This window comes from Dromiciops gliroides, chromosome 4, assembly GCF_019393635.1.
Source record: "Dromiciops gliroides isolate mDroGli1 chromosome 4, mDroGli1.pri, whole genome shotgun sequence".
Classification (NCBI taxonomy): domain Eukaryota; kingdom Metazoa; phylum Chordata; class Mammalia; order Microbiotheria; family Microbiotheriidae; genus Dromiciops; species Dromiciops gliroides.
The window spans coordinates 255,969,101-256,040,491 of NC_057864.1; the positions used below are offsets into that span (position 1 = coordinate 255,969,101).

Below are 71,391 nucleotides of genomic sequence, written 5' to 3' on the forward strand. Positions count from 1 at the left end.
CAGGAGTACCTGAGTTCAAATCCAGCTTCAGACACTTAACACTTACTAGCTGTGTGACCCTGGGCAAGTCACTTAACCCCAAATGCCTCACTAAAAAAAAAAAAAGAGTAAAAACAGCTAAGGATCAGAAAAAAGACAAAGAGAAGACAGGGAAGGATTCGGGTCAGGTACCAGTGAACATGGATAGGTCTGACCAAACTGCCATTAGATACTTTATAAGTCAGATTTACAAGGAGAAGCTGCTCCCCTTTTCTTACTCTTTTCTCATCCTAAGTAGACTCTAGCTACAAACATTCAAGTAAGTAGCAGAACCAGAATGCAAACTCAGTTCCTCTGACTCTGAAGGGGCAGGAGGGTTGGTGTGGTAGAAGATGCCCTGAATTTGGTGTCAGAATCTGGGCTCAATTTCCTTGCTCTGTTCCTTTCCACCTCTGTGACCTCTGACAAGTCTCTTCATTTCTATAGACTTCATTTTCATTTACAAAATGAGGGGATTGAATCAAGATATCTGAGATCTCTTCTGGTTGCCATGAGCTGAGTGACCCTAGACAAATCACTTAATGCCCTTGACCCTCAGTTTCCTCACCTGTAAAACAGAAATAATAATACCTGCCCCAAAAGTTTGGTGTAATGGGAAAAGTACTTTACGAATTGTAAAGGGCTATAGAAGGATAAATTATGAGTTGCTTCCAGGAAATATCGATTTTAGAACTGTTGAGAAATAGGGATGGCCTAGGCTAGAATTCTCTGCCATCCCTCAATATCTAACCTGGCTCCGCTTTTTCCATCCTCCACCAAATCTCAAATGGCTGGTTGGATGTGAGGATTCTTCTTCCAGAGCAGGCCTAGCCCTAGTAAAATGCTTCCCAGTTTGACAGTTAAAGTACCAAGTTGGTCTGGGAGGCCCCTGGAACTAGCTCCAAGTACATCCCCAGAGGCCAGGGTGCCCCAGGGGCAGTTTCCAGGAATTCCCTCCCCTGCATTGTAGGTTTCCAATGATGCCATTGTAGGGCCCCGGGATAAATGCCCAGTTGCCCTACTGGGGCACTCCCAAAGGAGTGTGGGAACATCCTCCCCTCTCCTCAGTCCTCAATGCTCCATATACCTGTGGTTGACTCACCTGTCCACAAGCCCTCCCTGGGCAGGGCTGGGCTTGGGAGTGCCATGGCCTGGAGCTCTTTGGCTGAGCTCCACACAGGTAGCAGTTGACTGTAGAAACTCCAGGTGTAGTCAATCTGTCCTATTTATGCCAGACTCCTCCACTTCCCAACCTCCCCAACCCTTTCTGGGCACTGGAGCAAGCTGACAAACTTAGTCCCTTTTCTCCCATCACAACCTTCCCTGCTGGGCAGGGATGAGTTAAAGCTTCCTACCCACCCCTTCTCCATCAAATTTTTATTTGGGGGCTATAGGGAAGCTTGTCAGTTACTTATTTAGGGAAGCTCTCAAGGGAGACATGACTTCAAGCATAGGAGCAACCTTGCCCTCTGCTCCCTCCCCCCCCCCCCCCCGCCCCTGGACCGACCAGGACTAGTTTAGGGCTGGGTTATGAGCACCCCAGAAACTGGTGCAACCTGTCCCAGCTCAATGCATCTCTACATAACTAGGTGTGTGCTTCAGGGGTCTGGTGGAAAACTGCGGAGAGACTAGGCTAGGGAATGAATGAGGAAGCACCCAGCACAAGAGAAGCCAGGGGAGGCTGTTTAAGTTAGTGGAAATTTTTCACCTTCCTCCCTCTGAAGTCCAAGCAGGGCATCTTTCTAGTCTTCCCTACCCCCCACCATCAACCTTCGGGCAAAAAAGAGGAAATGTAAACATCTTCCCCCAACATAATGGCTTGGTCACACACTCAATGTGACTTAGCTTGAGGCTGTTTGGCACAATGAATAGAGTGTGGGATTTGGGGTCAGAAAGACCCAGTCTTCCCTCCTCTGACACCTACTGGTCCTGTGAAGGTGGGCAATTCATAGCCTCTCTGAGCTTCAGTTTCCCCACCTGCAAAATGGGAATGATACCAGTCATTTTTACCTCACCCAGTTGCTGCAGATATCAGAGATATGAAAGTCCTTGGCCACCTTAAGGTTCCCTATTATTCCTTTAAAGCACCAATTATTTTTTAGTCTTGGGAGGGGTCTTTAGAGCTCATGAGCATTTGGTCCAGCTTCTTTATTTTATTTTATTTTTTTTTGCGGGGCAACAGGGGTTAAGTGATTTGCCCAGGGTCACACAGCTAGTAAGTGTCAAGTGTCTGAGGCAGGATTTTGAACTCAGGTCCTCCTGAATCCAGAGCCGGTGCTTTATCCACTGTGCCACCTAGCTGCCTCCCAGCTTCTTTATTTGATGAAAAAGCTGAGGCCTAGGGAGGTCAGTTGACATGGCCAGCAAGTGGCTGGACATGGATTCAAACTTGGGTCTCCCCACTCCAGAATCCAATGCTCCTTTTCCTGGGCCACACTGCTTTAGTGTTTCCTTCCAATATTTCCCCAGCCCAGATCACCTCCCTGGGCCTCAGCTTTTTTTTCTATAAAACTGACTTTGCTAGGTTTTTAGAGTATGATGGGACTTTAGAATTTTACAGACAAGGAAACTAAGGCCCAGTGAGAAGTGACTTGTCCAAGGCCCTAATGACACCAACCTTTCTTTTTCAATCTTTCTTTTCTTTTTTTTTTTCATAGCTTTCTTAGGAGGTTTAAACACAAGGCATTTATCATAGTGACTGAGCCTCAAACCTGCTCTTCTCCACTCTCACCTGGGATAGAGAGGGGAAGGTAGTAAGGAGTAGAGAGAATTCAAAGCTTTGACCTACAGGAACAGAAATAAAAGCATACACCAAATTTTCCTCCCACCCTTCCTCCCCTCTCCTCCCTCCCCGCTCCATCATCATAACTCCAAATGCTCAGTGCACAGCTGGAGAGCCGGTCACAGTCAGTAATTTCAAACTAGGCCTGTTTATTTCCATAGCCAAGAAAAGCCCACTCTCTGCCCTCTCTAAATAACATACAGCAGTTAGCCCACACCGCACCCCTCCTGTGTGTGCCTTAATTCAGAATATAAGTTAATAGACTCTCACAAAAACAGAGTGCAGAGAAAATACACACAAATCTCATATACACAGAGCCAGGGCTGGGCTTGGAGGTAGGGTCAAGTACATTTCTTATAAGGAGATCGGCAGATGCCATCCCCTGGTCTCAGCAAGGGAAATGCAGGGATATGAAGTTTTCTAGCAGGTTTTACGCTCATTTCTCCACCCCACCCCCAACTGTGCCATTTCCTCAAAGCTTATTCTGTACACTTCCCACTGGGCATGACCAATTGTATCCACATATTGACATCATTCATAATCCTTGTCACTAAATAGAGCACTCTGACCCCCAGGGGACAGAGATGGGCAGCTCCCCTGGACCAGGTTCAGGAATGTCACTTACCTGAGCCTAAGGCCTAAGGAAGAACATTCAAGGGGACATTGCTTCCTAAGCAGATGTCCCTGCCTTGAGCCAGACAAGCTGGACCCGATCCTTCTCTTCCTCTCTCCCTCTTTCTCTTCTCACTTTTCAGTTAACCATTAAACTCGTCAGCTACAAATCATCCACTGACACTGCCTCTCCTTATTCTCCCTTCTTTAGCTACAGGTTTTAAAACCCCAGCGATGTTTGTGGTGAACGATTATTTTTGAGGGGGTGGGTCAGGGGAATAGGGTGAGATCTGTGAGGATTCCTCCTCCTAAGCCTGTTGGAAGGCCTGGCTAAGTTAATGACTCCCAAGTCAAGCCCCAGAACCCAAGTCTTCCGCTCCTTTGTGTTCTGATCCCAAAATCACGGCTAAGAAGATCTAGACTTGAATTGTAAAGCAAGTCCCATTCACCATCCCTCTCTACATACCAACTCATCTTCCCCTTGTCCTGGCTTAAGAAAATGGAAAAAAATAGCATTTCCCCCTCCCTTCCCCTACCCAAGGCAAACAGCAGTCCAAGGCACTTTGATCTTCTTGGGCCCCCACATCAGTAGTAGGCTCTGGGTGGGGGTGGGTCAGGGGGCCTTTCCATTTGGGGGAGCGAAAACTGTGGAAGTGGATGTATTCAAAGACCCCTAGCCCCCTTGAGACATAGCCAGGCCTTCCTCTCCCAGAAGTGGCAAGCACTTAGAGCAAGATCTGAGGGCCAGACAGATGTAAACTCCAATGGGGCCCCATTTGGACTTCTAACTCTTGGTAGACCTTGGGGTTGGGGACAGTATCCCTGCTACTGTAGTCTGCTCACAGGCTATTTATGGTTTGAACTGTTATAAACCTCAGAACTTTTTTTGCATTTGTTGGGGATGGGGGGCGGGGAGAGTAGGTTCTAACCTGCCAGAAACTTGGGCTTTGTCTGATCAGGGATCCTAGCCAAGGGTCTTTTCCTTTCCTCCCCTCCCCTCCAACATCTAAGTCAATGCAGGTGTTAATGACAGTGTTCTATAAAAAAAAACCTCAAACAGGAGCCATTCATTCTTTCCAGAAGACTGCTTCTCACTGTCCATCTGTCTCTCAGCTAAGTTCCAGCCCACTGAGGCAGACAAAGGACTCAGGATGTGGCTTTTCGATGTGCTCCAGAGTATACGTAGGAAATGGGTTGTCGGGTTCCAGGCCGCACTGTGAAGGTGTTGAGGGGACTGCTATATTTGGCATTGCTGGGGGAGGACCTAGGAGTGGGAAGAGAGGCAGTTCAGAACATTGAAGGCAGCTGGTCTGATGAGTCCTGACACAGACCCAGACTCAAACACACACACACACACACACACACACACACACCCCTAGTCTTATGCCCATGGTGCTACATTATTGCTAGGGAAAGCAAATTCCACAAGTACTTATGTATCTTCAGCCTAGTCCCAGGTTCCCATAGGGCTGGGGGTAGACAGGGATGGCCAGCTCTATGTTGATCAAATTGCCAGCCCCTGAAATTCTACGGTTCTACACCAAAAATTTAGTTTAAAGGCATGGGGAGGGAAGGGTGCAAATAGGAAGGTAGTGAGTGGAGAAGGAATCTAGGAAAAAAAGGTGAGAGGCAAGGAAGGAAGGGTAAAGGAACAATTCCAAACAAGAAGGAGCTGGCATTTATTAAAAACAAAAAACAAAAACTACTCTCCACAGCGTCTCTTCCAAACCTTTTTATCCCTCCCTCCTTAAAACCTTCTATGGCTCCCACTCCCCACCCCCAATCTTCTCATCTGAGAGCTTTGCTTCATATTTATATAATAATTTGAGGCTATTTGCCAGGAACTCTCTTTCCTCCCCTCTTTCTCCTCTCCTATCTTCTGACATTATCTCTTCATCCCTGTCTCTCATGGCCAGGTGGTCTTACTCCTTACCAAGGCTAACCCTGCTACCTGTTGTAGCAATCCCATTCCATCCCATCTCCCCCAACAGATTGCCCTCTCTGAAATCCCCACTTTGTCACTTATTTTCAGTCTCTTCCTGTCTACTGGTTCATTCCCTCTTGCCTACCAACATGCCTGACTCTCCCATCCTCAAAAAACCCTCACTCGATTTTTCCATCCTAGAAACGTGATAGAAATCACCTATATCTCTTCTGCTCTGTGTAGCTATATTCCCTGGGAAAAGCCATCTTCAATAAGGGCCTCCACTTTCTCTCCTTTCACCCTCTTCAACCCTTTACAATCCAGCTCTAAGATTATCATTCCTCAGATACTTGACACTTACTAGTTGTGTGACCCTGGGCAAGTCACTTAATCCTCATTGCCCCACCAAAAAAAAAAAAAAAAGGTTATCATTCCACCAAAACTGTTCTCTCTGAAGTTGTCAATATTAGTTACCAAATCCATTGGCCTTTTCTCAATCCTCATTCCCTTTGACCTCTCTGCAGCCTATGACACTATTGATCACTCTCTCCTCCATACTCTCTTCTCTCTAGGTTTTTGGAACTCTGCTCTCCTGGTTCTCCCCCTCCCTATCTGACCACTCCTTCTCTATCTCCTTTGCTGAATCCTTTTCCAAATCATTCCATCTAACCAAAGGTGTCCCATAGGGTTCTGTCCTAGGCCCTTTTCTTTTCTACCTCGATAAGACCACTTGGTGATCTCATCAGCTCCCATGGATTTAATTACCATCTCTATAATGACAATTCTCAAATCTACCTTTCCTGTCCCAGTCTCTCTGCTGACCTCCAATCTCACATCTCCAACTACCTTTCAGACATCTCCAAATGGATTTCCAGTAAACATCTTAAACTCAACATGTCCAAAACAGAACTCATTATCTTTCCTTCTAACCTCCCCCCCCCCAATCCCCCTGCCCAACTTTGGCTATTACTGTAGGGGGCAACAGCTCCTCAGGCTTACAACCTTGTAGTTATCTGAGGATAAACTCGTCACTCTCTCTCACCCCCATATCCAAAATGTTGCCAGGGATTGTTGATTTCACCTTTGTAACATTTCTTAAATATGCCTTCTTCTCTTTGCTAACACTGACATTACCCTGACACAGGCCCTCATCATCTCCTGCCTTGATTATTGCAACAGCCTACTAGTGAATTTGCCTGACTCAAGTTTCTCCCCCATAAAGTGATTTTCCTAAAGCACATATTTGATCATCACCTGCCCTCCCCCCACTCTAGTGGCTCCCTATTGCCTCTAGCAGAGTTGCTGAAGCAGTGGCCCCTGTGTGTCATAGAGAAAAGAACACTGAGGGCAGCTAGGTGGTGCAGTGGATAAAGCGCCAGCTAGATGGCGCAGTGGAAGGAGCACCAGCCCTGGATTCAGGAGGACCTGAGTTCAAATCTGACCTCAGACACTTGACACTTACTAGCTGTGTGACAAGTCACTTAACCTTCACTGCCCAGCAAAAAAAAAGTAAATAAATAAAAATGTCAAGAATTAATCAGGGAAAGCTTCCTGGAGAAAAGAACACTGATTTATAACCAGAGGTCCTGGATATGCACCCTTATTCTACCACTTAATATGCTGTGTGAGTTTAGGCTTGCTATTTTTCTGGATTGTAGTTTCCTCATCTATAAAATGGGAATAATACTTGAACTATTTATCACACAAGTGTGTGATTGCTTCTGTCTTGTAGGAGACAAAGTCTGGTGGAAGTATGAGAAGTTATCTCACTTCCTTAATGATATCAAGAAACAGGCCTTTAGAAGAAGCAGGTGTCGAACACAACCATCATTTGACACATGAAGTAACGTGCTACATAGTAATGATTAAAGCTAGGACAAAATAGAAGAAGCAGGTGTCAAGTCTAGTGCTGGCGGAGTTGGGGCTTAGGGGACAGGGAGAGGAAGGCTATCCAAGATCTCCAGAGATCTAGCAAGGGAAGGGACAAATGGCAGACGGTGTTGCTACCCCAGTAGTTCTTCCTTGTAATTTGTATTTGAAAGCAGATAAAGAAACCCTCAAGGAAGGCCACAGCTGGGGTCTGGTGGCAAATGTTGGTCTTTTTCTTTACAAGGAGGAAGGAAAAAAGGAGAGGGATGGTGGAAGAAAAAGACAAGAGGGGAGAAGATTTCTAGCACATCTGAACACCATTATTGAGTGTGAAAGGGGAAAACCCAAAGGGTGCCTAGCAAGTTACCTTTGTTTGTGGTTTTTTGTGTGTTTTTTTTTCAGGGCAATGAGGGTTAAGTGACTTGCCCAGGGTCACACAGCTAGTAAGTGTTAAGTGTCTGAAGCTGGATTTGAACTCAGGTCCTCCTGAATCCAGGGCTGGTGTTCTATCCACTGTGCCACCTAGCTGCCCAGCAAGTTATCTTTGATGCTGTAAGTAGCTCATCTCAGTTTGGCCAGGCTTGTCTGCCTTTCCCTTCCCAACCTCTTCACGTGTTTACCCCAGGACTCACCTGCTGGTTGCTGGGGCAAAGCCGTAGTCCGTATTAGATACTTTGTATATATTCTCCCCAGGTCCACCAGTGCCAACTCCCCCTCCTGAATATGGTCCATTCCTTCCAGTCCCTTCTAGGGATAGCCTTCGGGTGTGCAGGCCCCCTGGTGCTCGGCCTGAAGAATTAACTCGCCTCATTTCTGCTCCTCCATGCCCAGACCCATAGGTTCCAACAGGCTGGGACCCAAAGGCATTTGGGGTACTCAGACTTCGGGCAGGTCCACCTCCTGGGCCACAGCGTGGGGGTCCAGGGCTCCTCCGTGGCTCATTGAGGTATAGGCGTTTCTTAATGAGGGAGCGGCCCCCACCAGAGAAGCGGTCCAAGCCCCCGCCCCCACTGTAGTGGACACCAGGGTAGTAGCGGGAGTAGCTATTTCCTGGGGATCCTGAGGGTGATGGCCTCTCATAGCCTGGAAGGCCCAGGTCTAGGCCATGGCCATAGTCAGAGAAGCTGTTTCGGAGAGGAGAACCCCTGTGGCCCAGGTAGGCTGGGGTCGGGACTGGAGCTGGAGCCAGGGCAGGAGGTGGGTTAGAAAGATCAGCATCATTGCTGAACTCAGGGGGTGGTGGGATGACCTCAAAGTTAAATTCTTCTTCATCTTCCTCACCTGACTTGTATGAAGGGGAGGATGGTGAAGAGAAGGACTTGGGCAGCAGGTGTCTTTGGGGGCTGTAGGCAGAGGCTGATCTCTCCTGCACCAGGGAGGCCTGAGGCTCTTCCTTTGACCATCTCTGCCTGGGCTGGGACTCTGAAGTCACTGGACCTCTTGGGGATGGGAAGCCCCACTTGCTGGGTCTATCATGCTGAGTTGGTGGGGACCTCTGAGGAGCCTGTTCTACTTCTCTCATGGACTTGGGCACGACGGTGAAGGAGTTGGGCCTGACCTCACTGTAGATGATGCTTTCAGAGGAGACAGACTCAGATTGATTTCTGTTGCCACGGAGACTCCCTGGCAGAGAGGACCGGCCCAGGGCACTGGGCCTAGCCCGCCCCTTCTGGGCCCTCTGTTTGGCAGCAAGGAGTAAGGCCATTGGAGATCCCCTTTCCACCACCTCCCCTGTCACTGGGTGTCTGAGGACCTCCCTGTCTGACGGATCTTTTCCAGGGGTCTTGACTGATGGGCTTTCCTTTTCCTGTGTTCCTTCAGGCTCCCTCTTGGCAGGGCTGGGCGTTACTACGGCAACCTCCAGGCCAGAGTGTGCCTGGTCTTGGCCCTGGTGGGATTTGTAGAGAACTGGCACCTCCTCTTGGGCTAGGGGAGTCTTTGGTGCAGGGGCTGGAGAAGAAGGTGTCCCCATCCTATCAGGTTTTGGAGGCACCAAAGGGGAACCCTTATCCTGAAGGGGAGATGACTTTGCTGATGGTTGAGGCTCTGTGGCTTTCTCCCCTGCTCCAACAGTCCTGTCTGTGGGGATGCCTGTGCCCTTTTCTGCTTCAGGTTTGGGTGGGGTGGGTGGAAGTGGGAGCTTCTTGGCCACTGGTTTAGGAAGTCTGGCATCCCCACTCCCATTCTCAACAATCCTTCTGGCTTCTGGTGGGGGCTTAGGAGCTAGAAGGCCTGTAGCTGGCTTAGCTTCCTTAGCTGGTGAGGGGGACATCAGGGCTTCCAGCTCATTCTTGATGCGCTGGACACTTGGAGTTGGGGAGTCTGGTGGGGCATAGTCCACAGGTGGGAGTGTCAGGCTTGGGGGAGGCTCTTTCTTGGGTAAAATGGGGCTCTTGTCTCTGTTCTCTCCCACTTTGGAAGGAGGTGTGGGACCAGTCCCATTGCAAGGGGACCGTTCCTCTCTCCTTGAGCCACAGAGGTAGGCAGCTAGCTCGCTTCTCAGTTTGTCCATTTGTTTGGGATCCCGCCAATCCACGGGATCTGGGGAGACCTCAGCCACTGAGGTGGGAGTTTTGGGTTTGGGGATGGGAGAACTTGGTTTGGGGCCTTTCCCAAGTCCTGCCAGTGGTACTGGGACCTTTTCAATCACTGGCAGAGGGGGAGCCTCTGGAGGGAGAGGGGGTGCTGGGGGTGGCAGTGGAGAGGCTGGGGGTGGTGTTGCTGTTCTGCTGTTTATTCTGGGGCTGGTTTGGCTAGGTTGAGGACTGGCTGGCACAGTGTCTTGAGGCTTCCTGGGGCCATCTGGCTCCTGAGTCCCATCAGGGTATGCCTGGGATGCAGGGCGGATATGGAAACTGGGTGGTAAGGGAAGCCGGTTTGAGATCTTCTTAGGGGTCCCTTTCTCCTCTTGGGGATCCCTGGGAGACTCTTGAACTGGGATGGATGAGGTCCTGACAGGTGCTGGGGGGGGCACCTTGAAGGAACGGGGGAAGGTAAGATGGGGATCAGGCTTGGACTCAGTAGGAGGGGCAGCGGGGCTTCTGGGAGGGCTGTTCTTGTAGGCCTCAGACTGGCCCCCATTTAGCACAGTCTCTGATTTCCATTTGGATACCCCACCAGAAGGGAAGACCCGAGGCCCTGTTGGGGTATGAGGAGACTCTGGGACTGGGGGTCCCGGTGCTGGCATAGGAGGGGGTGGGGGTGCCAAGAAGGCTAGGGGTGGGGCTGGAGGGATGAAGTCCGGAGGGGTGGGGGTCGGTGGGGAGGAGAGTGTAGATGGGGGAGACAGAGCCCCAAGCACAGGTGGTGGAGGTGGGGCCATGCTGGGTGGGGGTGGGGGTTGAGGTTCTTGCAGTAGGGGAGGAGGAGGTGGTGGCATGGAAGGTGGGGGAGGGGGTGGAGACTCGCCCTTGAAAATCGAGACATCAGGGGGTGGCCCTGGAGCTGGGCCCACAGGGGGTGGAGGGATGATGGGCTCTTCACCATAGTGCCCAGGCCTCAGGTCCCCCACGGAGCTGTAGAGTCGGAGGTTGCCATTAACTTGTAGGCTGCTGCCTATAAAAAAAAGCAGAGGAGAATGAGAGAGGTCCAGAACTTGCAGGGTCCCCATCTCATTATTCCCCACTCCTGGGGAAGGACACCCCCAAGGTAAATAAATGATCAGTATTTGTTTCTTAGGTAGGAAGGTCAGGGGAGCCATGGCCTGAGTCCTGCATACTTGGCAACGTGGCCCTCCTTGCAACAGCAAGGTAGAAGGACAATGGGGGAGGGGTGGCCAGCACAGGCCCATTCTTGGTCCACCTGACCAAGCTCTTCTATCACAGGCAGGGGAGAGACAGTAAAGGAGTTGGAGGTGGGGGCAGCGAGGAGGGAAAAAACTGCTACTGATTACAGCTAGGAGGCCTGGGCGGGGGTAGGCCTAGCTTTTCCTATCATCTCCTCCCGGCCATGTTTTCTCCCCCAAACCCCTGCAAGTCAGTTTTGCTACATCAGCAGGCAAAGGATAGCAGAGTGTATGTAGCTGAGCTCTCACAGTTTGTCTTGAACTAAGCTTGAGTTTTTATTATTATTTTTTGGGGGGGGGGCAGGACAATGAGGGTTAAATGACTTGCCCAGGGGGTCACACAGCTAGTAAGTGTCAAGTGTCTGAGGCTGGATTTGAACTCAGGTCCTCCTGAATCCAGGGCCACTGCTCTATCCACTGCACCACCTAGCTGCTCCTCAGCTTGAGTTTTGAAGAACACTTAAGAGGCAAACATTTTCTCTCTCATCCTACTTTTCCCCAGTAGAGATTATTTAACAGATATGGATTTGCCAGGTTCCTTTGTTTCTTTGCTAGGTTCCTGCTTTCTAAAAACCCCTAGGCCTAGTTTCTCCCCTTTCCCACCCTTCCTGAGGTATCCTGGTTCCCCATCAAGAATAAGTTTGAATTTCTAAGCTTTTTATAGTTGCCATGCTACTTTAGGAACAGGAGGATCCCTACCCCCTCATGACATTTTTTCCCCAGTATTCATTTTATCCTGAGATATGTTAACAGACAGAGTTCTCTTACCCCATTCCACCTACAGCCCTGAAGGAAGCTATATGGAAGATTTTGTTGTGTTGTTTTTCAGTCATGTCTGATTTTTTTGTGACTCCATTTGGGGTTTTCTTAGCAGAGATACTGGAGTGCTTTGCTGTTTCCTTCTCTAGTTCATTTGACAGATGAGGAAACTAAGGCAAACAGCGTTAAGTGACTTGCCCAGGGTCACACAGCTAGTAAGTGTCTGAGACCAGATTTGAACTCAGGAAGATGAGTCTTCCTGATTCCAAGCTTTGACACCCAGCTGCCCATAGAGAGGACTAGCTTGTCATTAGGTAGCAGCCTTCACCCATTCCTGGGTTAATAACATCCTTCCTGTCCTTGGTGTCTGGCCTCTGTCTCCAGAGGACCCTTAACCCTTATTGACTGGACTACTCACTAGGCACTACTTGCCTTATAAGGATAGGTATCTTTTCTTTTTTTTGCGGGGGGGGGGGGGGGCAATGGGGTTAAGTGACTTGCCCAGGGTCACATAGCTAGAAAGTGTCATGTCTTAGACCAGATTTGAACTCAGGTTCTCCTGAATCCAGGGCCATTGCTTTATCCACTGTGCCAACCAGGATAGGTATCTTTTCACTGGTTTATACTTTGTTTTCCCAACCAAACTGTAAGTGCTTTGAGGGCAGGGACCATGTTATACTTCTTCAAATTTGTTGGATTCACACCAAGAAAAAGAGAGAGATTCTGGGATGGGAGGAACAGGGTAGTTTTTTTTTCCCCAAGGCCCTCCAGATCCATCCCTGCCTCCCCCCAAATGAAAGAGTTCTTGTCCATTCCTTTATTCTCCCCCACTCCCTTGCCATAACCCCCTTTCCAGCCCACATCCTGTTATATCAATGGGCGAGGAAGGTAAGATGAGGCTGGGATCTCAGGGAACAATTTGTTTTGTGACTCAGCCAGCCTGAGCTGCTGTTTGGAGGCGATAACTAGTGTCTGAGAGCCCTACATCCCAAAGACAAGGGGACCCCAGATACCTGTATTAGTCACTTCTTTGTCCGCAAAATCCTCTGGGACAGATGGGGTTGGCACGGCCAGTCCATGGTTTTCCTGTGGATTCTGGAAGAAACCCAAGAATGGTGGGTAGGGAAAGATATAGATTCGTATCTTTTTAAATGACTTTCATAAGGTCACTCTTTTGGCTTAAGAAGCTTAAAGTGGTTCCCCATTGCTTTTTTTTTTTTAAAGGCATTTGGAGTTAAGTGACTTGCCCAGGGTCACACAGCTAGTAAGTATCTGGCCAGATTTGAATTTAGATCCTCCTGACTTCAGGGCCAGTGTTCTATCCACTGTGCCACTTAGCTGCCCCTCCCCATTGCTTATTAGACAAAATTTACACCATGGAGCCCAGCATTTACGGCCCTCCATAGCTGATTCTGACCTAACCTTATACACCAACTGCTATACTCAGACCAACTTCCTCACTCCCTTCCATGTTTGCCATACCATTTGACTCCCTGGATTTGCCCCTTACTTGGGATAACTATCATTCTCCTCTAGCTGTGCAAATCCTATCCTTCCTTCATAGCTCAATTCAATTCTCATATATTCTGAAAAGTCTTCCTCTCTTGGACACAGTGATTTGTCCATTCTCTGACCCCTCCCCACAACACTTCTAGTCTAGCCACATTTAATTATTTTCAGTTTCTTTCTTTCTTTTTTCTTTTTTTTTTTTGGTGAGGCAATTGGGGTTAAGTGACTTGCCCAGGGTCACACAGCTAGTAAGTGTTAGGTGTCTGAGGCTGGATCAGAACCCAGGTACTCCTGACTCCAGGGCCGGTGCTCTATCCACTGCGCCACCTAGCTGCCCCAATTATTTTCAGTTTCACCTGTCCAGCTTTGTCTCTTGGACAATAAACTCCTTGGGGGCAAGGATAACATCTCCTAGAATGCATAACCCTCATGGTGCCTAGCATGATGCCACATATGTGCCAAGTTAATTCTTGTTAATGGACACAGCCAGGCCCCTGGAAGGATGGTACAAGGGTTCCTAATACAACATGAAAAATTCACATTCTAAAGAAATGGCCTAATTGCTATTTCCTGTCCATGACATTTCATTTCTTCCCCCTGCCTTTTTCCAGGCTGCATCTCCTGCCTGGAATGCCCTTCCTCTTCACTTCTACCTTTTGAAACTCTTACCTACTTTCAAGGATCTGCTCAAGTGCCATTCCCTATCAGAGGCCTTTCCCAATTCTCCCAGTTGTTAGTACCACTTTCCCAAATTACTTTTTTTTTGTTTTTTTTTTTTGGTGAGGCAATGAGGGTTAAGTGATTTTCCCAGGGTCACACAGCTAGTAAGTGTTAAGTGTCTGAGGCTGGATTTGAACTCAGGTACTCCTGAATTCAGGGCCGGTGCTTTATCCATTGCACCACCTAGCCGCCCCCCCCCCAATTACTTTTAATTTTCACCTTAGATTGTGAGCTCCTTGAGGGCAGGGGTTGTCTTTTGTTCTTTTTTGTATTCTCAGTGCTTGGCACAGTGTCTAGCACATAGTAGGTGCTTAATAAATGTTTGACAGAATTTATATTTGTTTATACTTTGCATCTACTGGGGTTTCCCCCGTTCCACCCTGAATGTAAGCAGTTTGAGGTTAGAGGCCATTTTATTTTTGTCTCTGACACACAGTAGGTAGTTCATAAATGCTTGTTATGCTGAGTTGAAGTTAGACGTGAAGGAGAAAATAACTTAGAAAATGTTGAGAGTCAGAATTGGAAAGAACCTTAGAGCTGATTGAATCTAAGTTTTCCATTGGATCCATGAGCAAACTGAGACTTTGAGGGTTAATCAGGGTCTAGGAATTCCCAGTTAGGGGCAGCTAGGTGGCACAGTAGATAGAGCACCAGCCCTGGAGTCGGGAGTACCTGAGTTCAAATCCAGCCTCAGACAATTGACACTTACTAGCTGTGTGACCCTGGGCAAGTCACTTAACCCCAATTGCCTCATAAAAAAAAAAAGAAAAAGAAAAAGAAAAAAGAAAGAAAAGAAAGAAAAGAAAGAAATTCCCAGTTAAAGAAATCTTCTTGCGTCTGGCCTGAATTGACTCCCTCATCCTCCCCTAACCCCAGCCACTCACGCGCCATTCTCTCAGCAACCTTACAGTTGGCTCTAACCTCTGTACCACAAGCTGCTTCAATTTCTCTTTTATGGGACAAAAGCTGACATCAGTTGGAGAGCCAGGAGGAGGCCAACTTTTACGGAAATGAGATGTAGTCCTTGGCAAGTTGCCTGGACAAATCTGGCTACAGGGTTTCCCTTTGGGCTGGAGGACTGGGGGGAAGGTTTGCAGCTGTTTCTGCAGACAGACAAGCAAGTAGTCCTCCAGTCTGGAGGCTTCTGAAGGTTAACATCTTTATGGGAGCAGCTGTTGTCATCTTCCTCTGCCAGTGCTACCCTACACCAAACCTCTGGGGGGAAAAGTTGGCTTCAAACTTGGGTCACAGAATCAGAGAGCTTGGCACAGAACCAAACACATAATAGGCATTCAATAAGCCATTTGTTGAACGAATGAATAAACAAATTAATGGAATTTTTGAACTTTAGAGTGGTCAGAGGAGGCAGCTAGATGGTGCAGTGGATAAAACACCAGCTCTGGATTCAGGAGGACCTGAGTTCAAATCTACCTCCAGACACTTGACATTTACTAGCTGTGTGACCCTGGGCAAGTCACTTAACCCTCATTGCCCTGCAAAAACAAAAACAAACCCCAAAACCAAAAAAACTAAACTAAAAGATTCTACCCTCCAAAAAAAATCCATAGAGTGGTCAGAGCTGGAAGGAACTTTAGTGATTATCTCAATCTAACCCGCTCATTTTATAGTTAAGAAAATTTTGTCCAGAGAGGGGAAGAGATTTGCGAAAGATCACAAGTCTACTGAGGGGGAGAGGGGGAAAGGTAAGAGTTGAACCCAGGTCTTCTATTATTTCCCCAGAATCACTTTGGACAGTTGAGATACAGTTCTATAAGGGAAGGTCTCAGTTTCACACAGTCCTTGACTCCAAAGTACATTTAAGTTTCATTACACTCAAAAACCACAACTAATGCAAACACAATCTCAGGCCTAGTTTGTAACATTGGCCTGGATAGATCGGATGCTTTTTAACAACTCTTAATATCCTTTTTAAAAACACCATGAGGACTCACGGGACACGCCCTTCATGCCTTGCTCTGTTAGAGCTGCAAATGCTCTTAGGGTGTTGCAGTCACATAGCAGAGAGGGCAGGACACCCCTTTGAACCTTAGTGTAGAGTTTGGGTGAGGCTCAAAGTCAGCCTCTCACCTCCTCACATTAGCCTTCCTAGACAGGGCCTAAATTGGCTCACTACCTACTCATCATCGAAGACACCACCCACCCACCCACTCCCTCCCCTCCACTCATTCTGTCTTTATGCAAACAATCCACTCAATTACTCACTCCCTGGACGATCTGTGGCATGTTTTAAAATTCCTGGCTAACTTGCTTTTCTCACCCAATATACTCTTCTGAAACCATCTGTCAATGCTCATTTGCTCAGACAATGCAAATATAAATTCATTTAAATATCAGCCCAAGAAGAACCCAACTAGGCCAGCTGCCTTCTTTCTTTCTCTATCTCTCCATTCATTCATTCATTCATTTTGCAGGGCAGTGAGGGTTAAGTGACTTGCCCAAGGTCACACAAGCTAGTGTCAAGTCTTTGAAGCCAGACGTGAACTCAGGCCCTCCTGAATCCAGGACTGGTGTTTTATCCCCTGTCCCACATAGCTGCCCCCTCAGCTGCCTTAATTGAGGCACAGGAGTTGGGTCATCACACAGAAACCCAGAATAACATTTCCATATGCCTTTGGGCTGAATCCTAAGTAAGGCTTCACCTTTCCATCTGACGGAAAGCTGCATGTGTGTGCCCTTGTCTCCCCCCCATTAAAATGTGATCATGTTGAGAGCAGTGATTGCCTTTTCTATTCCTATCTCTGGTGCTGTAGTACATAGTAATGCTTAATAAGTGCCTTTAAATAACAGTTCCCATTTCTCTAACACTTTGTAGTTTATAAAGCGCTTTCCTCCAAACATGTGGACAGTGCAAGGATTGTTGCCCCTATTTTTTTTTGGGGGGGGGTCAGGGTTAAGTGACTTGCCCAGGATCACACAGCTAGTAAGTGTCAAGTGTCTGAGGTTGGATATGAACTCAGGTCCTCCTGAATCCAGGGCTGGTACTTTATCCACTGCGCCACCTAGCTGCCCCGTTGCCCCCATCTTGCAGAAGAAACAAAGTGAGAACTATTGTTTATATCTATACACACAAGTGTGGATGCTAATTATTTTTATTATTCAATATATTAGTAAAAGCATTGCACAGAAGTGAGCCAAGGACAAAACCTTATGCCATATCATTAGAAACTTCCCCTTGGAGGACCTTCCAGGTCCAATAAACATCAATCTTTGGATTTAGTCCATTTTTAAAGAAGCATTTATTAAGAACTACTACATGCCAGGTACTGTGCTAAGTACTTTCTTTCTTTTTTTTTTTTTTTGCGGGACAGTGAGGGTTAAGTGACTTGTCCAGGGTCACACAGCTAGTAAGCGTCAAGTGTCTGAGGCTGGATTTGAACTCAGGTACTCCTGAATCCAGGGGCTAGTGCTCTATCCACTGTGCCACCTAGCTGCCCTGTGCTAAGTACTTTACAAATATGTCATTTGATCCTAACAACAATCCTGGGAGGTAGGTGTTATTATTGTCCCCATTCTACAATGGAAGAAATGGAGGTGGATAGTGGTTAAATGACTTGCCCAAGGTCATAAAGCTATTAAGTGTCTGAGACTGGATTTGAACTCAGGTCATCTTAACTGCAGGCCCAGTGCTCCATCCACTGAGACATCAAACTGCCTTGTCTTTTTTTTTTTTTTTTGGTGAGGCAATTGGGGTTAAGTGACTTGCCCAGGGTCACACAGCTAGTAAGTGTTAAGTGTCTGAGGCTGGATTTGAACTCAGGTCCTCCTGACTCCAGGGCCGGTGCTCTATCCACTGCAGCACCTAGCTGCCCAAACTGCCTTGTCTTAATTGCCCCTATTTTGCAGAAGAGGAAGCAGGTAAAAAGAAATGAACTGAGTCCTGGTTAGGTAGCATTCTTTGAACAAAAATAGAAAACTTCAGTTTTTTGACCTGGTTACCTCTCATCAGGACTAAGAAATAGCTTCTAATTGGTCATCAACGGACAGATGCAGTTACTCTATTGGATGGTTTTGCTTGATTGGTTTGCTTTGCCATAAGGGGGGGAAGGTCTGAAATGACTGCTAAGATAAAAGGCAGTAAAACATTTTTTAAAAAATGAATGGGGGGGACAGCTAGGTGGCGCAGTGGATAAAGCACTGGCTCTGGATTCAGGAGGACCTGAGTTCAAATGTGGCCTCAGACACTTAACACTTACTAGCTGTGTGACCCTGGGCAAGTCACTTAACCCCAATTGCCTCATTAAAAAAAAAAAACAAAAACAAAAACAAATGTGGCCTCAGATACTTGGCACTTACTAGCTGTGTGACCCTGGGCAAGTCACTTAACCCTCATTGCCCAGCCAAAATGAAAAAAAAGAATTGTAAACCAAATTCTGGAAGGGAGAGTTACTGGACTGCCTTGTTATCTATTTCTCTGCCAGGACTCTCAGCTGACCTCCTCATAATGTAATCGAAAGGAAAGAGCACAGGATCAGGAGTCGGGGGACCTGGGTTAGAATTCTGGCTCTTCCACTAACTCATTGTGTGACCTTGGATACCCAGATGTCACTGTGTGACGTTTCCTCATCTGTCAAATCAAAGTTGTGATCTCTACGATCTTTTGCAGCTCTACTCTCACCAGGGCCAAAGTCATATACTAGTCACAGATAGCTGGGGCTAGACTCTCATTCTCCTCCCTCCAAGGCCAACTCTCTTTCCCTGCTGCTTCTGTTTATCTCAGCATGTTTCTCTATATACATGCACACGAAGCATTACCTTTATGGGCCTCTTTGTCATCCTACCTAGAGAATCAAGCCTGAGGGAGGGAACTCATCTTCAGACTTTGGACTTTCTGCGGTGAGTCTTCAGAAGTTTTTTATTCCCCAGGATACTGGCCACTTCCCTTACCCTGCCCTGTTCAGGCAGGGTACTAGAGAGAACATTGGATTTAGAATCCAAAGACCCGGGCTCAAATCCTGTTTCTATTACTTAAGCAAGTAACTAGAAGCCAGGTGATACAAATGATAAAGTAGTGAAATTGGAGTCAGGAAGACTTAATTTCAAATTCAGCCTCAGATATTTACAAGCTGTGTCACTCTGGGCAAGTCACTTAACCTCTGTCTTCCTCAATTTCCTCAACTGTAAAAGGAGGGTAATAATAACACTTGCCTTCCAGGGTTTTTGTGAAGATCAAACATGAAAAAATTTGCATGTCTCAAAGTGCTATATAAATGAGAAGTATTAAGCAAAGAATTCCTTCCTTCCTTCTGGCAATTGGGGTCAAGTGACTTGCCCAGGGTCATATAGCTAGTAAATGTATAAGGCTGGATTTGAACTCAGGTCCTCCTGACTGCAGGGCTGGTGCTCTATCCACTGAGCCACCTAGTTACCCCTAATTATTATTATTTCATTATTTTCCCTCTCTGGGACTCAGTTTCCCTCCTTTCAGGTGGTTAGATTAAATGGTCTCTAATGTCTCTTTTAGTGCCCAAATCCTGTGATTCCTACAAATAGCTTACATTTATACTAGACTTTATGACCACAAAGCACTTCTAATCAATAACATTATAAGGTAAATAGTATAATTATCACCACTCCTATTTTACAAATGAAGAAACTGGGATGAAGAGGATTTGGAAGGAACTTTAGAGTCCATCTAGTCTCTAGAGCAGGAACTGGACAACTCCAGAGAGAAGGTGACCCAGCCAAGGTCACACATGTAGTTACATGTGTGAGAGACTATGAGAAGTTAATTAAATTTTTTTTGGGGGGGGCAGCTAGGTGGCACAGTGGGTAGAGCACCAGCCCTGGATTTAGGAGGACCTGAGTACAAATCTGGCTTCAGACACTTGACACTAGTTGTGTGACCCTGGGCAAGTCACTTAACCCCAATTGCCTCACCCCCCCAAAAATAATAATAAATGGGGGCAGCTCGATGGCACAGAGGATAAAGCACTGGCCTTGGATTCAGGAGGACCTGAGTTCAAATCCAGCCTCAGACACTTGACACTTACTACCTGTGTGACCCTGGGTAAATCACTTAACCCTCATTGCCCCGCCAAGGCTGGATTTGAACTCAGGTTCTCCTGAATCCAGTGCTTTATTCACTGCGCCACCTAGCTGCCCCGGTTAATTTAAATTTGTTCAAGGTCACAAAGCTGGTAAATATTAGAATTGGGACTTGAATCCAGGCCCAATGCCCACTATTAGGCAACTAGGTGACAAAGTGGATAGAGTACTAGGTCTAGAGTTGGGAAGACCCAAATTTCTTACTAGTAGTGTGACCCTGGGCAAGTCTCTTAACTTCTGTTTGCCTCAGTTTCCTTAACTGCAGGGTTTTTGTGAGGATCAAACCATAGTTGTAAAGCACTCGGCACAGTGCCAGGCACATAGTAGGCACTTAATAAATGCTTATTCCTCTCCCTCTTCCCCACTATACTCCCACTGCCTCTGGGGGAGCAGCCTATTATTAATAGCCATGCCCTGGATTTGAACTGAAGTTGTTTAGGGTCCCAAAGCAAAGCACTAATCACCCTAAAACCACTGTGTGCCATAATCACCTCCTCTCTCTAAGCCTCAGTTTCCTCTTCTGTAAAATGAGCCGGTTGGACTGGATGATCTCCAAGATCTTTTTCGGCTCTCCCATTAGAGAACTCCTTTGCTCCCTGGCTCATAGAGACAGCTTTGCATATGAGTCACCCTGAAGTGCTCTGGACAGCTGTCAGCAGCCATCTGAGAGCTGGCAGGCACAACTCAGTCATAGGAACATCGGGAGAAGGAACAGAAGATGAGCCAGAGACGGGGAGGACTCAGGTGTCCCAAGCTGCTCAAAGCAGTCATCCTCTCTGGGACAGGGAGGGAAGTGAGTTGCTTGTCCCCTAGGTGAGGAGAAAGCAATTAAGGCTCAGGGATGGGACCAATTCCTCCCACTGCCCTTTTTAGGAGCTCCAGCCTTGGTCCCTGCAGATTAGAAGTCCTCTGTGTTGGACGCACAGGAGCGTCTGTTGCATGTTGGCAGTGAGCAGTTTTGTAGCCTACCCTTCCTCTCAGGTCATTTTGCTTCCTTCCTGCAATCTAGGCATTGTTAGTTCTAACCTAGTAGTTTAAGAAGGATCATAGATTGAGTGAGATGAGCAGAATCAGAAGTACATTGTACACAGTATCATCAACATTGAGTGTTGATCTACTGTGATGGACTATATTCTTCTCACCAATGCAATGGTACAGAAGAGTTCCAGGAACTCATGATAGAAGAGGATCTCCAAATCCAGGGAAAAAAAAAAAAAGAACTGCGGAGTATAGATGCTGAATGAACCATACTATTTCTTTTGTTTTTGGTGCTGATGTTTTTCTATTTTGAGGTTTGTCGTCATTGCTCTGATTTTTTCTCTTATAACATGACTAACGCAGAAATATGTTTAATGTTATTATGTGTATATATATATATATATATATATATATATATATATATATATATATATATATATATATATATATATATATATATACTATATCAGATTACCTGCTGTCTAGGGGAGGGGGGAGGGAGGGGAGGGAGGGGAAAAAAATCTGAAATTGTAAAGCTTGTATAAACAAAAGTTGAGAACTATCTTTACATGTAACGGAAAAAAAATAAAATACTTTATTAATTAAAAAAAAAAAAGAAGGATCATAGATACAGAGCTGGTCCTGATCTCTGTCTTCCCACTGGACCCAGATGGCTCTGGAGGAGAGAGTAAGGTTGGTGACCTTGCACAGCCCTCCCTCACTTAAATCCAATTCACTGCAAGTCATGGTACTCTCCAAGAAGGAAGGACAAACAAACAATAGATGTAGAGCTGGGAAGGACCTTAGATTTCATTTAGTCAAACCTTCCTATCTTATAGATAAGGAAACTAAGTCACAGTAGGGTTAAGTAACTTACCCAAGGTCACACAGGTAGTCACAGAGTTTAGATTCAAACCTGAGACTTCAGTGGTTTTCCTCCCATACTATGCTGTCACCTTTTATTTGAGAAACATACCCTTCTCTAGGGCTACCTGCCCAACTTTAAGAGTCAATAGATTGGGGCAGCTAGGTGGCACAGTGGATAAAGTACCGGCCCTGGATTCAGGACTCCCTGAGTTCAAATTCGGCCTCAGACACTTGACACTTAACTAGCTGTGTGACCCTGGGCAAGTCACTTAACCCTCATTGCCCTGCAAAAAAAAAAAGAGTCAATAGATTTGAGGGGTAATCAAAACTAAAAAAATGAAATTTGAGCCAGGGTTTGAACCCGGGTTTCCTGACTAACACATATCTATGGACAAGTCATTTCCCCTCTCTGAGCCCCTTTCCTAAATCTGCAAAATGAAGGTGAAGTAAATGAATTCTAAGGTCACTTCCTGCTCTAGATTTTATGATTCTAATACTGAAACAGGTGCACAGTTTGCATGTTCCTCATTTGAAGTCCAAATTAGGGTCTGGACAACTCCTTGGAGGCTGGGCTCCTAGGCAGAGACTGCAGGTGTGTGAGGCCTTTGCCTCTTCCTCCTTCCTCCACCCCTCTAAAGGTGCAAATGCATTACTCCTGGCTCCACCTGTGGCCTGTCAAGTCAGGCCCTGATCTTCATCTGATGTCCCTCCCCAAAGCCTGCTCTCAGTTGGAACTACTCCAGCCCCAGGAAACTATTGGTCCAGCTGTTGACTTTAGTGTTCCTGCAGTTTACAGGAGGCAGCATGGTACAGTGGGAAGAATGCGGGCTCTGGAGTCAAAGGTTATTGTCATTGCTCGGTAGTGTCCCACTCTTTGTGACCCCATTTGGGGTTTTCTTTCTTTCTTTCTTTTTTGGTGAGGCAATTGGGGTTAAGTGACTTGCCCAGTGTCACACAGCTAGTAAGTGTTAAGTGTCTGAGGTCGAATTTGAACTCAGGTCCTCCTGAATCCAGGGCCGGTGCTCTATCCACTGTGCCACCTAGCTGCCCTGGGGTTTTCTTGGTAGAGATACTGGAGTGGTTCCCATTTCCTCCTCCAGTTCATTTTACAGATGAGGAAACTGAAGCAAACAGGGTCATACAACTAGTAAGTGTCAAGTGTCTAAGGCCAGATTTAAACTCAGGTCCTCCTGACTCCAGGGCTAGCCCCCAAAGACAAAGAGTCAGAGGACCTGAGGTCAAAGCCCACTTCTGACACTTTCAGTGGGACTCTGAGCAAATCACTTAATCTCTCTAGTTCTCACACTCTAAAGTAAAAGAAGCAGACACCTCAGCTCAGAGGTCCCCTCTGGCTCTCCATCATTAAGCCTATGGTACCTGAGTTGGAAGGACCATCAGAAAGAGTATCATCCAATACCCTCTTTTTTTATATGGAGTTAAAGAACAGAGACCAAAAGAACCTCATTTTTACAGATAAGGAAACAGAGTCACCGGGAAGTTAGGTGATTTTCTCAAGGTCACAGAGAATAAATATTGGAGGTCGATTGTCAAGGATCACAAAGTAGAGCCAGAAATACCGATCAGGCTCCTAGGTGCGGGATTCATTCCATTAGACCGCACCAGCGGCATTGGAATTGGCCAGAGAGGCCACTGTCCATTCTTGGGGTGTGGGTGGGGAGCCACACAACCCCATACATATAATTGGGCCCCACACCCTGTCCATCCCAGCTCTAGAAATCCCCTCTTAGAATACAGGATACAACTAGTCTAGAAAGCAATTAAGTTGTTTGCCCTGGAGCATGGGAGGGGGAATGAGCCTTCTTTCCTCAGGCCCACGGGGGAGAGGGACAGTAATGTGCAGGGCTCCCAGATACTTTGCCCTTTGGCTCAGTCTCTAGGAAGGGATGACATAATCTGTTAGGGTGAATCCTTCAGGAATCTCCCTATATTCCCTCTGTTTAGAGACACTCCTTACTTTTCTGAAGTTTTTTGTTTTTTGTTTTTTTGGTGAGGCAATGAGGGTTAAGTGACTTGCCCAAGGTCACACAGCTAGTAAGTGTTAAGTGTCTGAGGCTGGATTTGAACTCTGGTCCTCCTGAATCCAAGGCCAGTGCTTTATCCACTTTGCCACCTAGCCACCCCCACTCCTTTTTTCTAAATGACTTAAGTGATGAGGCTCATTTTTTTTCTCCCTTGAAGTCCCTGGTCTGAGTCGAAATCCAGAATTCACCTGCCTCTAAATCTGCTTCCCTTCTCCCAGCTACATACACACACCTTTTCTTTTTCCCTCCCCTTCCAATTTCAATTCAACAAGTATTTGTTAGCCTGGGCTATCTGCAAGGTACTCTGCTAGGTGGAGGAGATTTAAAGACAAAATTAAAAATACCTTCTGACCCCAAAGACCTCATAGTCTACTAGGCAGATATATTCAACACATAGACAGTTAAGTAAAGACAGAGTTAGGAAAGGCTTAGAGTAAAAAGTTTTATCTGGGTTGGGCCTTGAAGGAAGCTATTGATTCCAAGAGCTCACTATAGGGAAGGAAAGAGTGCATTTCAGGCATTAGAGAAGAGCCCATGCAAAGGATTGTGTAATTTAAAATTCTAAATGTCGGTTCTAATCTCTGTCCATCCCCCCTCGGTTTTGGGGGGGAAACTGACTAAGAGACATCCAGGTAGATATCTGTCCAGCAGAAAGTTGTCAATGGAATCAGAGCTTAGGAGAAAGATTAGGGATGGAAATACAGATTTTGAATTCATCAGGCAGCTAAGAGGAACAGCAGAGCAGAGCAATGGACCTAAAATCAGGAAGACAAATTAAAATCCAGCTTCACTTACTAGCTGTGTGACCCTGGGTAAGTCACTTAACCTTATTTGCCTCAGTTTGCTCATCTGGAAAATGAGCTGGAGAAGGAAATGGCAAACCACTCCAGTATCTTTGCCAAGAAAACCCCAAATGGGGTCATGAAGAGTCAGCCACGACTGAAATGACTGAAGAACAAGCTATCAAAGTTGTAAAGATAAAATGAAAGATTTGTAAAGTGGTTTGTAAACCTTTTCATTGTTCTTCGGTCATTTCAGTCGTGGCTGACTCTTCATGACCCCATTTGGGGTTTTCTTGGCAAAGATACTGGAGTGGTTTGCCATTTCCTTCTCCAGCTCAGTTTACAGATGAGGAACAGAGGCAAACAAAATTAAGTGCTTACCCAGGGTCACAAAGCTAGTGAACGTCTGAGGCTCGATTTGAACACACAGAGGAGTCTTCCTGATCCCTGGCCCTGTGCTCAAGGGCAGGGCTTCTTAAACTCTTTGCACTCAAGACCCCTTTTTGCCAGAGAAATTATTATTCGACCCTGGGTACATAGATATGTAAAATAGGTATGCGAATCAAACGTTTACTGCCAAATTTTTCATGACCCCCACATTCAGTTACTTGATCTGGGGTCCTGACCCACAGTTTAGGAAGCTTTGCTCTAGGACAGTTAGGTGGTGCAATGGACAGAGCTTGGAATCAGGAAGATTCCTCTTTCTGAGTTCAAATCTAGCCTCAGACACTCACTAGCTGTGTGATCCTGGGCAAATCACTTCACCCTCTTGGCCTCAGTTTCCTCATCTGGAAAATGAGCTGGAGAAGGAAATGGCAAACCATTCCAGGATCTTTGTCAAGAAAACCCCAAATGGGGTCACAAAGAATTGGACATGACTAATGCAAACCTTAGAATGCTATAAAAAAACCACTATCTATTATTATTATCTGCATAGAAATAAGTGAACCTGTGAGAACTGATGGGTTCCCACTCCTCATAGACTATCAAGCCAAAAGGGATATCAGAGGCCAGCCAATGCCATCTCTTCATTTACAGAGGGGAGTTAAGGGGGGGGGGCGGTTCAAGGAGGTTAAGTGATTTTCCTAAGGTTCCACAGTAACAGGGTCAGGATTCAAACTCTACTCCTCCAAATCCAGATGCAAAGCTTTCATTCATTCATTCATCCATTCAGTCTCGCTGCTCCTTGTGTCTAACTCTCCATCTCTTTACTCTGCCTCTCATTAGCTGTCCCTGGTGCTGAGAATGCTCTTCTGGGTTCCTTCAAATTTCAGCTAAAATCCTACCTTCTCGATGTTCATGCCTTTCCTCTAAGGTTACCTCCAATTTACCCCTCATATATCTTGTGTGGATGTACATAGGTGTTTGCATGTTGTCTGCCCTATTAGAACGAGAGCTCCTTTTGCACAGGTACTATTTTTTTTACTTTCTTTGTACCTTCAGTGATAGTGCCTGATACATAGTAAGTGCTTAATAAATGCTTGTTAACTTGGAACTGTGCCCAAAGGGCTATAGAACTGTATACCCTTTGATCCAGCAATAGCATTGCCGGGTTTATATCCCAAAGACATTCCAAAAAAGAGAAAAAAGACCTATTTGTACAAAAATATTTATAGCAGCTCTTTGTGGTGGCTAGGAAATGGACAACAGGAATGCCCATCAATTGGGGAATGGCTGAACAAAGCTGTGGTGTATGATTGTGATGAAATATTATTGTGCTATAAGAAATGACAAGCAGGATGGTTTCAGAAAGGCCTGGAAAGACTTGTATGAACTGATGTATAGTGAAGTGAGCAAAACCAGGAGAATGTTGTGCACAGTAACAGCAATATTGTTTGATGTGAATGACATAACTATTCTCAGCAATACAATGATCCAAGACAATTCCAAAGGACTATTGATGAAACATACTATCCACCTCCAAAGAAAGAACTGATATTGACTGAAGCATGCTATTTCTCACTTTCTTTCATTTTTTTCTTTTATCAAGTCTTATATGGAAATGTTTTACATAACTGCACATGTATAACCTATATCTATTGCTTATCATTTCAGGGAGGGAGAAGGGGAGGGAGGGAGAAATAAAATTTGAAACTCAAAACTTTAAATAAAATGTTAATAAAACTTAAAAAAAGAAGGAAAAAAAAGTTTTAAAATGGAGGGCCCTGAACTCTCAAAAAGCAGAAAAATAAATGCTTGTTAACCATACTGTTCCTAAGGGCTGAGAATTCATGCTGTTGTCTTTTTTTATCCTGAGATTATAGGGGGTTGTTAACTTATTTTAGGGTCTGAGACCCCTTTGGCAGTCTGGTGAATTCTATGGATTCCTTCTCAGAGATATTAGAAACAAATTTATGGGCCCCCGTTTAAGAAACCTTGTCCTAGACACAGGGCTTAGCCCACGAACTCTACCTATCCAGTGAGCCAGGTTTCCTTACCTCTCTCCTTGGACCCAGAGTTCTATTAGACACTTTCACAAAGCTCTTTGTTCTTGGATACCCTCTCCCCACACCCAGGGCTTGTTGTTATATACACACAGATCTTCATTCTTAGAATTCCTTACCCAGCCAAGCCCGGTCATTCAGGCTCAGAGATTGGTTGGTAGGTAGAGGCTTGGCTGGACATCACAACCACAGTTAGTCTTTCCACCAGGTCCCACACCCTTGCTACCCTACCCTGTGCCAACCCATCCAGGCTCCAGAGGGAGGTACAGCTTGTCTACACTGGCCAGGGGTGTGGGGGTATGGAAGAACATAAGGGAAAGAGTCTTTAATTGAAAAGTTCCCATCCCTATCCCTTGACATAGTTCATTTGGCCTGGGAAGAGGTTTATCCCAAGAAGGAGGAAGGGAAGAAGCATTTATTAAGTGCCTATTATATACCAGTGCTATGCTAAGTACTTTACAAATATCTCATTTGATCCCCACAACAGCTCTGGGAGGTAGGTGCTGTTATTTTACAGTTAAGGAAACTGAAGCAGACAGAAGTTAATTGACTTGCCCAGAGTTATACAGTTACTTTCTGAGGCTGGATTTGAATACAGGTCTTCTTGACTCTAGACCCAGTGTGCTATGTTACACCATCTAGCTGCTCAAGTGAGGACCATAGATATCAAAGTTCCTTCCTACTCTTCCTACAAACCCAGCACTGATGGCAAGGTTTTTCATAACTACTGGATAAAAAAACAATCATTGGGGCAGCTAGGTGGCACAGTGGATAGAGCACCGGCCCTGGAGTCAGGAGTACCTGAGTTCAAATCTGGCCTCAGACACTTAACACTTACTAGCTGTGTGACCCTGGGCAAGTCACTCAACCCCAATTGCCTCACTTAAAAAAAAAATACAAAAAAACAATCATTGTTTTTCCAGTCTGGGCCGATACCATCTGGTGAGGGGTGGTGATGCCAAACCGGGGAAGGGAGCAGAATAAAAAAGCCCAGGACTCATGGAAAACAGATGAAGGGCAGGTGCCCTTCTTATGCCAAATTGCATGTCTACTGTTAATTCATGGTATTTTGCTTTTCTGAACATTTGTGTGTGTGTGTGTGTGTGTGTGTTTCTTATGCCCTAGTACATGGAAAATTTTTGTAAATGTGAGAAATAAGTATATGCCTTCCCCATTCAGTAATCTCAAGAGGTTTAGCTTATCTGACTTTTCTAAAATTTTATTCAGGTCCTTAACTTTTCTTGATTATATATTATTTTGGTTAGATTTGTCTAGCTCCAAGAGGAAAAACACCAAAACCCCTCACTTTTATAGTTTTACCATCAATTTGGTCTGTAATTCAATGAACTTTTCCTTTAAGTATTTAGATGCTGTGCCATTCAGTGCCTATCTATGTATTGATACTAATTCACTGTCTATGGTGCCTTTAAGGAAAATGCAGTTTCTTTTCTCTCTTTAGATCCAGTCTATTTTTTATTGTTGCCTTGTTTGAGATCACGACTGCAATCTCTGCTTTAATCAGCTACATTTTTTGAAAAGAGATTCACAGGGGCAGTTAGGTGATGCAGTGGATAAAGCACCGGCCCTGGATTCAGGAGGACCTGAGTTCAAATCCAGCCTCAGACACTTGATCCTAGCTGTGTGATCCTGGGCAAGTCACTTAACCCTTAGAGAGAAAAAGAAAGAAAGAAAAAAAAAAGGAAAAGAGATTTACCCCTTTACCTCAATCCACCTCCAAATTACTGATTGTTCTCTTTCCTCATTTTGCTATTCATTAGAGGATTCTAGTTCCCATCTTCTCTCTATCTCTTTTTTCTCCAAGGGCTACCAGAGAGAAGAGGAATAACCAGGCTGCTCAGATCATCCACAGGCCGGATATAACCAGGGCTGTGGTGAAGGCAGAAAAGACTCAATTGCTAAATTTTCAGTGTGGGTATGCATAACTCTGAAACCAGGAAACACTATAAATTAAGGCTTGATGTGTTTTGTTGCTTGTCGACTCAAGAAAGTGATGGAAAAAATGTTAATATACAGATTAAACTTAAAAGTATGTTATGCTTACTCCCCCTCACCCCCGAAGAGAATTAGTTGTTAAACATTTACCAGTATAACCCTGGATATAATTTCTTTCTTGTAGAGTCAGGACGCCAGGAAAGACTTGCGTATCTCAGGAGGTGGACTCAGGAGTAGATTGTTCCCTCCCAGCAAAACTGGTGGCTTACCCCAGGATTGCCTCAGTCTTCTCTCACACCAGATCACATCAAGTCCATTAACCAGCCAAAATCAAGATGACCACTCATCTCCTCTACCTAAAGTCCAACAGAACCTGGGCAAATGCTTATGAAATAAGCTTAGTCTCAAAGAAGCGATATTAGAAGACATTTTCTCCTAGTCCTCTGCAGAAGGCAGGGGGAGGAGGGTGGGGTGAAGTGTGGGGGGTGGTAAGGTGGGGGTGCGGCATCAGATCTTTTTGATAGATCGATAGGTTTTGCTAACTTTTTCTCTTCTTCCTTTACTTCCTTTTTCTTCTTTTAAAAAATTCTTGGGGCAGCTAGGTGGCACAGTGGATAGAGCACCGGCCCTGGAGTCAGGAGTACCTGAGTTCAAATCCGGCCTCAGACACTTAACACTTACTAGCTGTGTGACCCTGGGTAAGTCACTTAACCCCAATTGCCTCACTAAAAAAAAAAAAAATAAAAAAAAAATTCTTAGTTGGGGGCAGCTAGGTGGCACAGTGGATAAAGCACAGGCCCTGGATTCAGGAGGATCTGAGTTCAAATACAACCTTAGGGGCAGCTAAGTGGCGAAGTGGATAGAGCACCGGCCCTGGAGTCAGGAGTACCTGGGTTCAAACCTGGCCTCAGACACTTAACACTTACTAGCTGTGTGACCCTGAGCAAGTCACTTAACCCCCATTGCCACACTAAAAAACAAAAACAAAACAAATACAACCTTAGACACAACACTTACTAGCTGTGTGACCCTGGGCAAGTCACTTAACCATCATTGCCCCGCCAAAAAAAAAAAAATTCTTAGTTGTAAGATATGGCTCTGGGGAAAGGGAGGGGAAGGGAGAGGGAAAATCTAGGAGATGTATAAAAGCCTATTAAGAAAAGAAGTAGCCGGGTGCAGTGGGCCTTTAGCTGATGAATCTGGTCTCCCCATTCCAGTGGCCATTAAGCAAAGATAATGGTCCAGAGGGTGGATGGGATAATCAGAATGACACCTTCAGGGCACAGCCCAGGAACCCCCCCCCCCAATTATCCAGCCTGACTCAGAGAGGGTGGGGTGACTGAAATGCTCTCGCTGCCCCAGGCACTGAGGACCTGTCTGGCCAGTTCCTTATATCACATTGGTATTAAATGTTTAATTCCCTGTCTATACCTCATTTGGGGACGGTCTGGTCTGGGTCTGGAGAGGTCAAGTGGGAGCCCGATAGGGGAAAGTACACACTCATCTCCAGTTTGTTGGCTCAGTTCCAGTAACATTTCCTCTATTTTCACCAGGAAGCTCCAAATTGGAAGATGGGGTAAAAAAAGATACAGTGAATTATAGGCTTCTTGCCCTGAAGTACATAGGATCATAGACCTATGACTGGAGGAGTCTTTAGAGGTCAGGTGGTCCTCATTTTATAGATGAGGAAGATGAAACCCAGAGAGAAGTGACTTGCTCAAGGTCATACAGACACGACCTACAGAGGAGCTCTCAGAACCATTTTTATTGTTGTTCACTTTTTTCAGTTGTGTCTGACTCTTTGTGGCCTCATTTGGGGTTTTCTTGGCAAAGATCCTGGAGTGGTTCACCATTTTCTTCTCCAGATCATTTTACAGATGGGGAAACTGAGGCAGACAGGGTTAGGTGACGTGCCCAGGGTCACATTTAAACTCAGGTCTTTCTCTGACTCATGATGCCATTTGGGGTTTTCTTGGCACAGATACTTGGAATGGTTTGCTATTTCCCTTTCCAGCTCATTTGATAGATGAGAAAACTGAGGCAAACAGGGTGAAATGATTTGCCTAAGGTCACCAAGCTGTCTGGGCCAGATCTGAACTCAGGAAGAAGAGTCTTCCTGACTCCAGGCCCGGCACTCTATCCACTGTGCCACGTAGCTGCCACTCTCAGAGCATCTCAATTGCTAAAATATCTCTAATTTAACATGGGTCCTCTCAGTTCCTTGGCTAAGGCTGGTTGAGGAACAACTTTTCCATGACATCATGGTTTTTTCCCCTTGTCCCCACTTCAAATGGAAAAAAATAAAACTTATGGGGAGAGGGGAAAGATGGCTGGTTCCCATCCTCTTCTCCCCATTGCCAGGCCCATCCTTTCTCCAAAGCTCATTCTGTCCCCTTTTCTCCTTCCTTGTCAGAAAGAAGGCTGTCCTAGAACTGGAGGAGACATCCAGAGAAGGGGACAGTCCCTGGTGAAAGAGACTTCCCTTTCCACCTACCCCAACATACCAATCATCCCAAATGTTCCTGGTAGCAACTCTACTCCTTTTCCCTCCTTTTAAGCCCTGGACACAGCTTTCTCTTTTCTCCTCCCCTCCCACCCCATGCCAGAGAAGCCTTGAGGAGGTTTCTAGTGAGTGTGAGAACCACGCTGTACAATGCCCCTGCCAACTTGGTGTCAACTTCCAAGAGAGCAAGTAGGCAAGGCCCTGGGCATCAATCCAGTTACTGCGCCCGCCCCCAGCCCAGGGCAATGAAAGGAGACTAACATGACTTGACAGAGGTGTGTGTGTGTGTGGGGGGCGGGCTGCCCTCCTCCCTGCCCCATGGCCTGAATAGGGTGACGAGAAGGGATCTGAGAGGGGCAGCCCTCTAGTGAGTGGGGTCTAGTCCACCCCACTCAGTTTAACCCAGGGGCTCTCTGTAACCCAGAGAGCAGAAGTGTCCTGAGGGTGTGCTGGATCTGTGGGCAGGAAAGGAGAAGATGGGTTTTCACTGCTCAGGGGAGCACAGAGATGAACAGGGAGTCACAAAAGGGAGAAAGAGATAGATTTTACAAGCTGCTTAATCAACAAAACCCAAGGTTTACATACAGTCATCCCATCTACTTCCTCCATTACTGAGGCATTAGGGCTGACAGTGAACATTCCTCCTATATCACATCAGGATCATAGATCCAGAGGCAGAGGGGACTTAGGAGGCCCATCTAGTCTAAGCCTCTGGTTTTTTACAAATGGAGAAACTGCTTTAAGGAGGTTGAGTTTCCCAAGATCACACAGGTACTGTCAGAGGCAGAATTTGAACTCAGATCCTTTGACTCCAAAGTCAGTGTTCCAACACCCCCGTACCTCTTTTCCTTCCCGGCCCTCTTTGTAACCCTCCAAAAGGGCCCTTGATGTACAGTGTAGGAATCAGATTTGTCACCTGGGTGGGCAAAAATTTTGAGGAAGAGTGTTGGATGGGGACACAGTCAAATTAGCTCCTGGTGCCCATCCCCCTAAGGAGGATCCAAGCTAATCCTTTTAGTCTCCCAGCAATGGGCAGAGCTTTAAAAAAGCATTTTTTCCAGTAAGGAGTCAACTCCTCATGACTCTAAACCTGACCTGCAAACTAGGCTAAGCAAAATTCTCTGCTGGGAGCTGTGTCTATAGTCTGACAAGAGTGTCACCCATCAACTACATATAACCACTGACTTGACCCAAATGGATGGTTGAGCTGGGAAGGCAGGAGTCAGCCCTCTCCCAAGTATTTTGGGATCAATCCTAGTAGTCGACATATCTCACAGGACCTGGCCCACCCTGGGAAGTAACCATCGCCATCATGGAAGCAAAAATCCATTCTCCAAATCCATTCTCCTTCCCATCTAAAATCCAAATGCCTTCACAATCCAAGCATTTTCTCTGGCTGCCCTCCATGCCTCGATTGTTCTTCCTCTTCACTTCTTCATGGCTTCCCTGTCTTCCTTCAATTCCTAGCTAAAAATCCCACCTTTTACAGGAAACCTTTCCCAATCCCTCTTAATTCTAGTGCCACCCCTCTGTTGATTATTTCCTATTTATCCTGTACATAGCTTGTTTGTACATTTTTTTTTGGTACATTGTCTCCCTTGTTAGATTGTGAGCTCCTTAAGGGCAGGGACTGTCTTCTGCCTGTCTTTGTATGCCCAGCTCTTAATACAGTGCCTAGCACATATTAATTAGGCCCTTAATAAATGCTTACTGACTGACAATCATCTAAAACATTTATCTAATCACAGCCTACTCTGTGCCCAGGGAGTTTAAAAAAAAAAAAAAAGGCACAGCTCCTGCCCTCCAAAAATAATGAGGGGAGACAAGATAGATAGATATACACACACATATATATGTGTGTGTATATACACATATATATGCATATACATACATATCTACATCTATATCTATGTAGACTTAGATATATGCACATGGGAAAAATTGAAGACAGAAAAGGTGGGACTTGAGTTGGAAATTGATGTAGCTACTATCCAGTGGTAATTTTTTTGGGGGGGAGGCAGGGGCAGTGAAGGAGTAAGGGTAAGGTGCATCTTTCAAATATGTTGAACGAAGGAAAAATAAAATAAGAAAGTCTTTCTAAACTCTAGAAGTGATTGATTTAATGTAAACCCAAGCTTACAAAATATCTGTTTACCATCCATGGTGCTCAAAGTTCCCACTATCCCCATCTCCTGGGCACATCTCATACTCTCCCTCTATCCTGACCCCTTGCCCCTGACTAAACACCACAGGGTTTTTGTTTTGTTTTTGCCTTTCTTTGTGTCCTTGGGGCTTAGCCCAGTGGCTGGCACATTTTTTGTTGTTATTGTTGTAAGTAATTTTTCAGTCGTGATCCTATTTGGGGTTTTCTTGGCAAAGGTACTGGAAGAATGGTCTGCCATTTCCTTCTCCAGCTCATTTTACAGATGAGGAATGGAAGCAAACAGAGTTAAGTGACTTGCCCAGAGTCACACAGTCAGTGATTGTCTGAGGCTGGATTTGAACTGAAGAAGATGAATCTTCCTGACTCCAGGCCCAGTACTCTATCCACTTTGCCACCTAGTTGCCTCTCGCACATGGTAGGTATTTAATAAATGCTTCTTGACTTGACTTCACCTAGAAGCCCAAGTAGCTAATTCCCCACTTCTTCATAGTCAATGACTGCTGTCTATTAGGGAGAGACTGGTCCTCTTCTGGTAATGGCACCAAGGACAAAGATGACCTCACATGAGTCAAGGGGAGGAGGAGCCTACCACTACCGCCACGTGGCTCCCACCCCCTCAGCCTCAGGCCGGCAGGCCTGGTGCCTCCCTCTGCCAGCCCACACTCCAGCAGGCTGGAACTCCATACTCACCAGGGGTAAGAAGGTTAACAGGGGGCGGACTCTTGGCCGAGGCTTGAGGGTGGCAGTTCCTGACTCACTCACTGTATTAAACTGATTGTCTCCATAATAAATTCCATCTGGAGGAGATAAAGGAGAGGGAGGGGATGAGCTGGAAGATCAAAGACTTGTGGGCAACCCCTTCTTGATATGAACCCACTAAATTTTCCAAATCCTCCCTGGCCAAATAAGAGTCCAGAGGTAGCTCCTGATTTGATTCAGACAATATCATCTCCTCTTACAGAACAGGCTTGGGAGGGTAAGAGAGAAGGACAATAGACCTGCACACCACTCAGTTTAAATGAATCAGTAGGGTTTAGGTGAAAATAGACTTTTTTTCTTTAAACATTTAAAAAAATGTTTTACTGATGGTTTTTGTTTTTAATAATAACAATGGCTCAAATTTATAATAGAATTTAAACCTTTACAAAGGGTTTTACATGCATTATCTCATACTGACAACCACCCTCTGCAGGTGCTAGTTATTTCCTTTCCAATATTCATAGAGGTAGTTCAGTTAGAGGCAGGCTTTGAACCCTTGAGGGAAGGGATTGTCTTATCTTTTGTATTTTTTCCCCTACTGCCTAGACATAATGTCTGGCTGTACTTAGTAGGATATAGAACAGGAAGGGAAATCTAGTTCAATATCCTCATTTTACAGATGAGGAAACTGAGGCTTAGAGAAATGATATTCCCAAAGCCACAAAGGTAGTAAGTAGCAAGATTTGAACTCAGGTCCTTGAATTCCAGAGTTGGTGCCAACTACCCCTTCCCACCCAGCCCCAGACCCCTTTTTTTGACTCTTCATATCCACTGTAGCCAGGTTTGAGGCAAACAGCTTGCCCAGGGTCACACACTATTAGCGGCAGCAAACCCAGGTGTTCTGAACACCAAGTCCATTGCCCTCTTTACTAAGATTCTTCTGGATGTACGACGAACACTCCCTCTTCCCACCCTCAACACTTGATACCCATTGAACTTTCCCTTGTAACCAGGGAAAACAATTAAACAAAAATACCAGATACAGCGCACACATCTCACAACATCCTGCCTCTCCACTAAGAAGAGGGAGGTGTGTTGCATTAGGTTTTTTTTTTTCTAGCTCCTCAGAGCCCAGCTTCCTTTTAGCAAGTCTTTTCATTAACATCATTGTATTCATTGTGCACACAGTCCTCCTGGCTCCGGTTCAGTTCATACAAACTGTTTCTCTGAATTCCCCATCCTCATTATTTCTTACCACACAATAAGACTCCTCCGTTCTCTGATGGCTGGATGGCTTAGTTTAATAGACAAGACAAGGAGTTATGAAGTCAAGGCCAGAGTTTTAACCGGAAATTCTGGCCCTGAGCCAAATTTGAGTGGTGGTGGTGGTGGGGTAGGGTGGTGGTGGGAACCCTCTGCCCTGGTTGGGTTATGCTGGTAGGGAGGGCAGCCTGAGCATGGTCAATGATCCCTGACTTTCCAGCCCCCAGGAAAAGTTTAGGGTCGGATGTGCAGCAGAGGAAGAAGGAGGCAGGGGCTCAGCAAGGGAGGAGTGGCAGTTATACCTTGTGCCATAGGCTGAAAGACCAACATGGGGAAAGAAGCCAGCTCTCTGAATGTCATTTAACCCTCCTTGCCACAGACAAAACTCCCAATCCCTCTGCTCTTGATAGCTCCGGTTCAGGCCAGTTTCTCGAGGTCCCCTTCAACTTTTTTTTGGTTGTTTGTTTTTTTTGGCAGGGTAACAAGGGTTAAGTGACTTTCCCAGGGTCACACAGCTAGTAAGTGTCAGGTGTCTGAGGCCAGATTTAAATTCAGGTCCTCCTGAATTCAGGGCCGGTGTTTTATCCACTGAGCCACCTAGCTGCCTCCCTCCCCTTCAACTTTTAGGGATTTTCTAGCTTAAAGAAACCTCTAACCTGTCCACCTCTAGACTCTATCCGGCCTTCCCTCTCAAGCCTGCAAATGTCCTTCTAAAGGCAAAGAGCCAAACACCCAGCCCAACTTCCCAGCCAAAGCTTATCTCCCAAAGAGAGAGAAAAACAAGAAGGGTTGTTTTTTTTTTCTTTTTTTCCTCAAGTGCTTGAATTTCTAGCTGGGATTGATTAAATGAGATCCCTCCCCTCCTCGGCCTCCCAGACTCCGTCCTACTTAGAATCCAAACCTTACTTTCATGCAGATTTGTTAAGTATTAGCATCCAAAGGCACCACCCTTCCTATGCTGTAACGATGCTAATGGCCACCTTCCCACTATCCGCTGGCTTAGAGAGGGAGGCTTAGAGTCACTTGCTTAAGGTCACACAGTAAGCCAAAGAACCTAGACTGAAATCCCATCCCAAGGCCCTTTCTATTGTCTCAGAATGGTGTCCCGGAGTCTCTGGGAGATTCTAGGTCATTCTAGGAAAATTTTCAACAAGGGTAGAAACAAATGGTTTAATCTCCAATTATGGAGAAAATCTGACTAGTGAGTACAGCCTATTGCTTAAATATTCTAGCTAATCTGGATTTTCCTGATAGGAAAATCCTCTATGCAGGCTATGCAATGCTACTTGGAATGAGGGGGTGTGCTGGGGTCAGCTCAAACTGGCTTGGGAGAGCTGATTGTTAAATTTTCAATGCGACTATTATAAATCAGGGCTTGATTTGTTTTGTTGATTGTCTAGATTTAATAAAGTGATGGATAAATGGTAATAATTTGGATTTAAATTAAAAGTGTGTCCTGCGTACAATTTTTTGGGGGGTGGGGAGAGCCAAATATTAAACATTTACCCTCATACCATGGCCTGGAACACACTCTCATCTTCCCTTTTCAGAATTCTCTTCCTCTAAGGTTGAACTTCTCTTAAGATGAAGGTTTCCCTAATCCCACTCCCTCGCTCCTACCAATTCACTTATGTCTCAAATTTTCCTAGATCACTTTTCCTGGATCTTTTTTTCCTTTTGTTCTACTTCGTTCCCCTGTACATGAAGTACCTCCACCATCACCATCACCATCACTTTTTTCTTTCTTTCCTTCCTTCCTGTCTTCATCTCTAGGAAAATGGATGATTCTCCAAGAAGAGATGAAGAGAACAACGGGGGAAACTATGGTGATAAGAAAACCAAAGTGCAAAAATAATTTTTTTAAAAAATAATTTTAATGGGGGGATAAAGTGACAAATCCATAGCCAAAACCCAGGCCACAACCCAATGTTCTCTCCACTACAGCATTAAGTGTGTGTGTATGTGTGTGTGTGTGTGTGTGTGTGTGTGTGTGTGTGTGTGAGAGGGAGGGGGAGAGAAAGAGAGAGAGAGAGAGAGAGAGAGAGAGAGAGAGAGAGAGAGAGAGAATTGATTCCTGGTTGAAGGTTTGTGGATGGGTTCTAGTCCCAACTCAACTACTGATTCTATGACTTTTTTTTTTTGGTGAGGCAATTGGGGTTAAGTGACTTGCCCAGGGTCACACAGCTAGTAAGTGTTAAGTGTCTGAGGCTGGATTTGAACTCAGGTCCTCCTGAATCCAGGGCCAGTGCTCTATCCACTGTGCCACCTAGCTGCCCTGATTCTATGACTCTTTGGCAAGTCTTTTACCCTTATTTTATAGGCAGGAAGGCCAAGTTTGGGAAGAAGAACAATAAACAAATATCTAGGCCCTTTATACATACAAAGGATTGTACTGGGGGCCATGGTATAGGTGTTAAGAAGTAGAGGCACCATTCCTGCCCTCACAGAGCTCACCCAGCCAGCTGGGGAGAGGAGACCCCCTAGGAAAAGGTAACCAGGCTGTCCATTCTAAGAGCTCCGGAAATGGAATAATGAATGCTCCAGAAAGCCCTGAGGAAGAAAGAGTGCCACTCCTCATCCTTGAAGTCAAGGTCGAACTACTCATAGAATTAGAGCTAGAAGGACCTCGTGCCATTTTTCAGTCGTGTCTGATTCTTTGTGACCCCATTTGGGGTCTTGTCAAAAATTCTGTCATTTCCTTTTCCAGTTCATCTGACCGATGAAGAAACTGAGGCAAACGAGGTCAAGTAACTTGCTTAGGATCACACAGCTAGTAAGTGTCTGAGGCTAGATTATGAACTCAGGAAGTAGAATCTTCCTGACCAGAAGCCCAGCATTCTATCTATTGTGGCACCTAGTTGCCCCCTCCCCCCCAATCCAGCCCCCTCATTTTATAGATGATGAAACTGGGGCCTAGAGAGGTAAGGGTAGGAGTCGATCCCAGGTCTTATCCCTTATTATACCCTGCTGCCTCTTCTTGAGATCAGGAACTGTATCTCTATCAATCTTTAAAATACCCATTAAGCAGCTATTATGTGCAAGTGGAAACAAAGACAAAACACAGCCCCGTTCTCTAGTTGACAATCCAGTTATCTTTTTTCATCTTTATATTTCCCCTCCCTCTAGTGCCTAGCGCACTGCTTCACACATGGGAAGCATTCCATGAATGTTTGTTGAATGAAAGCTTACCTGGCAAATGAAGGCTTTGGGCCAGATCATCTCTAAGATTCTTCCTATCTCAAAGGACCATAATCCTATTAATTACTGTGGACTAGACTAATTGGTCTTTATGGAAAACATAGGATTTGAGCTTGGTCTTGAAGCATGGGAGGACTTGCAAAGGTAGATGGGAGGGTGGAAAAGGAGGTTCCAGGCATGAACACATCCTTGGAACTATGGAGAATATTAAGGGGATGAGGAGACTGGCCCAGCTCGAACATAGGGGTCACACAGGGAAAAACCAGACAGTGGACAGATTTGACCTGCCAGGGTGTTTGGACTGGACTCTAAGCAGTGGGAAGTTGACCCTGCAGCAAAGAGCATGAATCATATCTGGATGGGCCAAGTAGAAAACTCTTGGTTCAAGGACAGTTCTGAATGTCTTTCTGTTTTCACTCCCAGGTAGTCCCTACACCACCAGGGCTCAGCATGGTAGGCTAGACACTTCCCCAGGTTAGACTTACTGGGGAACTCAAGGTCAGGCCCTTCTTTACTTCACCCAAAGCCCAGGATGAAAATAATCTTGCCACAGAACTGTATTTCAGAGACTGACAGTGGGAATAATAACCTAAGATCACTTTTCCGACATGAAGTAGGAATATAATTGAGTTTCCAAATTTTTCTACCCAAAGAGTACTGGATTTGGAGTCAGAGAAACTGGGTTCGATTCCTACTGCATTTGCTTATTAGCTAAGTAACCCTGAGTAAGTAACTTAGTCCCTCTGGGCTTTAGCATCCTTCATCTGTAAAGAAAGGGAGTGGACTAGAGGGTCTCTAAGATCCCTTACATTTCTAAATGTATGTTCCTTTATTTGCAGTTAGGTATACAGTGGATAGAACACCAGCCCTGGAGTCAAGAGGACCTGAGTTCAAATCTCACCTCAGATACTTACTAGCTGTGTGACCCTGGGCAAGTCACTGAACCCCAATTGCCTAAAACATCTGAGGCCATTTCCAGTCATCCTGATATATATCCTGCCACTGGACCCAGATGACTCTGAAGGAGAGAGGGAGGGAGGTGACCTTGCACAGGCCTCCATCCCTTCAAAATTCAATTCGGTACAAGTCTTGATAACCCTCTCCCTCCCTTCAAAATCCAATTCAGTGCAGGTCATGGACCCCCCCCCCTCCCCCGCCCCCAGGAAGGAAGGACAACAATGTTTCCCTAAAAGGTCTCATTATGAAAGCAGTATATACATAGGTGTAAGTAAGGAGGTGGGGTGGCCTGGGGGTGGTGGTGGTGTGGTAGCAGAAAAAATGGGGAAGATGATTTAGGATGAGAATTGATTTTAAGGGAGAGAGAATGCAGGAGCCACAGGTTTTGGAATGTTCAACACTGGAAGGATTTCCAAGATCTCTTCCTATTCAGAAATGCTACAATTTTAAAAGAGCTCAGTAGTGAGAGGAAAGAAGAGGTTGGAAGATAAGATAAAAACCGTCTTAGCTCCATTTGCATTCCAAAGAACACCTGGGATAACCTCGAAGTAAGACTTTGAAACTCAAAGACTTTTGCTTTCTTTGTGAATTTTAAGCCATCTGCTTCTCCGAAGCTACCAGCAGTAAAAATTTTTAGAATACTTCTAAAGGCTGATGGACTTGTTTCCCAGATAAAAGAAGCTAGATAGTAGGAGCATCTTTCTATTCCAAAATAGACCTGCCTCTACAATCATAGGTTATTTATAGATGGGAAGCACCTAGGCAATCATCTAGTTTAACCCCATCTTTTTTTTTCCGGAGCAATGAGGGTTAAGTGACTTGCCCAGGGTGTCACACAGCTACTAAGTGTCAAGTGTCTGAGGCCGGATTTGAACTCAGGTCCTCCTGAATCTAGGGCTAGTGCTTTATCCACTGCTCCACCTAGCTGCTCCCTAACCCCATCTTTTGTTGTTGTTCAGTCATTTCCGACTCCTTGTAACCACTTGTGGGGTTTTCTTGGCAAAGATACTGAGTGGTTTGCTATTTCCATCTCTAGCTCCTGTAACAGATGATGTAACTGAGGCAAGAAGGGTTGAGTGATTGCCTAGGGTCACACAGCTAGCAAGTGTCTGAAGCTGGATCTGAAATCAGGAAGATGAGTCTTCCTGACTCCAGGCCTCACATTCTATCCACTTCTGTCCAACTCTTTTTTTAAACCTTTAAGAGAAAACAAAAACAAAAATAAAAACAAAACCTCTTTTACCAATGTAGAAATGCAGCCCAGAAAGGGGGAGTCATTTTCCCAAAGCCAAAGAACTGCTTAGTAGAAGAAACAGGAGTAGAAGCTGAGTTAGGAGGGGAAAAGAAAACAAACCAAAAAAACCCAAAAAACTCACTTAGTGGAGTAAGAGAAAGTGGCCCCTAGAAACTGAGCAATCAAATCAGTCCCTGGAGTCAGAAGACAAAGGAACAAAGGACAAGAAAGTGACTAGGGAGCTACTCTAAGAAGGTCTGAGCCAGCAAGATGCCACCTTACTCCAAAAATGGGCTCTGGATGGTACCTGAGAAACACTAAATTGTAGAATCCCCAGTTTACAGGTTTTCCCAGCAAACCTTTAGAGGGGAAAAGTTCCATTCTTGACCAGGTACAGTTTAGGATCTCTCAATTAATGCAGTAAGTGATTCCCCCCCCCCCCGTTTTAATTTTTTGAATGATAAAATTTAGATAAATTTAAATGATAAAAATGCATGTGTGTGTGTGTGTGTGTGTAAAGCAAATTCCATCCCTGAAAAATCCAGATTTCCAAAAAAGAGAGAAATTAGGTTCACTTCCCCCCAAAATAAAAGCTTTAGGATTGGATTAGGGTTTGCTTTTAATACTTCAATTCAAGTGGAGAGCAATGGATTTGGAGTCAGAACACCTGGGTTCAAATCCAGGCTCAGCTACTTCCTGCCCCCAAAAAAGGTGGGAGGGGAAGGGTTTGTGGATTAGATGATTTGTACAATCTGTTTCAGCTCTAAATCCTCTAATTGCATGATCCAATTCAGGATGTATTATATTGAGAGCCAAGCTACATGCTAGCGAGGAATTCCGAAATATTCAATTAATGCAGGACTTTCTAGGAATGTGCCTTTCTTATTAAAATGAGGCACAGCTGCAGTTCTGGCTTCTCTTCAGATTGCAAACTAGAGTTCTGAGGACTTGAGACAGATGAGTTGCTGCTGGTCCTTAGAAGGAGCCCCACTCAGGGTTGTGGGCTCGAAGTCATTTGTTCCCATCACAGGATCAAGGGAGGGAGGCTTCTAGGGTGGACCTGGAACTCCATTCTCACCAGATCCTGCCTCTGACCACCTACGTACGTGACCTTGTCCAAGTCCCTGGACCTCTCTGGGCCTCAGTTTCCTCTTATGTAAAATGAAGGCATGGGATTAAGTAAATTCTGAAGTCCTTTGCATGTTTAAGCCTATAATCCTACATGGTAGAAGTGGCATTGACCTAGGAACCAGGAGACCTAGGCTGGAGTCCCAGTTCAGCTGCTATTCTGCTGTGTGATCATGGACAATTGGGTCACTTCCCTCTCTGGGCCCAAGCTTCCTTCTGGATAAAATGGGGAGCTTAGGCTAAGATGACCTGTAAGATCCCTTGACTTTAAGGTTCAAAGTGTGCTGGAGCCAAGGGAATGATGTTATTGACACTACAGGGAGAGGATTTCTAAGGATACCATCCCCTTATTACTCTAAGTCAGGCATTCTTAGCCTTGCCCCTTGGAACTCCGGTGAAACTTATAGATTCCTTCTTTGAATAATGTTTTTGAATGAAGGTAAAATACATAGGGTTACAAAAGAATCTGACTATTTTGAAATAAAGATGTAATTCCCCGCTCCCCCATCTTAGTTCATGGACCCCCTGAAATCTATTCTCAGACCCCAAGTTAGGAGCCTCCTGTTGTAAGGAAAGGCAGAGCCATTCCTCAGCAGCTCTGGCATAGTTAGTATGGTTACTAGGAACCTCCCCCTCCCCAGCCCCTTCATGCTTTTTGCCTTCTCAAATTAGATTGTATTTATTTATCTATTTTTTTGTGTCCTGGTATCTCTTGACTGCCCCTTGTTCATAGAAGGTGCTTAATGAATGTTTATGGAACTCACTCTGAATTTACATGGATTCAGTAATTTCCTGGATCTGAAGGCAGAGATCTCTGTTCCCCAATTCTCCTCACCTACTCCCAGTGACCCCTCCCCTCCAGAAGGGTTACCCTAGGGTTAGAAGCAGGCCAGTCAGGCTGCATGCAAAACAAGGATCCATGAGGAGTAGAGACAGCTGTCCAAGTTCTAGAGATTTGCATGCCATTCATTAGGAAGGTCCAGGGGCAGAACTCAAGACCCTTCTTTTATTCAGCTCCAAGAAGAGACCTCTTCAAATCACTGACTAAAGCAAGCAAAGCAAAGTCTCTCTTCTCTAGGGCAGGGTTTTAAAAAAATTTTTCCTTTCATGACCCCTTTTCACCCGAGAAATTTTTACTCGACCCTGGGTATACAGGTATACATAACCTCTTACAGTTGATGAAATTTTTATTACCCCCACATTCAGTTATTCAACCCCATATGGGGTCTTGAACACAGTTTAAGAAGCTAGACTATAGGGGCAGAGGAATGGAAGGGGTGACCCCTTGGGCCCTGCTGAGAAATCCAGGACAGAAAACGAGCTTTCTATAGGACGTAAGCACCTTGTGTCATTTAATTTTTGTACTCCTGGCATTGAGCCTGGCACATAGTAGACATTTATGAAATGCTTATATTGAATTGTTCCAAAGCCCTTCTTTGCACCACTTCCTGAGGACCTTGCCATAGATTTTACTGAATTTCTCTTAAAAGCACAGTCTTCTTTTTCCTTCTCCCTGAAAGCTGCCTTTGATTCTAAGTTAGGATACAGAAGTTGAGGGTCCGACATCAGCAGTCACTGGCTTAACTTGGTATGCCCTACAAATGCACATAGGGAAGAAGGAGGGAGGCAAATTTGCAATGAATAGAGCATCCAGACATGGGAGCACTCCTCCCCTCCATCAAATGCAAGGAAGCCATGTCAGAATCAGAACTCGCAGGCCCCAGTTAGCAGGAACCACATGAACATTTGGGGACAGCTGTTTGGCCTATTCCCAAATCCTGGCAAGGCTCAGATCACACAGAGAACTCCAAGACATTGCCCTCCCAAGGACTTTAGTAAAAACCCCCAATTTTTATGTGGGATACAGTATGGAAACTCAGGCTCCTTTGGGAAAGGGAAAAAGAACAGGATTTATTAAGCATCTACTATATACCAGGCATGCTAAGTGCATTACAAATACTATCTCATTTGATCCTTACAACAACCCTGTGAAGTAGGTGCTATTATTACTTCCATTTTACAGTTGAGGTATCTGAGGCAAGAAGAGGTTAAGTGACTTGCCCAGCTGGTTAAGTGACTTGTGAAACAGCTGGTGTTTGAGGTTGAGTTGGAGCTCAGGTCATCCTGAGTCGAGGTCCAGAGCTCTATCCCTGTGTCAAACTAGCTGCCTTGGTTCAGTATTTCCCCTGAGTAAGAGTAGAATTCATTACTTTTTTTTTTTAGGCAATCAGGTTAAGTTGCCCAAGGTCACACAGCTAATAAGTGTCTGAGGCCACATTTGAACTCAGGTCCTTCTAACTCTAGGGCAGGTACGATATCCACTTCGCCCCAGTAGAATTCATTATTAACAATGACAGGGCAGCTAGGTGGCGCAGTGGTTAAAGCACCGGCCCTGGATTCAGGAGTACCTGAGTTCAAATCCGGCCTCAGACACTTGACACTTACTAGCTGTGTGACCCTGGGCAAGTCACTTAACACCCATTGCCTAAAAAAAAAAAAAAAAAAAAAACCAATGACAACCACAATAACATATTTACATAACTTTTTAAAGTTTACAAGGTTCTTTCTCCACAACAGGCCAGTGGAATTGACAGTACTATTATGATTTATTCTCTTTTTAAGATGAACCTGAAGCACAAATGACTTTGCTGAGGTAATATGGAGAATAAATGCTGAAATTGAGACCCAAACCCAGTTCTTCTGACTCCTGGTTCAGCACACATCACTATACCATATTCCTCCTCTTTTAAAAAAATTATTTTATTTTTTTAATCAGCAAAAAAATTACCTTTTCTTCCCCCCACCCTCATTGCCCCCTTTCCATTGAAGAAGGAAGAAAAAACCCTTGTTATAAAAAATATAGTCAAAAGGGGGGGGGGAATCCCCAATTGCTGTATCCAAAAAACCCAAACCAAACAAACCCTCATTTTTGCACTCTGAGTCTTTCATCTCTCTATAAGGTGGTTAGCCATCATTTTCCTTTTTTTTTTTAAATTAAAAAAAAAATTTTTTTTGGCGGGCCAATGAGGGTTAAGTGACTTGCCCAGGGTCACACAGCTAGTATGTGTCAAGTGTCTGAGGCCAGATTTGAACTCGGGTACTCCTGAATCCAGGGCTGGTGCTTTATCCACTGCACCACCTAGCTGCCCCCTAGCCATCATATTCCTAAGCAACAAAGGAGAGACTTGTGGGCTAAATCAAAGACCAAGCCCCCTAAGACCCCTCAGGCAGGGTCCACCCCCCTCCCCCATCTAAGTTTAGGAGTTTTCTATTTTCACTTCCTCTGTTCTCATCATCCCCACCCCTACCCCACCCCCTAGACCCTAATCCCCCAAACAAACCCCCTCAGCTACTATAGATGCAAAAAGAACAGAAGCAGAAGGTGGACCAAGCAGATTTCCTTTGCCCAGTCAACAAGCATTTATTAAGTGCTTACTGTGTACAGGTCCTGTGCTAAGAGCTAGGGGTATGCAAAAACAGTCCCTATAGTGAAGGAGCTTACATTCTGGAGGGGGCTTTATTGGCCGCTACACAGACAGCCAGCAAGGTGTATTGGACAAAGGTGCCAGGACTCCTGGGTCCCCTCCTCCGCCCTGCCCCCTGGAGTAAGTCTCTTCTGCTCTGGCACTCCTGGAACCTGCCAAACTCAGGCACCATTTCCATCTCACGGGTAGCTGTTGGTGAAGAAAAGCAACAGGTGTCTTGGAGGGAAGGGCAGGGAGAGATGCAAGAAGCAAGAAGCTTTCCAGATGTTTGTGGTTCTTCTTTATGAGTTTCCTACAGACTCCACTTAAGAAATCCTGTTACTGGAAAGTTAGAGAGAGGAGGAAGAGGAGGAGAAGGAAGCCCAGCAGTGACTCATGAGGCTGGAACCTCACAGGACCAGGGCGACTGCCAGCCACTAGATCTTTCCTCTCCAGCCCTTCCCTCCTGCCTTCACTTCTCGTTTCTGGCTGGCTAATAAACGCAGGCTCCAAGTGATTGAATTCCTCGATCCATCTGGTATTCACTAGATACCACGCGCAAAGGCACCATGACGGACAGTGTGTGGGACGGTGAATACTGGTGGAGTTACCTACCCTTCAGCATCTTTAAAAGCACAACGACAGCAGTCTGTTAACTGAACAATGGGAGTCAGGAGAAGTGGGTCCTGCTCCCAGCTCTTCCATGAGTTTGGTGTGTTGGCTTGGGCAAGTTGCTTTCCTTCTCTGGGCCTCAGCTCCTCCGTAAAAGCAGGGAGTGGACTAGGTTCTCTCTAAGGTCCCTAGCATCTCTGACATTTCTAGGAGTGGGTGATTTTGCAAGTGGCTGACAATGAAGACTCTGAGAGCTAAGCGGATGAAACATCGGTGTGGGCTGGGGCAGTCGGGGGAGTTTTCCTGGAGGTGCTTCTGGAGCTGAGGCCAGAGCTAGGATTCTAATAAGCAGGGAGGTAGGGATGGGGTGGGGTAGGCAAACAGGAAGAACCAGGGCACCAGGTGGTCCCTAGGCAGAATTTCCAGACTCTCATCCTCCTGTTTCTCCTTCCTTTACCTTTAACGTTTCTAAGAGAACAAACAGTTTCCCTACCCCCTACTTCCTCCCCATTTTCCCCTCACCAAATCTTATCCTATTGGGCAAATAAAGTCTAGGGTCATCATCTTAATTCTATATTTATTTGTATACCTAGTTCATCCTCCTTCTCCCTCCCCCCAGAATAAAAACTCTTTTAGGACCGATTGTTTCTTGTGTTTGTTTGCCCAGCACCTAGGACAGTATCTTGCACATAGTAGGTGCTTAATACTTCTTGGCAGAATGGAATCGAATCAAATAAATGCTTGTTGACTAAATACTCAGATAAGACAGAATTGCCTTGAGAGTGGGAGGGGGGGAAGGGAGGAGAAAGAGTTTGGGGCAAAGGCAGTGACCTTCTGAGCCCAAATGACCCCAGAGCTACAGGCTGGAGGGTAGCCTCTAATCGGATCGTGGGGAGTTAGGCAGGGACAGAGGCTTAATTCTGTTGTTGTAACCCAGAATAATCCCAGTGACCCCAGTCCCCCTCATCCCAGGTCCTATTCTAATCCACTCTGCCTGCCAGCCAGGGGGCAGCCACTGCCTTCTGAGTGGAGGGCAGTGGTGAGGGGAAGGAATGGCTGCAGCCATAATTGACCATAATGAAATCCTTCCCTGGTAATTAGCAGGTGAGAAGGACAAGAGGTTGAAAAGCTCCAGCCCTTTCTGGGGAGACTCCTGAGTAATCAGCGATTGCCTCACTCAAAAGCAAAAGCAGAGAGGATGGATCAGTCCGAGGACATAGGGAGCTTTAAAGGGCGTGGGCAATTGTAAGGGGGTGGTCCCGAAAGAACATAAAGGAAAGGCTGTTTGGTCTAGGAAGGGGACTGTGGGCTTATGTGAGGGGGAGATAAGAGAGATGATCGTAGATGGGTAAGGGATGGTAGGGAAGGGAGGAAACCACCGAGGGGCAATAGAGTGTGTATATGGGGGAGGGGGTGAGTGGAAAGTGGGGTTAGAGGGAGACTCCCTATCCTTCCTGGGAAATACAGAGCCATGGAACAGGAAGGGGCTTGGAGATCTTACGGGCAAGAGAGTTCTTAACCTTTTTTTTTTTCCCCCTCAGGGCAACGAGGGTTAAGTGACTTGCCCAGGGTCACACAGCTAGTAAGTGTCAAGTGTCTGAGGCTGGATTTGAACTCAGGTCCTCCTGAATCCAGGGCTGGTGCTTTATCCACTGTGCCACCTAGCTGCCTCCCACAAGAGTTCTTAACCTTTTTGAGGCCATGGATCCCTTTGGCACTCTGAAAAAACTTATGGACCCCTTCTCAGATGCATAAAATAAAATGCATAGAGTTGCAAAGGAAATCATAGCTATTGAAATAGTTATTAAAATAATACAATGTCCAAGTTCACCCCTACCCCCCAATCTATCCATGGATCCCCAAAGGGATCTGTAGATTTCAGGTATAATTCCCTCATCTAGAGGGGAGATGGACTGAGAGAGCCAAAGAAAGGAAACAGTTTGCTCAAGATCACACACTTATGCTATTGAAACAAGATTTGAACCCAGGTTGGGAGACTAGAAAATCTAGGGCTCTTTGGTCAGCGCCGTGAAAATTGGCTACAAAAACAACAGCAACAAGGGATTATATAATACAAGTACTGCAGAGGGGGGAGCCGGGGGAGGAAGAGGATGGCAGGTTGAGTGTGTGTATGTGCAAAGCTCCAGGCAAACCACAGAACACCTCCAGGAAACAGGAGCACAAACAAAAGTCTCCTTCACACCCTCAGAAAGAAAGTCACAGGTCAACCTTCTCTGCTGGTGCCAACCTGGTCCTGGCTGAGATTAGCTTAGTTCCACCTATAAAGAATCCACCTCCAGAGGCTGAACAAGAGCCAGACCTTAGATCAAATCCCCTTGGAGGTTTTCTTTATTCTTCCTTTACTGCAGGAGGCTGTGAACTTTATAAACAAACAAACAAAGAAATATAAATATACATATAGTTTGTTGTTTGTTTTGTTTTGCTGGACAATGGGGGTTAAGTGACTTGCCCAGGGTCACACAGCTAGTAAGTGTCAAGTGTCTGAGGTTGGATTTGAACTCAGGTCCTCCTGAATCCAGGGCCAGTGCTTTTTTATCCACTGTGTCACCTAGGTCCCTCTAAAATATATTTTTTTAATAATTATATTTCAATATGATTGATTTCTTTTGTAATCCTATGTATTTTATTTGTTGAAAAATATTATTTTGCGGGGTCCATAGGCTTTATCAAACTGCCAGAGGTGTCCATGACATAAAAATGGTACCTCAACTCTAATGAGATGTAGGAGAAGGAGCAAGAGGCTCTTATTCCAGCCCAGGACCTGATTGCTACTTATTGGCTGTGCAACCCCCAGAAAGTGTTATGAGCCTCAGTTTCCTAATCTACAATGGTAAGAAGCCAGGTGCTACAATGTATGGAGAACTGCATTTAGAGTCAAGAATACCTGAATTCAAATCCTGCCTTAGACACTAGCCAGCTGTTTGACCCTGGACAAGTAATTTTACTTTTCAGCTTCAGTGTACTTATCTGTAAAATGGGAATAATTATGGCACCTACCAAACAGATTATTGTGATGATCAGAAGAGATCACCTGTATGAAGTGCTCCATAAACCTTAAAGTACTATGTAAATGCTAGCCATTATTATTGTTGTTGTTAATGTTACTATTATAGTAATATCTGCACAAGGTTGACGTGGTACTAAAATGAGAGCATCTATAAAACATTATGTGAACATCAGCTTCAAGAACAGTAATGATAGATCCACACTGCAGGGATTTTGGGGTGGTGGCCTCCTCTTTACTGCACTCAGCCAAATGGCTCTGGGGTACAAGCCAATTAGAGAGGCATTAAGGAAACCTACAGTGAGGGCGGGACTAGGTCTGGTACAATGGAGAGAACACTGGCCCTGGAGTTAGAATTCTTGGGCTCAAATACCCCTTCTGATACTTTATAGCTGTGTCACCCTGGGCAAGTCACTTAATCTCAGCGAGTCTCAGTTCCCTCACCTGTAAAGTGAGGGGGTTGGGTTAGATGACCTCTCAGGTTAAGTGAGCCATTAGCCTGTGATGCTTATGCCATTTCTGGGGGCCTGGGCATTCATCTACCAAACATAAGGTAACCAGGAAAGAGAGACCCATACCCTGGACTCTCTAAAGATACTCAAGGCTGTTTATTTTCCTCAAAGTCAGGTTAGAGTGGGTGGCCACCCACCAGGAAGCTGACATGCAAATAGAAGAGCTCTATTGAGCAAGGAGGACGGTGATGATGGAAGGAATGAAGAGGAGTTTGGGGAACACAAGTCCCCTTCCAGGTGTTCAGGAAGTAAGGGAGCACCCTGGCTTAAAAGGAAGAATCACAACTATGAACACAAGAGCTAATGCTTAAAGAGTACTTTCTGATCATAAAGGGCTTTTCCATCCATTATCTAATTTTATCTTTACTGCAACCCTGTGAGGTAGACCGTACAGGTATTATTCGTACCAACCCCATTTTACAGATGAGGAAACTGAGGCACAGGGATGTGGAGGGACTAGCCCAAGGTCACACTATTAGTAAAGGGTGAGGAGTTATGACTCAAACCTGGCATCTTCTGACTCCAAACACAGTGCTCTTTCCAGAAGACTCGTTAGGACAAGAGATCTTACCTGAAGCTAAGGGGTCTGATGGGCATACCAGGGATAGTTAGGAAGCTGTGCCGACAAGAGAGGATTCTAATCTTTTTTTTTTAAATTCCATCAGCAAAAATACAAGTAGATTCTGCCCTGTACTTGCCTTGTGCATCTGGGGGTAGTTGGTAGAGAGGGAGGACTTCCCCAATCTACTCTAAGCTCCTAGCTCCCTCACCCCCAATTCTTCTACATTGTTTTTTCCACTACATTACTATTACTACTCTATTACTATCTCCCAATGGGCCAATCCCCATCACCCCAGGTTCCAGAGGCAACATCACAGGTTGAGGGATCTATTCTTTACCTCTTTGCATGACCTTGAGAGAGCTGCTTCATCCCTCTCAGCACCAGTTTCTCCTGATGTCTAACAGGACAGATAGGACAAAAGAGTTGAGGAGCTGATGGGAGTGGTAGAAATAAACTCCATTTGTTTTGTTTTGGTTTTTTGGTGAGGCAATTGGGGTTAAGAGACTTGCCCAGGGTCACACAGCTAGTAAGTATCAAGCATCTGAGGCTGAATTTGAACTCAGGTCCTCCTGACTCCAGGGCCAATGCTCTATCCACTGCGCCACCTAGCTGCCCCAATAAACTCCATTTGTATAATTCCTGGTGCTTTTCAAAGTACTTCCGAGTTGATTATGAGACTGTAGGATTTCTCTTAATTCTGGGAGATTGTCAGAATAGATATTAGCCTCATCTGAGATGAGAAAAGTGAATGAAGCCCAGGGCCAGTCAATAACAACCAGGATTAGAATCTAGAGCTCTTGACTCCTAGTCCATTCTTTTCATACTTGGGCTTGGATACAAACCATCCTCCCCCTCTACCCCCATGTCATACATACCCACCCACCCCTATTCCTGTTTGACAGGGTGGAGGGCCAGCTGCCCCACCCACCAGCACCCAGCACCCAACACCTCCAACTCAGTTAGTATACAGGAAACCCTGGAGAGCCGACTACCCAATGCACGCTTTATTTTCCACCCGTACCTGTGCTGGGACGAGCCCAGGCTGAGTCAGCTGTGTGCCTGGGCCCTGCCCTGGGGAAAGGGAGCTATCCTGATGGGCTGCTGGCCCTGCCCAAACCTAGGAAGGATATCAGCCACCTCCTGGATGCAGGGTTCCCTCTTCCACTGTCTCCCCAGGTTCTAAGTGTCAGGGAAGACTGAGACAGAAAGGGTGCCTTTCCCTTCCTCTTCTGAAGCTGCCACCTTTGGCTAATCTCTGCTTTGCCCAGCCCAGAGCTCAGAGTTTAGATACAGGATACAGAAAGGAAAAAAAAAAGATTCCTACTCATCGCCTTCCCAATCCCACTGAATGAAGAGCCAAGAAGGTCTTATGAGCTCTACCTGGCACATGAACACACACACACACACACACACACATGGGTGTATCAAGGTAGACCTTGGGCTCTGCACCTCTCCCAAACACACAGTTTCAGATCATAGGATCATAGATTCAAAGGGGGATGGGAACTCAGAAGCCATCTAGTGGAACCCTATCCTGCTACATATGAGGAAACTGAGTCCTGTCACTTGCTCAAGGTCAGGAAGATGGTAAAGCAGTCCCACCCCATCATCTTACAGATACGGGATGTTCATTTTAAGTTCGTCCTCATAATGGCTGCCCCATCCCTTCCTCACCAGCCCTCTTTGCTCACTGACTATATAAACGGCAAATATATGGGCTGTGTTTTACATATGTAGAGTTTGTTTCTGTGTTTCACATAGGGTGTGTGTGTGGGGGACTGTGCTTGTAAATTCTTCAATGTCCAGGGCCAGGTCCACATAACTTCTCTCTATATATAGGCTACCACAGATTCCTCAACTTCCCTCTGTCCACTACTGTAAACCCTGCTGCCACTGATGATGTAACTGGTAGTAAATAAAGGATCCCTGATGTAGGAGACTAGAACCAGCAAGTGTCCAGTGACTGCAGGGGCCCCAATCGGGGTTCTTGCAGCTTGTCTTTGCTATATCCCCAGGAACACAAGCTCACCTTGGGCTTTCCAGAAGTCCCTGACAGAGCCTGTGACTAGCCCACAACTAAATCTTCTTCCATCCGATCTCCATTTTCCCCAAATTAGAAAAACTACAAATTGCAGTGAGATGGATTGAGAAGGTGACACTCAGTCCAGGACCCGGTGCTTGGCTGAACCATGCACTAATTTCTTCCTTTCTAGATGGCTGTCCATACTGACTTTGCTAAGCCACAGGCAGTGAAGCAGTGGCAGTGGGGGGAGCACAGTAGAAAGGGACAGAGGACCTGAGTGACCTTGGGTAAATTACTAAAACTTTCCGTGCCTCAGTTTCCTCACTTGTTAATTGGGGAGGGAGGGACTAGATTGCCTTAGAGCTCTAAATCTATGGTCTTATGACCACTTTTCCCACCTTTCTTTCTTGATCCAAGTCTCCTTCTTTCCAAAGAATCCTTTAAAACCATTAGGGAAATCCAGACTCCAGAATGACTGAGATGACAGGGATGGAAGTGGGGGAAAAGTCATTATTATTAAATGAAAATCTGAGTCATTTCTTCCCGTGGACTACCATCAAGGGCAGCCAACCCCCACCTCTATTGACTTTTTTCGGCTGATAGAAACCCAAACATGCCAAAGTGGGAGGGGCCGCATGAATAGAGAGAGTGGCTCTGATGACCCTGGAACAACTGGCTCCCCTGTGGCTCCTCTGACCAACCTGGCCACAATGTGGCAACACGGGGCAGTGCCTGTGGCAAGGTCAGGGCCTGGAAGTCAGGGGTAAGGGCAAGGCAGGGCTGCCCAGGGGGTCCTTCGGCTCTCTCAGAGCTTAGAGATCATTTAGTAAAACCCCTTGTTACAGATGAGGGAACTGAGGCTCGGAGAGGGAAAGTGATTCGGAAAGAAAGGCTTCTAGATCAGAAAGACAAAGGGGGTGGGGGTTAGAAAGTTCTGCTGGCAGGCCTTGGACTATGAGAACTTAAAAAAAAACACCAAGTTACTTAATCAACAAAAGAGAAGAATAAACACTCCAGAAAGACTGCGGGGATCTCAGGCAGGGGACTGGGAAGGAAGTCCTGCATTGGGATCCTTTGGGATCTCCTCCATGCACACACAGATACATACATACACACACACACACCCCTTTGGATCCCAACAGCACCTCCTTCTCAGAGCCCAGCCCAGCAGCCAGTCCCCCAGCTCTCCTCCCCCTTCCCCAGCAGTTTCTCTCTCTCCCTAATTCACAGGTTCCAACGCGTCCCTCTCCCGTCCACCCTCATCTCCGAGTTTCACGTCTTCCCTGCCGCACGGAAGCCATGGAGCGAGCCTCAGACTCTCACTCTCTGGGCACATGCGCCTCTCCGCTCTCTGCAGGGAGAACAGGAATGAAGGCGCGGGGCCTCCAGTGGGGGCTTTCGGGGGACCCTTTAATTCCCTGGCCCCACCCACTGGCAGAGCTCTCCCCCTTCCGGCCCCAATTCCAGAACCGACTCACCAAAGTTCCTGGTCCCATCTAAGGGGACCTCCTGGGTGAAGATCCAGGGAGGGTTGGTGGCATACAAGGAGGTGGTGGTGGGAGTTGTGTGTTTCTTCCCAAAGAGTTTGCTGAAGGTCCCTTGAACCGACTGGTTCTTCTTCATCTTGCCCTCGGTCTGTGTTGGGGTGTGGAGGGCTCCCTCCTCCCCTGCGCTGGGCTCCGCTGTGTTTGGCTGGACTCTGCACCGGCCTCTCCCCTAGGGGAAGATTCTAAGAAGCCATGCCCCCGTCCACGGTCCTTACCCCGTCACTGGCTGCAAAGGGCTGCAGGTGCTGTCGGCTCCGCAGCACTCCTGGAAATGGGAGGCACCTGGACAGGTAGAAGGGCTGGTTGCTGTTACCTGACCCCGCCCAGCCGCCGCGCCACAGCAGCCGCCCTACCGCCCAACTCCCCAGGTCACATTCCTGCCTGCCTCCTGCCTACAACAAGCCATTGTTCGGCTGGCCTGGCTCAGGTAGTCTGGAGATCTCTGCCCAGCACACCCTCTTCCCTGGACGGCTACCTAGGACCTCCCTGGCAAGTCTTTGAGAGGCCCACGGAGTTCCCTGCCTCACATTTCCTTGATTTCTCCCACTGCTCCAACACCTATAAGGACAGGATTCAAATTCCCCCAAGTCCCAGTCCCAGGTGGATTCATGGTGCTTCATAGGACCAAAGTGAGGATTTAGAACAGAAACAGACTTAGAGAACACCTAGCCTTCTTTTTATTTTATTTTATTTTATTTTATTTTATTTTATTTTATTTTAGGGGTGAGGCAATTGGGGTTAAGTGACTTGCCCAGGGTCACACAGCTAGTAAGTGTTAAGTGTCTGAGGCCGGATTTGAACTCAGGTCCTCCTGACTCCAGGGCCAGTGCTCTATCCACTGTGCCACCTAGCTGCCCCTAGCCTTCTTTTTATTTATTTATTTATTTTTTAGTGAGGCAATTGGGATTAAGTGACTTGCCCAGGGTCACACAGCTAGTAAGTGTTAAGTGTCTGAGGCCGGATTTGAACTCAGGTACTCCTGACTCCAGGGCCGGTGCTCTATCCACTGCGCCACCTAGCTGCCCCCCTAGCCTTCTTTTTAAAGAGTGGAAAATGACTTGTCCAAAGTTGTCCCAGATAATGAGTAGAGGCAGACTTCAAAACCTTTTTCTCACTCTCAGTCTCTTCCCCCAAACAATTATTAAGTGCAAACTGGAGGCAACATGGCCTAATAGATAGTGCTCTGGACTTGGTGTCAGGAAGACGGTGGGATCGGCTTCCAGGGACTCAAGAAGCTGAAACTTTGGAGATCAGACACTTACTGGGTGACCCTGGCTAAGTTACTGAACCTCTGAGAGCCATAGTTGTCTCATCTATAGAATGAAGAGGTTAGCCCCAATGATCACTTCCAGCTCTCAATCTATGTTCCTATGACCATGCAAGGAACTGAGGCATTTCTTTAGGAAAGCCATCAGAGGCCTGAACTTGTCCCAGGCCATGCACTGTTGCCTTGGGTGGCTGTAACACTCTTCTAGAGCCTGTTTGTTCCAGGGCCAGGAAGCCAGAGGAAAGGATGAGGGAGGAAAGGGTAGGAGTCAGGCTTTTGCCCCTTGACAAGCACATCATCCCGGGAGACTATGGAGTATGTTACTCAATAACAGACACATACTGGGCTTTTCCCTGAATTACTCATGTAGCAGCCCTTCTTTCCAGTTCCCTTTCCTCTAGCTGACTTACAAAGGCCCAGGAATACTCCAGGCATCCCGATGCTTGTAGTTTTGATCCGGCTCAATTGTGTGGCATGGAGCCTCAGACCTCGATAAGCTAGTGTCCCCCAACCTCTGAGACACTTGTGAGGTGATGAGATGTGACTGCTCTTATTCTTCAATCCGTAAAGATGCTTGTCATGCCACCTGCTTGTGTGTGTGTGGGGGGGGGGTAGGGAGGAGAAGGTACACAAGAAGTAGATCGAGGAGTGGAGCCTGAAGAGGAATGGAGATACGGCTGGCAGGGAAGCTCCCCTTGCAATGAAAGGTCTGGGAGGAACTGAGCGACCAGAGGAATGTATTAGGAAGAGGCAGTCTACTTCCAATATAGTGAAGTCAGAGGCAGAATGAACTTCCAGGGTGAGGAGGCTTCTGTGGCATTGTAGAAAGTTTGGAGAGTCAGGAGTGGAGCTTAGGGAGGGATGGAAGCACTTAATTTATACCCAGGAATTATCCTTTCAAATTCTGTCTCTGTTGCTCTAACTAAGGATTAAAGACAGTGACCAGAACAGGGAAAGCTGGCAGAGATTTCAATTCAATAAATATTTATTAAGTGAATACTATGTGCCAGGCACTGTACTAAGAGCTGGTGATACAAAAAGAGGCAAAAGATAGTTCCTGCCTTCAAGGAGCTTACAATCTAATGATAGCAGGACTGCTGGAGGTGAGGGCTTGACTGAATTTCTTCCCCACTCTTCCTATTCTCTCTTTGTTAAGTCACTTAACTTTCTTCCTTCCTTCCTTCCTTCCTTCCTTCCTTCCTTCCTTCCTTCCTTCCTTCCTTCCTTCCTTCCTTCCTTCCTTCCTTCCTTCCTTTTCTTTTCTTTTTTTTTTTGGTGGGGCAATGAGGGTTAAGTGACTTGCCCAGGTTCACACAGCTAGTAAGTGTCAAGTGTCTGAGGACAGATTTGAACTCAGGTCCTCCTGAATCCAGGGCCAGTGCTTTATCCACAGCGCCACCTAGCTGCCCCCAAGTCACTTAACTTTCAAACCTTGGTTTCCTTATCTGTAATGCAGTATAATGATACTTCTATAACCTACCCACATGAGTGGTTTGAGACAAAAGTTTTTAAACCATTAAACATTATAGAAATATGCTGTTTAATGATAGAAGAGAATGCATGGCGTTCCAATCAATCAGTAAGCAATTATCAAGTGCCTACTATGTGCCAGGCATGGTGCTAGTCTGGGGATACAAAGACAAAAATAAAACAGACCCTGCCCTCAAAGAGTTTTCATTCTGTTGGGGGAAGGAGAGAGACAACATGTACATAAGTATATATAAATTACATGCAAAATAAATGCAAGCTAATTCTCGGGGGGGGGGCGGTATTGGCATCTGGGGCTCAGGAAAGTGGTACTTGGGCTGTGTTTGAAGGAAGCAAGGGATTCTAAGAGGCAGAGGAGAGGTGGGGTGCATTCCAGGAGAGGGGGACGGCCAATGAAAAGCTGGAGACATAACTAGATGGGAGACAGAGATGGATCCAGCATGGCTAAGCGCTGTGAGTGATGACTAAGGTGGAAGATGATTCTTGCCCCAAAGGAGCCCCAGGGTCTCATCATAGAGACAAGCCCTACATATAGAGAACAAGATAAACTATTATATATACACATGTGCATACACACATATGTGTGTGTCTATCTATCTATCTATCTATCTATCTATCTATCTATCTATCTATCTATCTATCTATCTATCTATGATAGATCAATTGATACATAGGGGCAGGACCTATGATTTCATGGACATAGGGAGCTTCAGGATGAAGCAGCCCTTTCTGCCAATGCAGGTTGGCACTCTCTGTGCCGGGTGGCAGAGTGGATAGAGATTGGACTTGGGGTCAAGATAGACTTGAGTTTGAATCCTGCCTCAGACTTTTGCTAGCTGTGTGACCCTGGACAAGTCACTTAACTGATGCTTGCCTCAGTTTCCTCATCTGTAAGATGGGGATAGTAATAGCACATACCTCATAGAGTTGTTACAAGGATCAAAGGAAATAACATACATAAGGTATTCTGTACCTCTTAAAGTGCTTTATGAATGCTAGCTCTTGTTCTGATTAGGCACTCTAGGACGTCAGGGAAGAGGAGGTTATTGTGGGCCGTCAGTGTCCTGGAGAGCTTCACAGTGTAGGTGGCTAGGATTTGTATAGGTGGAAGAAGGTCAGGTCTTCCAAGCAGAGGGAACAAGAGGAGCTAATTTAGCATGGGGATAAGAGTAAGCATGGGGGGGCAGCTAGGTGGCGCAGTGGATAGAGCACCGGCCCTGGATTCAGGAGGACCTGAGTTCAAATCCAGCCTCAAATACTTGACACTTACTAGCTGTGTGACCCTGGGCAAGTCACTTAACCCCAATTGCCTTACAAAACAAAAGAGTAGGCATGGAGTATGTGTGTTTAAGGGAAGACCACCAGGGAAGAGGCATCAAAGTACTGTTCTCAGAGCTGGGAACACTTGGGTTTAGGCCTCACCCCTGACACTTTCTGGCCGTGTGACCCCAAGTAAGCCACTTCACCTCTCTGTGCCTTATCTACAATATAAGAGGATTGGTCTCAATGACCTCTAAGTTCCCTTCCAGGTGTAAATCAATGATCCTATGACCTATCTAAAAGGAGGAGAGGGCTTATAAGGAGAGCAATAGGATGTAAGGTTGGTTAGGTTGGGGGCAGGGAGTGCATTTCTTGAGGCTCTCAGAGTTTGGACTTGATTTGTGATTCAGTGGAAGGAGTACTGGACTGGGAATCAGAAGCTCTGGGTTCAAATTCTGCCTGTGCCTTGTGTGACCTGTCACTAAAGCTCTTTGGCCCTCAGTTTCCTCATCTATAAAATAAAAGATTTGAACTAGAAGGTCTCTGACATTTCTTCCAAGTCTAGAGTTATCCTGTGACAGATAATAGGGGGAATGTAGATTCTTCTTTTTTTTTTTTTTTGCGGGGCAATGGGGGTTAAGTGACTTGCCCAGGGTCACACAGCTAGTAAGTGTCAAGTGTCTGAGGCCGGACTTGAACTCAGGAACTCCTGAATCCAGGGCCGGTGCTTTATCCACTGCGCCACCTAGCTGCCCCCAGGAATGTAGAAGTACCTGATGAAAGTGGCAGGTATGTGCTGTAAGGATTGGAAGAACTGGGACTGGGAAGAGGCAAGACAGACAGAGAGCTGCCCAAGGCCTATGCAGGTCTCTCAATCAGGGTCTGTTATTTTACTTTATTTTGATTTAATTTGTTGTCCTAATGCTATTTGGCCTTTTATGAACTATCATTTTCACTTTGCAATAACTGTACTCCTTTCTCCCACTTCCCAAGGATCCTTTCCTTTTAACAAGGGTTATTAGGTGATGTAGTGGATAGAATGTTGGACCTGGAATCAGGAAGACCTGAGTTCAGATCCAGTCTCTTACACTTACTAGCTATGTAACCTGGGCAAGTCATTTAATCCATTTGCTTCAGTTTTCTCATCTGTAAAATGGGGCTAATGATAGAACCTACTTTCTGGGTATAAGGATCAAATGAGATGATAATTGTCAATCACTTAGCACAGTGCCTGGCACATATACAACATCTAACAGGGAATGCCACATTCTACAATCATAGTCCACCACTTCCTCCTGGGAAGAAAGGTCACGTCTCATCATCAGTCCTCCAGAATCAAGATCAGTCATGGAATCAGTCCGATTCCTGATATCTTTCCATTTGTTTTCCTTTCTGATGCTGGAGTTTTTATCTGGTTCCCCTTCTGCTTTCTATCTTCTGCATCTGTTTGTATGAGTCTTCCCAAGTTTATTTGAATTCTTCCTATCTTTTCTTATGTTGTCCAGCATTTCATTAAAACAAAACAAAACAAAAGAAAACACTTCCTTCTTACTGTTATGGTCAGTCAGTTAATAAGCATTTGTTAAATTTTTTTGGGGGCAGCTAGGTGGCGCAGTGGAGAAAGCACAGGCCCTGGAGTCAGGAGGACCTGAGTTCAAATCCGACCTCAGACACTAGACACTTACTAGCTTTGTGACCCTGGGCAAGTCACTTAACCCTCATTGCCCTGAAAAAAGAAAAATAAAGTAAAATAAATTTAATTTAAAAAAAAATCTTTTTGGGGGTGGCTAGATGGTACAGTGTGGTTAAAGCACCAGCCCTGGATTCAGGAGTACCTGAGTTCAAATCCGGCCTCAGACACTTGACACTTACTAGCTGTGTGACCCTGGGCAAGTCACTTAACCCCCATTGCCTGCCCAAAAAAACCCCAAAAAACAAACAAACAAAACAAAAAAACAACCTTTTCTAGGTGCCAGGCACTGGGCTAAGTGCTGGAGATACCAGGAGAGGCAGCAAACAGTCCCTTGCCCTCAAGGAGCTCACATTTTAATGGGGGAGACATTGTGATAACGAGGTACATACAAGCTATACACAGAGTAGATGCAGATAATTTCAGAGGTAGGAGCAGCTAGGGGATTGAGGATGGCTTGATCCAGATAATGGGTTTTGAGTTGAATCTTGAACAAAGCAAGGGAAACTGAGGTGGAGGTAAGGAGAGAGAGCATCCCAGGAATGGGGGACTGCCTATGCAAAGGCATGGAGATGGGAGATAGGAATTTGAATAACTTCAAGTAGTTGGAGGGAATATAAGAAAACCCTGTGACCATGTGTTTTGTTTTGTTCTTATTTTGGTAACCTTTGATATATTTGGTGACTAGGGTTCAGTGAGGGTACCCCTTTTTAAAAAGTTATTTTAAAAATATTTATTTATAACATTAGTTTTTTTAAAAATTGAGTCCCAAATTCTCTTCCTCCTGCCCCTCCTCCATTTCTTGAGCTGACAAGAAACATGATATCAATTATATGTGTGAAGTCATGCAAAACACCTCTCTCAATTTTTTACTGATTCTTGTCAGTCATTTCAGTTGTGTCTGATTCTCCTTGACCTCATTTGGAGTTTTCTTGGCAAAGATACTGGAATGGTTTGCCATTTCTTTCTCCAGCTAATTTTTAGAGATGAGGAAACTGAGGCAAACAGGGTTAGGTGATTTGTTTAAAGTCACACAGCTATTAAATATTTGAGGCCAGACTTGAACTCAGGAAAATGAGTCTTCCTGATTTCCAGCCCAGTGCTCAATCCAATGTGCCACCTTGATGCCCCTACTTCTCTATTAGCAGTGTTGCAAAATAAAACACACACACACAAAATAAGAAAAACAAAGAATGTTAAAAGAGTATGCTTTAAGGAGCAGCTAGGTGGCGAAAGGGATAAAGCACCAACCTTGGATTCATGAGGACCTGAGTTCAAATCTGGCCTCAGAGATTTGACACTTACTAGCTGTGTGACCCTGGGCAAGTCACTTAACCCTCACTGCCTTGCCAAAAAACAAAACAAAACAAACAAACAGAAAACCACCCAAAAACAAAACAAGAGTATGCTTTAATCTGGATTTAAGAGTTCATCAGTTCTCTTTCTGGCTGTGGATAGCATTTTTCATCATGGATTCTTCAGAATTGTCTTGGATCATTGTCTTGATCTCAGTTGGATCATTGTCTTTCACAGTTGATCATCATTACAACATTGATGCTACTATGTAGATTGTTCTCCTGGTTCTGCTCACTTCACTTTGCATCAGTTCATCTAAATGTTCCCAGGTTTTTCTGATGCCATCCTATTCATCATTTCTTATTGCAGAATGGTATTCCATCACAATCATTATACCACATATATACCATGCATCATGTACCACAACTTGTTCAGGTATTCCCCAATTGATGGGTATCATGAAGAGCACTTCTTAATAGTGTTTTTAATAAATATATTCCCCTGGGCTATACCTATTTATATTTTGGTGGTATATTTAATTGCATATATTATCATGAAGGCCCAAAGTGTCCATTGGACAGTCAGATACAAGAAGTACAACTTTTACAAACAGAAGCTCCCAATCTTATCTAGGACAAACAAAGGCCCCATCATGCTGGCTCTGTGAACTCAGAGTAGGGAAATATTGGAGGCTAGATTCTGTCGCAATCAGTCATGCACAGGGTACTGAGGACTTGGATCTTGGTGGTCCAAGAAAATGTGAAGAGAAGACTTTTAAAATATTTTATTTTAGGAAGAAAGGATAATAGCATGGTAATAGCTTGGATGCAAGGGATAAAGGAGAGGCAGGAGTTGAAGAGTAAGATTGGTGTGCCGTAGTTTGGTTGCGAGTTGGAAGACGTGGTCTCAGTTCCTTTGCCTTCTACTTATTAGTTGGGTGACCCTGGACAAAGGAAGGGGGGGAGGGGGCAGTTAGGTGTCGAAGTGGATAAAGCACTGGCCCTGGATTCAGGAGGACCTGAGTTCAAATGTGACTTCAGACACTTGACACATACTAGCTGTGTGACCCTGAGCAAGTCATTTACCCCTCATTGCCCAGAAGAAAAAAAAAAGGAAGGGGGGGAAGGGGAAAAAGCATTTATTAAGCACCTATTAAATGCCAACCAGTTCACAACTATTTTGTCATTTGATATTCACAACAACCCTGAGAGGTAGATGCTATTATTATCCCCATTTTACAGATGAGGAAAGGGAGGCAGACAAAGGTTAAATACCCTGCCCAAAGTCACACCGCTAGTAAGTTTCTAAGGCTGGATTTGAATTCAGGTCTTCCTGACTCCAAGCCCCAGGGCTCTATCCATCTATTGGGCCACTTAGCACTCAAGTCTCAACCTCTCTGATCTTCATTTTCCTCATCTCTAAAATGAAGGAGTTGGGCTAGATGACCTCTAAGCTTTCTTCCAGCTCTAAATCTTGTGACATCTCTGAACTTCTCTTTTTTGTTTGTTTATTTTATTTTGTTTTTTGTTTTCTTTGTTTATTTTATGCCTGTGCCAGAAGCTGGAAAAATCATACAAAAATGGTAAAATATCAGGGGAGTATAGGTGTAACACCCTTCTTGACACCTTGACCCCTTTACCAGGATCTCCTGAAGTGTTTCTCAAACATGAAGTTGTCCCACCTCTTTTTTTTTTTTTTGGTGAGGCAATTGGGGTTAAGTGACTTGCCCAGGGTCACACAGCTAGTTAAGTGTTAAGTGTCTGAGGCTGGATTTGATTGAACTCAGGTCCTCCTGACTCCAGGGCCAGTGCTCTATCCACTGCGCCACCTAGCTGCCCCCCCCACCTCTTTTATAGATGGTTGACCAGAGCCTAGAAAAAGCCTTGCATCCAAGGTGTTACCAAGGCCGCCCCAGTGAGTGAGATGGGCAACAGAACCCAGCTGCTTCCAGCATCCTCCCTCCATCCCTTTCCCCTGGATTTTATCCTTCTAGCTTGATAAGTCTCAAGTTGGGGAGCATAGGGTGGGGGTGGGGGGTCCCCTAGGGCAGTCATGGGGCCCAATTCTCCATCCAGTTCAACGCCCTCAGTGTTGTTTATGTTTCAGCCTCAACGACACTCACCTAATAATAACAACCAACACCCCTGGTGCCCCCCAGTAAAAGAAACAGACAAATAACAGGGCTCCCCCCCTGGAAACAGACAAAAGAACCATGCCTATAATTATATGACCAGCTGCATAATTACCTTGTAACCCTGGAGAGCAAAATTTATTGTCAGTCACCTGAAACCTGAGATGGAGACATGGCCTGGAATCTGTGATTCTTCTCTCCCCAAAGCCAAGGACAGATTTCCAGCTTGGGACTTCCTGACTGAATAGGGAGGGCATTGGAGAAACAAAACAAAATAGGTAGACAGAGGGGCGGCTAGTTGGCACAGTGGATAGAGCACCGGCCCTGGAGTCAGGAGGACCTGAGTTCAAATCCGGCCTCAGACACTTAACACTTACTAGCCGTGTGACCCTGGGCAAGTCACTTAACCCCAATTGCCTCACTAAAAAAAAAAAAAAAATAGGTAGACAGTAGTTAGATAGTGTGTGGGTGTCTGGTGGGCAGGAATGGTCTGAGATAGACTCTCCTGCCCGGAGGCAGGGGAAGAGCTGAAATGATTTCCTTCTCGGACACAGGGCCAGATCCCTTCCAACTGGTCTTGTTAGATCAGTTCTTCTCTTTCTCTTCAGAATGCCACCAGCACAGGCTCACATTTGGAGTATGAGGACACCTTCCTAGTTGCCCTCCCTTTCCCCAGCCTCTCCCCCTCCAATCTTTCTTGTACACGGGCAACAAAGGAGAGAAAAATGGGTTGTCATGAAGAAAAAGTGCTTAGTCAACTTTAAAGTGATTTTTGGATGTAAAATTTTATTATTCAAATACCACTTTCATCATGGAACCATAGATTTAGAGCTAGAAGGGACTCTGTAGGTCATCTAGTCCAACCCCCTCATTCTATGGATGGGGAAAATGAGGCCCAGAGCAGCTGACTTCTCCAAGGCCACAAATCTCTCCTCTGCTCAAGAACCTACAATGGCTACCTATTGCCTATCATGGGAAAGTAAGTCTAGCTAGAGGGGAACTTCAGAGGCCATCTAGTGGTAGGATTTTAGGGTTACAGCACTAGAGCTGGCAGGACCCTTTAGAGGCCATGGAAGTCAGCCCCTTCATTTCTCACAGAGGGACTGAGGGAAGTTAAATGACTTGCCCAAAGTTACTCAGGGCCATGACTGGGGAGATCATTGTGGACTCGAGGGTGGTGAAGACTTTCTGGAACAAATGAGACTTGCTCTAGGTTTGGACCAGAAGTTGTAGAGGGAAAATTCGAAACCAGAAAGTACTCATTTATCAGTTTCCTATAAGATAGAGGTGCTGGATAAAGCACCAGCCCTGGATTCAGGAGGACCTGAGTTCAAATTTGGCCTTAGATACTTAACACTTACTAGCTGTGTGACCCTGGGCAAGTCACTTAACCTCAATTGCCTCACCAAAAAAAAAAAAAAAAAAAGATAGAGATGCAAAGAAATCTCCTTAGACCCTTGGCCTTTTGGCATCTTTCTAAGCCCCCATAAAGGATAGGTCCTAGCCTGGAAAAACTTGGTCTTGATGTGCTCAGATAGGGCTTAGAAGTCCCCTTCTTTTAGGCATAGAGTCACCCTTCACCTCTTCCAGTCTTTCCCTCAGTGACTAGGATTCCACTCTCCCAATTGCTCTTTTTTTTTAAGTGAGGCAATTGGGGTTAAGTGACTTGCCCAGGGTCACACAACTAGGAAGTGTTGTGTCTGAGGCCGGATTTGAACTCAGGTACTCCTGACTCCAGGGCCAGTGCTCTATCCACTGTGCCACCTAGCCGCCCCTCCCAAGAGCTCTTTTGATTGCTTCTAAGTGTCCACTGAGGCCCAGGAGCAGGCCAATGTCCTCTGTCCATTTTTCAATTCATTTCTACTATGAAGGGTCTACTATGTGCACACTAAACAAAGTGATACAAAATGACAGGGTCCCTGCCCTTAAGGGGATTATAGTCTCCTGAGGGTAGGGAAAGAGTACATAATAAATAACAACAACAACAACAATTTTGTTTTAGTTGTGTCCGATTTTTCATGACCCCATTTAGAGTTTTCTTGGCAAAGATCCTGGAGTCGTTTGCCATTTCCTTCTCTAGCTCATTTTACAGATGAAGAAACTGAGGCAAACAGGGTGAGTGACTTGAGGTGTCCTCCCTAAAGTCTCTCCCTGCTCCCATCTATCCTCCACTTGACTGCCACTGTGATTTTCCTCAAGCACAGGTTCACTTTGTCACCCCTTACTCAATGATCTCCAATGGCTCTCTATGACCTCTAAGATCAAATATATTTATATTTCTCTGTTTGGCATTTACCTTTTAATTTTTTGGTCACTTTCAGTTTTATCAAAGGGCTTAATTTTCATGTCACATACACTTTGAGATTACTTCTGCTTTGTAAATGAGGTCTCTAATTGGGCCCCTTACTACCTTTCCAATCTGATTTCACTTTGCTTCACAGATGCTACAATCCAGCTAAACTGACCCACTTGCTAGTCTGTGAACCCATTGCTCCCATCTCCATGCCTTTTCACTGGCTATTCCCCTATTCCCCATGCCTGGAACACTTCCCCTCCTTACTTTAGCCTTTTTTTTAATTTAATTTTTTTAAAATTAAATTTAATTGAGTAATTTATTTATTTTGTGGAGCAATGAGGGTTAAGTGACTTGCCCAGGGTCACACTTTAGCCTTTTCTTTTCCCTGGCTTTCTTCAAGTGTCACCTTAAATCTGACTTTCTGCAAAAGATCCTCCCTCATCCTTCCAGCTGCTGGTACCTTCCCTTTTGAGATTACCAACCATCGAAGTGTCCACTGAGTGAGCATCTTGGATGTGCCTCATTATGTACATGTTCACTCCTCCCATTAGACAGTGAGCTCTTGGAGGGTGGAGACTGTTTTTTTGGCCCTTCTCTGTGTCTCCAGCACTTGGTGCAATCAGTGCCTGGAATGTAAAATCAACTAGAATGTGAGAGGTGCAAAAAATAGACCACTAGACGTGAAGGAAATGGAAGGAAAATCTGCTTAGAGCTGATAGGATCTGGGAAGGCTGTGGAGGAAGCACCTGAGCTGAGCCAAGCAGGAAGGGAAGAAGGTACAGACAAGGAATGGAAGGCAGCTTGTATAGAGAAGCATGGAGGCAGGAGACATTGGGATGAGATGGAAAGGGCAGTTTTGGCTGTATTATCAATCAATGAAATAATATCGATCATTAAAAGGCCATAAGAAAAAGTAAAGGTGGAAAAGTAAGTAGGAGCAAAACTGTGTGTAGGTCCAAACTGAAGCATCCATTAAACAACAGGAAGTCACGGAAGACTTTTGAGCAGAGGAATAGAGTGGTCAGACCTGTGTATTATTGCCCCAGATAAGTTACTTAACCTCTCTCAGCCTCAGTTTCTTTATTTGTAGATTGGGCATAATAATAGTACCTAATTCAGAGGGTTATTTTTAGGTTGAAACAAGATAACTCATGTAAAGAGCCTTGAAAAATATTAAAGCATTATTTGAAATGCTAGCTATACTGATAATGAAGAAGATGAAGATGGGGCAGCTAGGTGGCACAGTGGATAAAGCACCGGCCCTGGATTCAGAAGGACCTGAGTTCAAATCCAACCTCAGACACTTGACACTTACTAGCTGTGTGACCCTGGGGCAAGCCACTTAACCCTCATTGCCCCACAAGAAAAAAAAAGATGAATATGAAGGTGATATTGGCTTCTATGTAAGTAATAGATCAAAGTGGGAGAAACTAGAAGCATGGATATTAGCTAGGAGGCTGGCAATCACCATCCAGCTCATTCTCTCCCCTTCTGTCATAATCCCTGCCTTTGTCACCCACCAGGAGATGATGTCAATCTCAGAGGGCTTTGAGATTCCTGATCAGAGAGACAAATGAAACAGTAGTTGTTTATTTCTCCTTCTGGGCCTCCCAACTTCCATCCTCAGCCTCGCCTCCCTTCTCTGTTATTAGAGGTCATTATCATCAGAGAATAAGATCTGAACCAAAGCTATTAAGACCCAAATCTCTAGGCAGCTCAGCCCCAAAGTCCACTGGCAGCCAACACTCATTGCTGACTAAGCATGAAAAGGTAAATAAATAAGGTGTATTCCTCTGCCCCAAGCCGGCCTGGCAGAGCCAGAGAAGCCACCCACCAATTGTAGCTGTTTTTTTCTCCCCTCCCTCCCTTTCCTGCCCTGGGGATGTGTGTCACACATCTTTAGCATTCCAGGCACACTTCCAAGAAGCCCCCACCCCAGATGGGTTTGAGGGGAGTGGGAGCACCCTAGTCTGGGCCATGCTGGAGCCAACCCATTGTGAGACTTTCTAGGTAAGCACTTACACCTTGGAAATCCACAAAGGCTACACATCAGAGCTTGATGTACTATTGCTCTGTTGATTGTCCAGACTTAAGAAAGTGATGGGGAAAATGTAACTATTACAGATTAAGCTTAAAAGGGTGAATGCATTTCCCCACCTGGTGGTTAAACATTTACCAACATACCAGGGTAGGTTTGTTAAGGCTGGGAAGTCGATAGGATTATATAGCTCCCAAGCTGGAAGGGAACTCAGGGGCCATCCTGATCACCTGTCCTTCCATGCCCATTTTACAGATGATAAAACTTAGGCCCAGGAAAGTGACAGTCACCCAGGGAGCATACGATACAGGATTTGAACTTGGGTCCTTTGTTTGACTCCAGAGCCAATATTTTCTTTCCATCGTACCATGTTTCCTGGAGAGTCCTTATACATTCAGGAGAGGGAATGTGGAGAATGGTTTGAAAGGGCTTCCTAGGCAGATAGTGATATTTTAGGGATGGTAGGGGAGTGTGCTGGGTGAACATCAGGCAGCCAGGTGGCTCAGTAGATAAGAGTGCTGGGCCTGGAGTCAGGAAGACCTGAGTTCAAATCTGGTCTAGACATTTAATAGCTATGTGATCCTAACTTCTGTTTGCCTCAGTTTCTTTGTTTGTAAAATGGGGATAATAATACCTATGTCCCAGGTTGTTGTGAGGATCTAATTTGATAATATTTTAAGGCACTTAGCACAGTGCCTGACATATAGTAGGCACTTAATAAATACTTATTTCCTTCCTTTCTCCCTCCCTCCTTTCTTTTTTCTTTCTTCCTCTTTCTTTTCCTTTCTTCCTCCCTTCTTTCCTTCCTTCCTTCCTCCTTCCCTTACTTATCCTTCTTTTCTGCCTGTCTCCCTCCCATTCATTCCTCTCTCCTTTCCCCTTCTTTCCTTTCCTTCCCCTTTATTTCTGTTTGTTTTTTGTTGTTGTTGTTGTTGTTGTTTTTTGGTGAGGCATTGGGGTTAAGTGACTTGTCCAGGGTCACACAGCTAGTAAGTGTTAAGTGTCTGAGGCTGGATTTGAACTCAGGTCCTCCTGAATCCAGGGCTGGTGCTCTACCTACCTTCCCCTCCCCTTTCCTTCTGAATCCCAGGTCCAGTTCCAGAATAAAACAGAACATCTCTCCTCCCTGCTGAGGTTCCGGGATGGGGGAGTGTGTGTGTAAGTGGCAGGGTATGAGCTAGATAGTGCAGAAAGGATAAGAAATAGCAGAGCAAGGGAATCCTAGGGATGGGGAGAGTTGTGTGTGTGTGTGTATGTAGGTATGTATGTATGTATGACTAGGCATGTATGTATGACTAGGCTTGGCATGTCTCCTATCGCCAGGTCCCAGCCCCTAGTGTCAAGAGTCACAATGGTCTTTTTGGCCCCACCCTGAGACTACCCACATGCTACCCAGAACTTCATGGGACCCCTTTTTGATAGGGTCCCATAACCAACAAAGGCCTCTCTTTCCTTCCACAAGGGCCTTCCACCTGCCAAGTTCAAGACACATCAGAAAGTCGTGAAAGATGCCTTACATGGTATGATATCCCAGGGCCCCCGGGGGGGAGAATTTAGTCCTCTGAAGTCACAGGAGCAGCTTGGGGGAAAGAAAGGGTCCTCTAAGCAGTGCAATGTCACCCACTGTTTCCATGTGCAATATGTTAGCTGGGGCTGAGCGGGTTTACAAGCCTCCTGCAAAAGGATTCTGGGATGGGCAGATAGTGGAAGAATTCAGAAGATCTGGGTTTAAATCTAGATTTCCCTCCTGCTACCTCTGTGACTTTGAGCAGGTCACTTTATTTATTTATTTATTTATTTATTTTGAGCCTCATTTTCTTCCTCTGAAAAATGAGAGGATTGGACCAGGTTGCCCTTTTAGGCCCCCTGTAGCTGTGTGGCTTCCTTTTTTCTCTAAGACAGAAGCAGCTCCAGGCCTCCTTCTCTAGCAGTTCAGATTGCTATATTGCTGGGTCCAGGCCAAATAAATGAAGAAGGGCCCTTCCATATTCAGTGGAGAAGAAAAGTCCCCCCTTTCCTTTTACAGATTTCTCTCCCAAGGCCCATACAAAGGTACCATCCTCCCCTACCCCCACATTATCCTTATGGGTTCTCCTCCCTATCAACCCCAGCTCTCAGGGAAGTGTCTAACAAACACATCCATACTGAGATAGACTTAAAGTATTTCCTTTTCCCAGGGAAACTGACATTTTAACTAGGGACCTTTTCTAGAAGCCAAAGGAATGACTCTCTAATGATAGAATTTTAGTCATCCCAGTAGAATGAAGGAGAAAGTAGGGGGGAGGGGTACATTTCCTGGCATCCCTTAAATCAGATCTTTGGGTATTCTCCATCCCTATTTCACGTGCTCATAAGGCAGGCTTTTAACTACCCACCAGAATTCCCAATTCAATGGGCAAGAACACAGGAGCCAGAATGGAACTGAGTATTTGGATAAACAAGTTTAGGGACCCCTTCATATGGATTTGCCAGGGCTGTACTGATAAATATTTAATAATCAGGTTCTGGGGAGGTATATTGTTTTGTTTTGTTTTGTTTTATGAGGCAATTGGGGTTAAGTGACTTGCCTAGGGTCACACAGCTAGTAATTGTTAAGTGTCTGAGGCCGAATTTGAACTCAGGTCCTCCTGAATCCAAGGCCGGTGCTCTATCCATTGCACCACCTAGCTGCCCCAAGGTATATTGTTTAATCTGAATTATTAACACGTTCTCAAGCCTAGACAGTTAAAAACCCCAAACAATAGATCAATCCCTGATTTCAGAATCAATGCTGACTTCTGAAGTGTAAAATCTCTGCTCTTGGGTCTTGCCCCAGGGAGGGAGGGTTGGAGAGTAGGGGAGAAGTGGTCATACTTGAACAGGGAGGCATCGTCATGTTCCAGTGCTAGAGGCATTGATTCTGCAGTGGGAGAGCCTAACTTCAAATCCCACCATTGATGCTTATAACCCGTGGGCACAGACAACATTTAACCTCCCAGGGCCTCATTTATCTCATCAATAAAATGAGGAAGGGGTTGGACTAGATGGTTGCTGAAGTGCTTTTTTAAGCCTCTATTTATGATCCTATGAACTCTGGGAGGCCTGGCTTGAGGCTCGGGCAGGAGTTGAATGTTGAGAGCTGAGAGACAAGGAGGAAGCTGGCTTGATTTCTTCTCATGGAAAGAAATGAATTTATCTTCTTTTATATCCCTCCCCCCTCCCTCTCTCCCCTCAAAGACAGACAGGAAAGATCTTAGTAGTTTTTGGAGAAGAGATGGTTAAATGAAACCAGCTGTTAACCTGGAAAGTATGTGAAAAGGCCCCACCCTCCCTTACCAATGTTAGTCACCTAGGGCCTGGCTTGTTGGCCTTTGGAAGGGGCAGGACCAAGAGCAAGACTTCCTGGGTTCTTCCTCTACCTCCTCTAGTCTTTTACTTCTTATCCTTACTCCTCCCCGCCTTTTCTTCTTCCTACTCTCTCCCCCTCCCTCCCTCTCTCCCTCTTCTCCTCTCTCTCTCTCTCTCTCTCTCTCTCTCTCTCTCTGTTTCTCCTGGATTTCAGACTGAAAAATCCCAACCTCCCTGGTCTAGCCTGGCTTGGCTTTTGCCCTCTTGGCCTTTGCCTTGGATATGCTGTGTGACCTTGAGCAAATAAATCCCTTACCTTCCCTGGCCCTGACTTTCCCCATTTGTAAAATGAAAGCTTAAACTATGTAGTTTGTCTCTTAAGGTTCTTCTATCTCTGATACTCTAGGATTTGATGATCCTACTTTCCTTCTCTACTCTTTCGCCTGGCTGAGTAATGTTATAATAGCTTGAGGAATGAGAGACAGATAGTCCCCAGAACCCAGGCCCCTGTGTGGGGCTCCATCTTCTCTATAGAGTTTCTTCTCTTAGCTCTAGGAACCTCTGACCAGAACCTGCCAGAGTCTGGTACCCTGCTTCC

At 45.6% G+C, this 71,391-nt stretch overlaps 1 protein-coding gene across 2 annotated transcripts; it reads right to left on the bottom strand.

The window, feature by feature from the left end:
- Positions 1-2,929: 2,929 nt before the first annotated feature.
- Positions 2,930-54,255, bottom strand: C4H6orf132 (chromosome 4 C6orf132 homolog). 2 transcript variants are annotated; one of them, XM_043999491.1, is made up of 5 exons: positions 53,932-54,255; positions 34,467-34,573; positions 12,762-12,843; positions 7,838-10,760; positions 2,930-4,676 (listed from the first exon to the last, which is right to left on the bottom strand). In XM_043999491.1, the coding sequence occupies exons 1-5, from the start codon at positions 54,074-54,076 to the stop codon at positions 4,559-4,561; spliced, it is 3,375 nt and encodes a 1,124-aa protein (XP_043855426.1). In that variant the 5' UTR covers positions 54,077-54,255; the 3' UTR covers positions 2,930-4,558. The 2 variants fall into 2 exon arrangements, with proteins under 2 accessions (XP_043855426.1, XP_043855427.1); XM_043999492.1 differs by lacking the exon at positions 34,467-34,573 and having other exon boundaries at positions 53,932-54,080.
- Positions 54,256-71,391: the final 17,136 nt, after the last annotated feature.

Bases quoted from the DNA above. Each gene is read 5' to 3' on its own strand.
- C4H6orf132 (XM_043999491.1), bottom strand. From the start codon at position 54,076: ATGAAGAAGAACCAGTCGGTTCAAGGGACCTTCAGCAAACTCTTTGGG. The intron at 34,574-53,931 runs GTGAGTCGGTTC...TATCTCCTCCAG, and splicing joins AGATGGGACCAGGAACTTTG to ATGGAATTTATTATGGAGAC. The intron at 12,844-34,466 runs GTGAGTATGGAG...GGTTTCTTCCAG, and splicing joins TGTTAACCTTCTTACCCCTG to AATCCACAGGAAAACCATGG.